We start from the raw sequence: 72,089 nt of genomic DNA on the forward strand, positions 1-72,089 counted from the left end.
ATGGGAAGAATGAAAATTATGATGTTCTTGAGTTCAAGCGCAGGGAGTCTTATGTGCCTGGAGGCTATGGAGAAGGTAGAGTTTAGTTTACCGTCAGGGCGACATAGGGAAATGTTTGGTGGACTGAACAGCCTAAATAGGGATGGTTAGGGGCTAAGCCCAAGGGTGGTGATAGGCTGCTGTGCATGGCTGCGGGTTCATTATGGTTTACGATAACGGATCTGATGGTGGTTCAGCACTGGGGGTTGTTAAGGGTGTTCTGGAGGATTTACAGTCAGGACAGCTGTTATCATTGATGACCTCAATCACTGAGATGTCGAAGGACTTCCCCCCAGCAGGTGCATCCAACAGGACATCCATCATTCGTAAGGATGAGGAAGCACAAAATTCCCTTCATAGGAGGATCAGAGACTATTCGGAGTCTTCCCCTTGGCATTTATTGCCACCGATGACCATCTCACGCCTAATCCAGTGAACTTCAGGGAGCATCTCGCAGTTTTCAGGAGCATCTGTGGACTTCACTTGGTATCTAATAGTATTCAGGGGCATTCCATGGTAGTCGAGACATCCCTTCGTATTCAGGGACATCCTCCTCTGATATTCATGACAGATCCTTGGTCAGTAGAGTCATATATCCTCCAGTGGTATCCTGTTGTATTTACGGACATCCTGCAGTATCTTGGGACATCCTATGGTGCTCAGCGCCCTGAAATTAGTACAAAGTGTGATGGTGGGAATCAATCTGTCGTTATCTGTGTTCATCTTCAAGGTGGAAACAGGGTTTAGGAATGTTGTCTGATAATAAAAAAATTGATTTCTTCTTATTACACATGTAAGGTCAGAAATCCAGGGATGAAACCGTATATGCACTTTATATGCACTTTCGTGTAACGATCACATCATCAGGAGAGATACAAGAATAGGATACAGAACAGTTGGTTGATATACAAGAAAGAGGCGAAGCCAGTACGCCACTGGTAAACAAGCGTCACCAGGTGGTGGTGTTCGGGTGCGTTCAAGCCTGGCAACGTGCCTGTCATAAAATTTAAATGTGACAAAAAAAAAGGAACTGCTTACAATCTTTTTCCACAAGGGATATACATAGGGTTGTACGGAGGAGGGTGGATGTGTTGGAAATAAGATGTTTGAGGACAATATGTGGTGTGAGGTGGTTTGATCGAGTGAGTAATGAAGGGTAAGAGAGATATGTGGAAACAGAAAGAGTGTGGTCGAGAGAGAAGTGGGTGTATTGAAATGGTTTGGTCACATGGAGAGAATGAGTGAGGAAAGATTGACAAAGAGGATATATGTGTCAGAGGTGGAGGGAACGAGAAGTGGGAGACCAAATTGTAGGGGGAAGGATGGAGTGAAAAAGATTTTGAGCGATCGGGGCCTGAACATACAGGAGGGTGTGAGGCGTGCAAGGAATAAGGTGAATTCGAACGATGTGGAACTGAACCAGGGTATGTGAAACATCTGGAGTAAAGCATGAGAGGCCTGGATGTGGATTGTGGGCTGTGATTTCGATGCATTACAAATGACAGCTAGAGACTGAGTGTGTGCTAATGTGGTCATTTTTGTCAGTTCTCCTGGCGCTGCCTCGCTGAAGTTGGAGGGGGGGGGGGGCGATGCTGTTTCCTGTGGGACGGGGTATCACTGAAATATATATATATATATATATATATATATATATATATATATATATATATATATATATATATATATATACATATATATATATATATATATATATATATATATATATATATATATATATATATATATATATATATATATATAAGAGCAATACGACTGCGGTGCGGGGTGAGGAGAAAGGCTAGGCAAGCTAACAAGTTAACATTCGTTTATAAAAGAATAGAGGTTTATGTTTACGTTCGCCACCATTTCGTTTCCAGTTGCTATAACTTATATCTACATACACTATATAATCCAATGAAACAAAGTCCCCTTTCCACAACCCATGACCCACACACCACCAAAGAGAGCATGTGATATCATTCTTTTGTATTCTTTACTTCTTTTTATGTCACAATCATATCTATGAGGATGCTTAGAAAAAAACAATAAGTAAACCAGCATTACTTGAACACCGATAAACCACACAATTACTAAAATCATATTTCAAGGCGACATGGCAGACGCGTTATCGACTCACGTCAAACACATCCGTTTTCTATCAGTTTCGGTGATCATATTACAAGGTAACATCAACTCCTGTACGTCTCAAATTATGATTTTGAAAAACAGGTTGTTAAATAAACCAGTTGGGCCTGTGTTTACACATTTTCGTTTTTCTTTTTTGTATCTAATTATGATGTTTATATTATATGAAATTTAAAGGGCATGACATACAATTAACATTTATAATTTCTCAAAATCAATCACTGATGAATCGCCTTACGTAAATTAACTCAGGACGAGTTTCTTTACCAAACTGCTTATAATAACAGATCTACGAACTAATTTAGTTATATCTTACCCGCACGAACAACGTGCGAGTAAATTTCGTAAAATACCTGAATGTCAAACAAATCAAGAAATTAAGAACGAAAATAATTCGAAAGAATGCGTCTTGCGAATGTGATATGCGATGCCCAGTGACATATCATGTTCCATGTCTTGTCTCCAAGCCGCCACCATGGAGGTCACTACCCTCCGATAGACTTTGCGTTCCTTTACCCAAATGCTGGACCATATCAACCTCAAATTTCCATCACCACTACGTGTTCAAAGACCTCAAATGGATTCTATACATTATGTCTCCTTGCAACGCTTTTCTTTTTTTTTTTGAAACATTATGAGAAAGTTGATAATAGGCTTTGACTGAAACATGTTTACTATGTCGTATTAAGTAAGCTCTTTTGTTAATTCTTTTTTTTAGGCCAATTTTGTCGATTTATGGGCAATCAAAGTCTGTTGGCGGTTCCGGATCTACAGGTTTGAAATAAAGGCCTCGTAAGACTTGAAAAAGAACAATAATTTCCATGAAGTTTTCTGAAATTTGATACTTTCTCGAAGTTACATTGCCAAGGAAACCCGTTTAAGGCGATTATCATTGAGGAACCCGGCACAGATAATAGGTGATTCATTTCATTTATAGATACAGATATTCTAAAGAGATTATGACAATAAATAAAACCTCTTTAACTTGAATGATGTTTCCCATCGTCTTGATTAATACGAAAGAGAAATTTGTATTTATGTTATATCCTAGGAGAATGCGTAATCATGTACTTCTTTTTTTCTCTTTTTTTACTCTTGTTCAATGTCTGAACTATTATTAAGAGTACTGGGATATTATCATACATTACTAGGGAAATTTGAGCGGGTTTGGCTATGAAATAGTTTCTTATAATTAGTATACGACTTTTCAAGACTGCTTTAATTAACATAACCGAGACATCAATTTTTAACAGGTGAGGCGAGACAATAAAAGCTAAATACGTTCCGCCACATTGAGTCATTTTAAAAGTTTTGACGTCTTGTAGTGCATGTTTTACATGGAATGATGGAGAGGCTTTCGTAATTTCACCCTCTGATGAAGAATATGTACACTAAAGTGCTTTAGCTTTACACAACCAATGACGTATCAGAATGTGCAGGTCAAGTGTTCTCAACAGCCTCCCAGCCTTAAATGAACCTAAAGTGGACCTCGGGACATGAACACACAATATTCTGAACCCTAATCGCACGGGGAGGAAAGGCGATGATCCCGTGATCCGAGGCGAGTTCAAGCAGCACGCACAACACACCGGCCGGACGCTGTCCGCCATGTTGCCAATTGACAGGACCAGCCAGATTTTTTTTCACCCAGGAAGAACGGGACATTCTCAGCTTCCCTCGACCCAATCAATGTGAAATATCATCCTAGGATCTACATAGGTTACGTATGACTAGCACCAGTTAATTCAATCGACAATGCCCATTACCTACGGCCTATAGCACAAGAATTTCTATAATTCCAAGAAAGATGAATCACTGTACATTACCGGCCATGGAATTTTCCGGATGTGGTGAGGTCCAGCCTAGGACATACCCAGCTTACCTTCTAAGTCTCTTAGCGTTGATAAACCTGTAGAAATTAGATGGTTCCCTCCAGTATATGATTATTCAAAGTTGTTGAGTAAATAATGACGCTATTTCTACGGGTTTCAAATGAATAAAGGAATAACAAGACTAAAAACCATGAAGTCAAACGGTATTTAACATCGACCCTAACGTTTTCTTGTTTATTCCGAGCAGAACATCTTTTGTTTACCTGTTTTACAATCTTTTTTTGTGTGTCATTCTTTGTGCCGACCTCTGCTTATATGAATATAAACGTAATTGGTTAATAAATATGTATTCTGTATATACTTAAATGTAATAAGGCTCAATCAGTTTTAATTTCACGTCCTTCTATTATTAGATCGAGTAATTCATCAGGTATACTTATATAATGTTAACACAACCCTCTTTAAAATCACAAGATTTTTGGTATTCATAACAAAAGCGTATGATTATAAAGCTAAGATAACGCGAACTTTATACATTACGTGGATAGCCTCAGGATCTCTATTAAGTTTTATAAATACTTTCAGTAGCGGAAAATTATATATAAAAAGATGCAAAAAGTTTGAAGTTCACTACCTCTCTAATGGATCTGTTTCTGGGGCCCCAGCTTTAAGAGCAAACGAATACACTATCCATTTGTAATGAAAGAAAGAAAAAATGTAACCAAAGTTTCATTGAGAGAGAGAGAGAGAGAGAGAGAGAGAGAGAGAGAGAGAGAGAGAGAGAGAGAGAGAGAGAGAGAGGTCAGTAATGATTTCTAATGCATCATGGTCGCCCGCCCAAACCACCTCAATAATCCACTACTTCCGGGTCTTGCCATACTCCTGGCCCCCTCCCCCTTTATTTCTCTTCCTCACTTCTACAACCGTAGTTCACTTCCTATCATCATGCGTGGACATTCATTCGGTATTCTTAAAGTATCAAAATTATATATATATATATATATATATATATATATATATATATATATATATATATATATATATATATATATATATATATATTGTTACGCTTTGCAGGATAATGTTAATCGTTTCATAAGCTGGATCTCCATGTTTGAAGACCGCTACAGGGGGATAGGAAGACCATGACACTATTATGTACGAAAATTTATGAAAATCTTCATGTCGACGTTTCTACAACTCTGTTCACATCACGTGACCCTTCCTCATTTGCATGTGAACAGAACATCGGCCAATACAACCGTGTTTGATCTTAAAATCATACGTTACTCACATATTCACATATACGTTATTCACATCTTTATTTTGAAAGTTATGGTGGACACATTTGCGCTGTACTTAATACGACAACCATGTTTGAAATTACATCACAATATCTTAAGGTCTCATAAAGTAAAGGTCACTGAGGAAGTAACCATAAATTTTCTCACAAGCAAACGCAAGCGCCCAGTACCCAACCCACACGATGAATTTTTGTTCCCCTTAACCTTCCTCCATTTTCTATCACTAGCTGCCTGTGTGTGTGTTGTCCCCCATCCCTGTACCTCACTAACTAACTACCTGTCTGGTATCCACCCCACCCCACTCCTCCCAAACCTGTACCACATCAGCTGCCTGTTTGGTACCCCGAAATCCTGGACCTTACCAACTGCCTTGGTGGTAACCTAATCCCCATACCACACCACCTCGCTGTGTGGTGCCCGATACCCCGTCCCTCACCATCTTCCTGTATGGTGCCCTAACCCAGCACCTCACCAGATGCCATTTGTATACCTTGCTATTACCATACACCCCTGCAACAATATATATATATATATATATATATATATATATATATATATATATATATATATATATATATATATTGCAATAAGGTCACAATGAAGCGCGATATCTATGTATTTGCTGATAACTACGAAGAGAAATAACACACACACACACACACAAAAAAATATATATATATATATATATATATATATATATATATATATATATATATATATATATATATATATATATATATATTAGGCTATGTGCACGATGAAGACGTCTATCAACTGACACGTATGTGGTAACCCAAGAACAAAAATGTCCTCGTTCGAGGCCACCGCCACCACCACCACTTGTATGCCGGAGTGAAGTCATCCTCGCTAGCACTAACCTCGCCTGGTTGTCTTATCCAACAGCTCCGGATAAGCCAATCTATTTTGCTTTTTTTTTCTGATTTACGAACGCTCTCTTGATATGTCATGATAAAAAAATGTAAGTGCTTGTTCCAACACTCTTAGTGCGAACATAGACAAACTGCATTAACGCAATGTTATGTTATATCCTAGTAATATTATACCAATTCCATTGGCGTCTATCGCAGTCTTCGCTTTCAGATGAGTTATATCGTATATTACACAACCGTGCAATCACTCATGACACACCTAGACATCTGTAACGTAGACCACTGCTGGGAAAACGAATGCGCCGCCCGGGAATCGAACCCGGGTCGCAAGAATGGGAATCTTGCATGATACCACTACACCAGCGGCGCCGTGAGGTGGATGGAGATATTAATAATTTATCGCTTTATTTTCTCATAGAACTGTTGCCAAGGGAAGAAAGATAGATTGTCATTCCTTTTTGTACATTAGTACATTCATAATTGTTTGAATCGAGTAATTCTCGACTTTTAAACTAAATATTTTTCCTGATTTCCCAGAAACCCTGGTGTGTTAGGGGGTAGAAAAAAGATACAAAAGGATTCCTGCTGAATGAGCTGAAGGCCTTTGCAAGAGCATTTTCAGAGAAAGACTGAAAGCAGATTATGAATATAATGTTGGGGGTGCGGTGGTTGCATGCGTAAGGCTTCTGCTCTGCGTAGTACATTCCTGGACAGCACAACCACACTCTCTGTCCCTGCCGTTGACGGGGTGGGGGAGAGGGACTTACCTAAATACGTTTCGCCTTTCACAGCCAGTCCTCGGGGAGTATTTACATGGATAACAATATATTGGTCAAACTTTACCCATTTAAAAGTCACAGTTAGTATTGTGAGTCTGAGACATGACGTAAGTATGCGAGTATAATGATAAGCAGGGCACTTATAAACGTTATGTCTGTAAGACGAGCTCAGCGTAAGTCTAAACAATGTGTTCATTGTTGACGATCAGCGAATCAGAGGCACTTCTACTTGGGTCGAGCTTAATTAGTGTAATGGCAGCTGCATGAGACTTGAGAAAGAGTGAAGACAAATTCTACAGCAGTGCTGCCAACCCTTCTGAGCTCTGCATTGATTTTCCTCCAGCTTCTTGCGCGACGTTCACCATCAGGGGTTATTTTTAGTGAAGTTGGCTGACAGCGAAGTTGTTTGATAACCCTAACTTAACCCAACTTCAGTAACTTATACCTACGCAGTTTTTTAAGTTCATTCAGCATGATCGAGGCTGAGAGAAAAGTTACTCTTCGCCTAATTTAACCTTGTGCCAACCACTTGTGTATAAGTTACTTCACTTATCGGCATATCAATTTACTTAACAGGTAATGCAGCTGCGTGAAGTAAGTCAGATATAATAACCTTTCCAATGAGTTACATGAAGTTTCGTATACTGACGAGAATTCAATCAACCCATGATTTACTGAATGCTTGCTGAAACGATACATCTATCTGTTACACAGCTGCCCATTGTCTCCTTCAAGATAGATTGGTTCACTCAGATTCTTTCTTGAACACTTCGTTTGTCGACATTACACTTCATTAGAAACCCGATATCAAAAATTTAAGACAATTAAGCAAGCATTTTTTTTTATGCAATGAATAATAAGATACTACTACGAATAATTATGCTAATGATACCAGTAATAACACATACCTTTACTGCATTATGGAGCGACATCCACAAATGAACAGTAAACAAAAACAGGATACTCATTTGTATAAATAGTTACAGCTGCTGCGGCATATCCGGCCTCCTCTCACCCACCACACATCCATTTTTTTTTTATCATTTCCATTCAATGTGTCTACCGTGCATGGTACTGATATTAGCTTAATAACAATACAGCAGTCGAACGCTATCAAATCCAGTATCAGTCGAGGAAAAATACGGCCTGTAACCACCATTACTTGAGGCAAAACAAAAGATGCTCGTTTTGCTCTGTCATTACAATCCCTACAGTGTTGGATCCACTTCAGACGGTTACATCACTTTTTATCGCGGGATTAAGGTTAGATTTGACGAAGAGCAAGACACTAGTCTGGTATATTTTCCCTCATCAATACTAAACATAGTTTACCCTGAAATTACGTATTCTTTTTGTCTTTCATAAACTAAACATTATCATGTTTTTGCAAGTATATTCAAGTTTTTAACATTAACTGGAAATTAATGCTGACGAGAATTCTGAACATTTGAGAACTTATCACGGGCGCTGACCTACCTGAGGTCAACTTGTAACCCTTGTGCACAAAGTTACGACCCGTGGGTATGATGGCCTGGACTTTGACCATACCTTATTTACCTAAAGTGTCAAGTCGAGAGCTAGGCCATCAAAGTCAAGGGCTGTACCCTCGTGTTCAAGTGTTTTACGGTGTAACAATGTAACACTCATAACTAATATTGCTCATAGCACATTAGGAGGGCGTCGACGTTTTGCATTAGAAGTTATATAAACACCTGTGAAACAAATGAGTAAAGCTGAGCAGAAAAGTTTATCTTTTTTTCTTTACTGAGAAGAACGTTTTGTTTGGCCAACCGTACAATGACAATTCGTTGCTTTGATACTGTGGCTGAAGGGCACATAGCGCGGGGGTCGGTAAAAGTTATTGCAGAGCACAAAGCGAGTACACTGGCCTAGACACAGAAGAGTGACAGGTGAGGCCCGGAAGGTTTTTAAAAACTTGAAGTGCCTTTGTAGGAAACAGTTGTCTTGAGAATGTGTGACAGACTGTGTATAAGTAAGGGTGGCCAAAGGTCATGTATGTGTGTGTGTGCGCGCTCTATCTGTTCATGTCTTCATCTTTTTATTTATTTTCCGGGAGTGGGCGGGGGTGTGGGTGGATGGGGAGGTGGGGTGGAGGGTGGCTGCAGTGCTAGGCTGCGCTACACTCAGTAACAGGGACAAGGTTGACTCCTCTGTGGCGGTAAACACTTTGACGAGTCTCTTCGCACGTCAGCTAGCGACAGTACACTTTAGCCCTAGGTTTTCACCCTCGGTGCAACGTCGAGCAAGGCGGAATCCTATTAACACCTCTGCTCGTACGTACCTACCTACCTACCATAGCCAGGAACCCATCTATCGACCAGAAGCCAGGATCTGAACCCAAGACAGCCCGTGGTAGCTAATCCATTTGCTTAGATATGAATGAATCCTTATATATATATATATATATATATATATATATATATATATATATATATATATATATATATATATATATATATATATATTATTTATTCATTTATATATTTATTTTGCTTTGTCGCTGTCTCCCGCGTTAGCGAGGTAGCGCAAGGAAACAGACGAAAGAATGGCCCAATCTACCCACATACACATGTATATACATACACGTCCATACACGCAAATACACACACACACACACACACACACACACACACACACATATATATATATATATATATATATATATATATATATATATATATATATATATATATATATATATATCCCTGGGGATAGGGGAGAAAGAATACTTCCCACGTATTCCCTGCGTGTCGTAGAAGGCGACTAAAAGGGGAGGGAGCGGGGAGCTGGAAATCCTCCCCTCTCATTATTTTTTTTTAATTTTCCAAAAGAAGGAATAGAGAAGGGGGCCAGGTGAGGATATTCCCTGAAGGCCCAGTTCTCTGTTCTTAACGCTACCTCGCTAACGCGGGAAATGGCGAATAGTTTGAAAGAAAGAAAGAATATATATATATACACACACACACACACACATATATATATATATATATATATATATATATATATATATATATATATCCTTGTAGTCGACTCGTTGTGTTACCTTGCCTCGTCACGCACCATGGCACCGGAGCTCGTTACGGTAAGTTACGGTCTGTATAATGTCACAGTCCGCTCATGGCTCGTCATGCTAACTGCAGCAAGTCAGGCCACGCGTTCAGCAACTCCCCCTAACCCTGGGTCAAGGAGACTGAAGTCTGTACATGATATAATCAAGTTAGAGAGCCACGAATATATATATATATATATATATATATATATATATATATATATATATATATATATATATATATATATATATATATACATATATATATATATATATGTGTGTGTGTGTGTGTGTGTGTGTGTGTGTGTGTGTGTGTGTGTGTGTGTGTGTGTGTGTGTCGTAGCCAGGTATAAATATATAAGTTAAAGAGATACTGAAGTTCCTTCTTACAGGCTCTAACTACCTATAAATCTGATTTCTTTTTTTTGCAAAGCCCGTCAAGGACCTTCCTCTCCCCAAGGAGCATATCTTACCCTGCTCTCGCATGGAGCGCAGCCTCGAGGTTGCCGGATTGCCCAAGTCATTAGGTGCGGCGGTGCAACAGGGAGCAACTGACTTTTTCGGCCATACTGGAAGCTCCTCACTCGACCTTTACATCAGGCACGATTACGTTAACCTTCCGCTTCTACGAACAGACTGCTGGAACAATGCTGTTGACTCCGTCCAACTTCAGAAGACCAATTCTATGTCATTTGTGTCCAAGGTCAACAGGTTATGTCCAACTTAAGAGGACCAATTCTATGTCATTTGTGTCCAAGGTCAACAGGTTATGTCCAACTTAAGAAGACCAATTCTATGTCATTTGTGTCCAAGGTCAACAGGTTACGTCCAACTTAAGAAGACCAATTTTATGTCATTTGTGTCCAAGGTCACCAGGTTATGACGGCGAAGAGGGTCCCAAATTGCAGTGTCAGGGAGAATGACTGATTCTTTGCTACAGCTGCTGAGTCTGAGACCTGAAGAGATCAGGGCCAGGGTTACTGTTTAGGGACCAGTTCATCAGGCTCATTCATAAATTGCAATCATCCGGTCATGAACCAGAGATATTCAGAGGGATTAGGAATAGCCAGTTATAAGAGTAAGGGGATTCAAATCGAACTAACAACCTTCAGGGCCATTTTCTGTACAGTGATTGAAAGTAAATTGGTCCACCTACGTTTGGAAACCATGAAGACAAGGGGACACTTGCGTGGCTGGGTCCTGGCGCCTGGCACAGGGAACACTGACCATCGACTAGTTCCATGAGGAGAGAGAGGGAGGGGATAACATGCGAACGATGAACACCAGAGGAATGTCTGTGCTTTCTGCCCTGCCTTTAGGAGACGGGAGAGGTTATCATACACACACACACACATCACTCGTCTTGAACCACCACAGAAAACAACGGAAAACAGAACCACTGCCTGAGAACAGCGGTAAACGGAACGATAGACAGAATCTAAGGATGAGCTGAATCACGACAAATAAAAGAAATGACAGAAAACTATGTCGTCGTAACCTGTGCCTTTACCATCGTGAGCTGGACGAGCCGACCCCTTGCGTATGATGACCTGGCTTTTGAACTGACCCTTACGGGTCGTACCATCGTGCTCAAAAATCGTACCGATGTGCTCGAGGGTCGTGCCATCGTGGTCAAGGGTCGTACCATCGTGGTCAAGGGCCGAACCGTCGTGCCCAATGGACGAACCGTCGTTCTGAGGGGGGGGGGGTCTTGGCGTCGTAATGGATGCCACCATCCATTGTTAGAGAATGAGGGACTGACTGGCGTACTGGGCTAGTGTCATCCTCAATGAGTGGGCTGCGGCGGATGGCGGAGTGTACTCCAAAGCATAACACCAACCTTGTCCACAGCGAACCCCAGGCTGGAATTCTATGACCTCCGACCTTTTGGAAAGGTCAGGGTCAAGGGTTAGTCAAGGGAATCGGATTCCTCTCCACTTATTCACAATGGCGTTAACAACTGTGGCGATTTCTTTTCGTTTTTTTTCTCCACATTTTCCTTTTCGCACGCGAAACGCCACCTCGATTTCAGATTTCCCCGACAACCTGGTTTATTAGGACCAAAGTCAGGGGACTTTGGCGTCATTGCTCCTCCGATCCCACAATCCGCTTCCCCCTAATTCGTCAAAAGCGACTCTCCACCCCACACGTCCACGCCGCCTGATACGAGCATACAGTAGATAACTGTACCCGTGGAGGGTACAGCTACCACCATCAGACGCAGCTGTGTTACAGCAGAAATGTACCTGATTTTAGTCCCAGACGGTACAGCTGGTCAGTCTTGAATTACTCCGTTAAATGCACCTGTTCATCAATCTAACTTTCACATTATGCTGAAGCAATGGTATCACATACGAGGATTATCTAAATGACTCATATCGCAGAGTGATTGTTGTGACTGCAAGAAGTGTATGGCGGGAGGGCAATGCACTCAACAAAGGCTTGTCGACGTCTTTAACGTGAGCTGTGTTGGTATAGTACCGATCAATAGGAAGGGCGTGAGCAAAGGCGAATTCTCCTTTCGCGCGCAAATTTTGTGGAGGTTGTAAGGCCTTGTTTTGATTGTTATTTCCCTGGGTGTGTGCTGGCAAAGAAATCTATATTCATTTTCTGCTAGAGTGACCCAAAATCGTGTAGCGGTATCTGAGGTGTGTGAGTACTGTTTGGTACAGGTGTCCTTATCACCCTCTCCTTAACGTTGTTTTTTCGTAACTAAGGCTCCGAACTTACCACACAGTAACACACCGTCCCTGTGCCTTTAAAACTCTGCAAATAACTACCCTTAAACTCATTTTTTTTCTTATCTTCCTTCATTTATTTCTCGGCTGTTATAGTGATACCATATCTACATTCACCATTTTTACCTCCTCCACAACGAAATACTATCAAAATTCTTCTTTTATTCTTCGAAAATTATTGTCCGAAGGAACAATGAGGCCTATTTTCGTGTCATTCGCAAACCTACCTAAGCAGCTCCGCCACATGACATAGCAGACCACTGTCTACTGCCACGTCAAGATTGCTGCTATACAGATTAGGGAGAACACCACAGTGGACCCAGAACCGAGCCCTGAGGCACTCTTGAGAAGGCTCAGTGTCCAGGTGGCTCTCCCTCTCAGTCGCCTTCTACAACACGCAGGGACTCCAGGGCTAGTATTCTTTCTCCTCCATCTCCCGGGATACGCTTCCGTCCCACCCCCACAAAAAGACAGGACAAGTAAACGACTCGGTGGAAACTCCTTTGCTTCTGTTATGGTGCTGTCCCTCTGCGCCACAAGGTATTGAAATCCATGGAGCAGATATGATCTTATCTCATCCAACAATACCTGGGAAAGAAGGATAAACAGAAGACCTGATGGCGTGCGATGAAGGTTATCTGCTGGTGGTGGACAGTCATCGTAACCTAAATTTCTAATCTGTGTAGATAAAGACAGTAAAACAGATGGCTCTCTTCCCACCCTTGGTCACGAAGATTCTAAACCCTGCCAGACATCTGCTTAAAGTCTGATATCTTAAGAGGTTCTAAGAATTCGACCGCTTCTTCTTTCAGATCGCTTAGGAGAGATATGTGACAACAGATATCGAAGCACTTTAACTTATCATCACATGAATATCAATGTGGTTGTTTGGCTGATTAGGGCTTTAGGCCTATCGACTGCCGGGGTCACGGAGTCCGTTAATGTCTACTTCTAACGGAATTAATCATTAACAATCATGAAGTGTTCAAGGTGATTACCATATGCATTCTGACGGCATAATACCTCCCTTCTGTATACACGAATCTGTCCTGGTACTGTACAGACACATGTACTAACGATTTAGTAGAAGAATTCGCTCCCCCCCTCAACAGTGTTGATTATGCCAAAAGGAAACGATTAAAGACGATTAAAGACAGTCTTTTTCGTATTATGATCTGCCTTCCGTCCAGTGCGCTGACAAACTATACCAGGAAACCACAAACGAACCATCATATACGTTTTTAAGGAAGAGGCGACCACAGATGTGCACATCTATTCTGCAGTGCGGGACATTTACATCCCATGACAATGCACTGCATCTGATACAGGAACAAATCAGGGTATATACATATATTCATTTCACACTTGATCGCCGTTTCCCGTGTTAGCGAGATAGTGCCAGGAACAGACGAAGAAAGGCCGCATTTGCTCACATCCATTCTCTAGCTGTCATGTGTAACGCACTGAAACCATAGCTCCCTATCCACAACCAGGCCCCACATCGTTCCAATTTATTCTATCCCGTGCATGCCTTTCACCTTCCTGCATGTTCAGGCCCCGATCGTTCAAAATTTTTTTCACTCCATCCTTTCATCTCCACTTTGCTCTCCATATGTCCAAACCATTTCAGCACACCCTCTCTTGCTCTCTCAACCACACTCTTTTCATTACAATCCTTTCATTATCAACTCGATCATATTTCTATACTTCAATTTTGTTCGTGACAGGAGCCACCCCCCCCCCCCAAAAAAAAGAAAATATGTATATATTTTTTCCTCTATGCAAAACTGTAAGTGGTTCCTGAATTCTTCAGTAGGTAACATTTCTCAAAATCCCTAGACATGTCTTTTCTCCCATCCTACATGCCACTCAACGCTCACATCCACCTTAAAGAGCCCACTACACTACAGTTACTCATGGGCCATCCCGTGCCAGTAATGGCTCATCCGGGAACAGGCTGTCATTGACAAGAGGCCGTAACAAGCCTAGTCTTGGCGAATCTTTACACACACACACACACACACACACACACACACATACACACAAGCTACTCGTGAGAGCCAATGTGATCAACACAGCCACAGTTCTTTCTGTATGACTGCAGCTTAACCATGAACAATAGATATCCTTTACAAACCCTTTAGACCTCTAACCGAATAAGTGTAAGACTTTCTCAACAGTAATGACAAGACTCACACATCCAGTTTTCTCTGGTTCTGAACCACTAAGTTAATGGTCTGGTCACGAACCACTGGGAAAATTGTAGTCACGAACCATTGGGTTAATAGCGTGGTCACGAACCACTGGGATAATGGCTTGGCCATTGAACCACTGAGGTAATGGCATGGCCACGAGTCACTTGGGTAATAGCTTAGCTGCTCATTAATTAAGCTTAGCTTATCATACGGAGAGTGAATGCAGGCTTAACATCTGTTTCTGTTAGTTAGAAATTAAATAATGCTATTCAATTATGAACCATGGACTAAACAGATGTGGTTACCTTAATTACTAAAACCTTTATGTATAAAAAGACCGAGGGACACATATCTGCAATACAGATCTTTACATATCATGTACAAAGTTTATGTGTCGTATGTCATTAACAAATGACTTCAAGAACCATAGTTTCAGTCTTGATTATATACCTTAACTTACATATTGTATCTTAAAACAAGCTTATCAATCGTCAACTTGCAAAATTGAAGGCTATCTAAATTTCATACTTGAATATCGTACGTATGCCTAGTATGTATATATATATATATATATATATATATATATATATATATATATATATATATATATATATATATATATATATATATCATTTGGTTGTCTGAATCGTGTTAGTTCAGAGAAGAGCATGAATATAGGAAATAATACCCGGTTATGCGTGAGAGCATTAAAATGATGGGTAAAAATTTCAACGAATTATAGCTAAAAAGAATTAGCAATTTCTTACAGTTTCTATGATGATATTGTGAAAGAAAATGTAATTGATGGGTGACAAATGTATCTAAAGATTTGGGTTTCTACCTCAGTAATTCATTTCGTTGAATAACAAAACGTGTAGGAAAAAAAAATATGAAAAGGGATTTCTTGAAAAGAAGAGGAGAAAAATATATATAAGATAGACTTAACAGAAAGATGGGACTGAGGTGGGCAGTGACTGTATTTACGCTGAATCCCTTACGACTTGTTAATTCCACCCTTTCTCTCAGTACGGTTTCACGATTTACATGAATAATAAGCTGAACCTTACATCAACCAATATTGAAGCCTCTATAACGATATGCTACTTGTTAATCAGGAAGTGCATTTATGCCACAGTTTTAATATGTGATAAAATGCTTTGGAAAATCAGATGCTGGGAGTGGTCACGGAAGACTTTTCGACAAACCCCGACTCATTAGCTTTAATACAATCTCCTGTAATTCAACTTTATTAATATATTCTAATCTACAGAATACATTTCGATATCCACTTTCACTCTGGAGATTTTTTATAGACGATTCTAGGAAACATTATTGTATGCCATCTCATAAATACTTATATATATATATATATATATATATATATATATATATATATATATATATATATATATATATATATATGATGGAATGTAGGTTTGTGTTGAACCAAGAATTGTGACGATGATTCTATGACGCACAATAAATACGTCATGGAGGAAATTCCACGATAACAATTCTGGAAATCAACACTGAAATAAATATGGTCTCATTCCACCAATAACTCCTTTAACAACATGAATAAAAGAAACTGACCTTACCTACCAGATTCTACATGCTTCCGTCCCTGATATATGATCACTTTATTGATAATTAATCTTACTGACCCTAATAAATAGTAAGTAAACGTTCATAACCGAAAAAAAATATATAGTGAAGATGCGGCAGCGCTTGGAGCACAAGTGATGGCAGCCTATCACGACACGAATGACCTTTACCACGTATTAACCAAAGTATTTATAAACACATCGAGGTCGACGGTTGGTCAATAAGGTCATACGTGTAGCAGTAATGAAAGAGAAGCCGTGCCGTTCATATACAACGTACGAGAACAGAATGTCAGTCTCCCCCAAAATAAGCTGTAATTTGTCGTCTATCTTTGTATTACGTAATCAACACGGCAGCCTATCCCTTAACCTTGGCCATTGGTCTTTCCATGAATTTACCTTAATTCGTCTCACTCCCCCGACCATCCTGGGTGTTACTCATGAATATCATACACCAACACAAACGAACGTCAATTCTCTCTTGGTTCTTTTGTTATTTTGAGCCTTCTTGAACCACAGCCCAAATGACTGGATCCACACGAACTGACTCCCACCCCATTTTAAATAAGTCTCAATCGATTTCAATTCTCCACAACAACTCTAGATATATTTTTCGTCCAAATTGGATTGTCAATGAAAAGTTTCAAGTCGTGGGATTATTTTCGATGATCTTCAGATAATCCCATGCCAGTCTGGATTACTACGACGAGTAGGCATCTAGCGCACACCACACTGCCTAGGGTCTGCATGAAGTTCTGAGACCAATGCTGGATAGACTGCTGTCTTGGTCAAGACGACGCTGGCATATATCCCTGGAACATAAGAGCAGATCCTCGACTAGCCTGGATCACTATGTACCAGCCTGGAGGATTATGAGCCAACTGAGCTACTACCTCTTGGTTAGCCTCACACCCACAAGGACTACTCTAGAGTCATCGGACTTTGACGGGAATATTGCTGAGTCTAACCTTAACTGTCAGTGAACCGTCAACCTGAGACTTCCTTGGACTATACTGAATCACCAGTTTTAAATCTGAAAACGTCTGGGCCATAATGGACCACTGGGTCTAAAGTAAGACCAATAGATCGAGTTTACTCAAAGCCCTTGAACTTTGCAGGACCATTGGATCCAGTATGGACTTTCCCTGAAGTATACGAGGCAACAGGATGATTAAAAACAGATTACACCTCACAGTCTTGAGTCCCGACACGAATCACAAACCTGACCCATCATCTATCTATCCTCCGTGTCATCCCACCGTAGCGCGACCATGGATCCCACCCAGTCCAGGCCATCCTGCTAAAGTAGTTCGGACCCTGGTACATTCTGGGCAGTGGCGGCGGCGGCGGCCCGGTCCGAACCACCTTGGTCCACCCACTCAGGGGGATGAAGAGCATGTTCGACTGGAATCATTACTGTACCAAATCGTCCTGAAGGCCGACAGCGGCCACCGCCACCGACCATTCATATTCTAATTCCGCCATGTCATCCAAGGGCGAGACTTTCCGGAATTTTATCTCAGAACACATCGTGTGTTTCCTCTCCCCCCGCAACGATCGCTCGGGCTCAGCAGCCGGCCTATTCGTGAGGGCGGCGGGTCGGACGCTCGAAGCGAAACGTGCGAGAGCGATGCCTAGTGACAACGTCGCCCAGGACCAATACACGTCCTTCGAGAAAATTGTGTTCTCTGGGGCATCACAATTCAGTTTAATACAGCCATGCAATAGGCCAGCGTAGGAAAATTATAATTTTCCACAAGACTGCCTTCCCGTTTGACTTACCCTCACCTTCTCTGCCGTGGAACGTTATTTGCATCAAAGTTACTTACGATCGCTAGGACGACAAGCGACGCCATATAGAGTGATGTAAGCGTGTCTGACATCATGAAACTGCTCTGCAAGGGAAAGAAACAATTATTCAGTATTGCTCCTTTAATTTGCATGAAGTGGGGAAAAATCTTTATTATTTTCATGGCCTGGGTATAATTTAATAACATTGAAACCGGAGAGCTACGGAAGTTTACAAACATTTCATAAGTGGATAATTGATGATGGTTTGTTTGCAAGCAGAGATAACTGTTTGCTCGCGGAGGGAGAGGAAATAAATATATATTACGGATGGATAAGACCACAGATATACTTTTGAAAATGCTTTGGAAATGTTCGTGAACAATGGAACTTCATATTTGATATAACTACATTAATTTAAGCGAAAAATATTTTTGTGATATTATATATATATATATATATATATATATATATATATATATATATATATATATATATATATATATATATATATATATTCCTATGAGTCCACGGAGAAAATGAAACAAGAAAAGTTCCCAAGTGCACTTTCATGTAATAATCACATCATCAGGGGAGACACAAGAGAGAAATATAACAAGTCAGTTAATATACATCGAAGAGACCTAGGACACTATAACACGGAAATGTAATTATGTATCCCAATTCTACACAAATACATCATAATAAGGAAAAACTTCCCTTAACAACTTTCAGTATGTAAAAAGATGAACGAAGCCATTAATAGTGACTGAGATTAAAGATTGTATCTGAAGACACATCTACACCACCATTATGTGTCTCACCGAATAATTACTTTCTCTTTGGAGCGCTTTGCATTTATGAAATGTTCACCATCTGCGAACATGTTAATGTAGGTGGAAAAGAAAGAGAAAATGAGTTAATTACATAAATATCAATGAAAATAATTTTTTTACACGAGCCAATCATTTTTTGTCCTAACTGAATAACTATATTACTTGACTTGCACGACACGTCTTGATTTATATGACCTGATTTGCCAACTTAGCGTTTTTGGCAGTAGATCTAGCGTTTTATAGAGACCTAAGGCCTAATCTTCGTATTTAGCGCCTTAGCGCTTTTGTTTCGGCGCTTTTTTTTATTGTTTTCAGCGCTAAATTCAAGTGTTATTTCAGTATATGAGGAAATTCAAACATTAATTAAAATATGTTAATGTGATTTAAGAAGTTTAATCGAAAGCTATTAAGATAACAAGGAAAACAATACAAACATTGCGCGTAATTCATTTCCATCGAAATAACATGTTCAAATATTTTTTGACTAGGTTTAGTTCGGGTGAACTCCGCGGGCTTCCCCCTCCTCAAGTCCCGCGTTCAATTTAGGTACAGTCGAACTCTCGGTGGTCACAGAACTATCCATGGGCCATGAAGGACAGCAATATTGATTGCTGGTTGTTTGCACGCTGGCCATTACATTTAACGAACACAACGATAAGAAATATACTCAACCCATTTTAAAGCAGTGGTTGAAAGACACCAAATATGAAAAGTGGCTAAGAAAAGTAAAGGGGGGATGATACAGTATGTCTATTGCAAGTACTGCCATTGTCCACTGTCTGCCAATTTTAGTGACATTGAAAGACACAGCTAAACAGCTAAATACAAGAAAGCTGAAGAGCAATTCAGTAGCCAAAGAACAAACCACAATTCCGTTTGAAAGAGTGAGTGATGATGATGCACGGGAAACTGCAGGAAATGACCACTATTCATTGCAGTACACTGTTCATTACGTGCTGTTGATCATCTGAGTGAGCTGTGTTAAGTACGATTTGCAGACAGTAAAGGATGCAAGAATTTCATGTCAAAAGGTCGAAGTGTAAAATGCAGCTGTGTGCAATGTGATTGCCCAGCATTCTAACAGTTAATCGAAAAGTTGTAACACTTGGACATTGTCTGGCAAACGCTGACGAAGCTGTTTCACCAACTCCACTACAACCTGTATGCATCTTCCTCGAATATCCTTTTTATCAGAAAACTTACAGTATGCGATCTCCTTTTCAAACTCGTACCCCAAGTACAGATGTGGGTCTAAGTAGTCTTCTGCTGAATCTCCTTACTTTAATTTTCTGCCTGGGATGATCACCTTAGAACACAAGGAATCATTAAGTTAAATAAGGTCACTCAAAAGTTTGGTTGGATCTTGTACCTCCGCTTCCAATTTCTCATTTTACACGCTGAACTTCTCCAAGACTATGCTTCAGGAATATCAGGAGGGCAAAGTTTTTCTTGTCACAAAACATGTCACAGAGAATCTGAGCTGTGTAACACTACCTTTCACCATTTCTTGCCATTTCAAAGTGAGTCTTAAGCTCAACCTACCGCTGCAGTATTCTGACAATTGTTGGTTCAGTTGACGGCCATCGAGTCTGGCTTGGCTTTATAATTTCAATGGAGCTTGAACATCATTGATCAAAGAAAAGACCTCCATGTACCTTGCAAGGCGAATGGCAGAGTGGGAGAACCAATCATAGGTCTCTCTTGATCATGAAATTCAGGTTCCTAGGGAGAAACTCAGCTGCGGCATGATGACACATCCAGCTGTAGAGAATGACACATACACTTGATCTGAGTCAGATGAGGAACGTCTGACTTAAGTTTAACATATACTCCACTGTTGATACCTGTCATCACAGAAACATTGTCGGTGCCAATTGCGACCAGGTTTTGTAGCTCCAACCCATTATTTTTCAAGGACTTCTTGATGGCGTCACATATTCCATTAGCATTACAGTCACTTAGCTCAACAAGGTCCAAAAAAGTCATTACAATCTTCTTTCTTTCAGGATAGAACTGGACAGCGATACCCAATAGTTTCCTCAACGCAATATCGTAATATCATTACTCTCATCAATGAAGAGGCTAAACTTGTGATTTTCTGTATCACAATGTCGTCACCGAGTGCAAGTGGAAGCCTGCAACCCATAAAGCCTAGGATACTGGAATTAGCAAAGATGTTTACTTGATAACGAAGAAATTCTCACACGCATTGAGTTCCACTTTCGGAAGCTTCATCATGTATTGTGGAAACAGAACACTGGCACCCGAGCAGCATTCTGGGCTGAAACAGCCTCTCGTCCAGGGATACAACAGAAGAAAATCCCTCCAGTGGCTTCTCTGAGTTGGCTTCCACTGTGTTGACATTACCTCACTCTTCCAAAGCTGATGCGAAGCGTAGCTTTAGTCATATGAACATTGTGAAGTCAAAGCTTCGAAAGAGACTGAGTATCAAAAGCTTAAATGCAATACTAACTATCAAGTAATGAACTAAGAAGGCATGGAAACTGCTGGTATGATTATAAACACCCTAAGGAAGTAATGAAAAACATTGGGTCATTGAAAGCATACAAGCCATCGCAACCGCAACCTCACATAGACCAACAAAACCTCAGGACACCGAGGAAGGAAGAGACTGCGGACTGGGAAGTAGCAGATCTGGAATATAATGTCGAGAGTTTTAGCGTTAAAGCAGTCACTCGTACCTGTCATTAATAATCTGTCACATCAAAAAGCAGAAAAAAAATTTCAAAGAAGATTTCTTCGCTGTCATTTTAGTTCGTTTATCGCTTTTTTTTTCATTTTTTTTTTTTTTTGCGTTTTTTCGGGAGTGAATCTTCTAGCGCCACCTGAAATTTTGAGCTAGCAACTCTGGGTCACTTGAATTAAACATTAGCTAGATTCCTCAGGCAATAAGGTATAAAAAAAAAAGTTTGTATTAGCCAACCTGAACACGAATGATGGTGAATGATGACGTCAGACGAAGAATGACGGCTCCAGCCCCCCCCCCCCCCCCACCCTCACCTTCGTATAATGAATTCAAAGAAATTGACTAAGCCTTGTTCACTGATGGCATCATTAATCATCTAAACATGAAGTTATCTTTTTTTCATTAGGAACACATATGTATATACATATATCGTTAAGTCCTCCCTCTAGGACTTTGTATCCCCTTCCCATGGTAATTAGATGGCAGAGTCTGCGGGTCTAAAATAGTTAGGTCACGCGGAAAACCTCGTATTTACCGCGTCGAACAACCGAAATGCTCGTCATAATTATGAGTTCCGCTTTTTGCTTTGAACCGGATAAAACAATGAAACATTTTGCTAATTAGAATGAAGGTCATGTAACCATGTTATGTTAATTCCACAGTTTGTAAGAGATTCGTGGCCGACAGAGCCCCAATGCAGGTGACTAGGTAAAAAAAAGTTTAGGAGGAAAAAAATGCTATTTCGAAACTAGAGTAGACACCCCCTTGACGGGTGGCGGTGTTCCCAGAGAGAACGGGCGTCAGAGACGAAGCCTACAGAGAAAGTTATCAGAAATTTACATCTTGGTAAGGTTCTTCATGTGAACGAAAATCGACTTTATTTTCTTTCTTTTTTTCCTGGACATAAATATATTAAAGATACAAATACTGAAATAACTATTTAATTTCTGGAATACATAAATGCTTTAATAATATAAAAAATATATCGCTATAATTTTTTTTCCTTTGACAAATGAAATTAAAGCTGAAATGGCATAAATTATTTAGGCCATTGAAATTTAATTTGAAATGGTGCAAATCTCAGGGAAGAGAAAGCTTACTTTTCTATGGAACTTAAGAAAAGTGGCAACACATCTGGGAAACATTTAAACTGCACGTAACGTTCAAAATCTTCACAGTTCTTTACTCTCGTCATTAGTATGCCACAAGGATGCACTCGTCTTATTGTTAATACACATATTCAAAATATTCTCTGACATGATTTGAATACTTATTTACTTACTTGTGGATGAAGTGCTTGGACTGGCAGAGAGAATAAAGTGGTAGTGCAAACTTCGAACCGAGACGCTGGCCTTCACCCGTATGGTCGGTCAAACTTCTAACTCGTGACTCACATGACCCGCAACCTGTTGACCCAGTAAACATCTGACCAGTTGACCCAATAAACATCTGACCTGTTGATCCAGTAAACATCTGACCTGTTGACCCAGTAAACATCTGACCTGTTGCCCAGTAAACATTTGACCTGTTGACCCAGTAAACATCTGACCTGTTGACCCAGTAAACGTCTGACCTGTTGACCCAGTAAACATCTGACCTGTTGATCCAGTAAACATCTGACCTGTTGACCCAGTAAACATTTGACCTGTTGACCCAGTAAACATCTGACCTGTTGACCCAGTAAACATTTGACCTGTTCACCCAGTAAACATCTGACCTCTTGACCCAGTAAACATCTGACCTGTTAACCCAGTAAAATCTGACCTGTTGACCCAGTAAACATCTGTCCTGTTGACCCAGTAAATATTTGACCTGTTGACCCAGTAAACATCTGACCTGCTGACCCAGTAAACATTTGACCTGTTGACCCAGTAAACATCTGACCTGTTGACCCAGTAAACATCTGACCTGTTGGCCCAGTAAACATCTGACCTGTTGACCCAGTAAACATCTGTCCTGTTGACCCAGTAAACATTTGACCTGTTGACCCAGTAAACATTTGACCTGTTGACCCAGTAAACATTTGACCTGTTAACCCAGTAAACATCTGACCTGTTGACTCAGTAAACTTCTGACCTGAATCCATTTCGTAAAGTTGCCAAAACTATGTTGATAATTTTGCTTAATGTCATGAAACATCTCTGCTCTAATGCCACAGAAACAGACCATTTCTACATTTCTGAGATAATTCATATGATATTCAGGAGATCTTAAAATGTGACAGAATGATGACAAATGGTATAATTGCTTCTAGTGTCAGCTGTGCACACTTTGGTCTCATTGCTGACGTTACCTATACTGACTTGCCTCTCTAACTCGCTACCTCAATTATTACAATTATGAGCAGGTTATATAGTCGCCTCGTTCATCCAAGGGTAACTTTGTATCTGCCATTTCTATCAAAATTCCTGTGTACTTAGGAGATTACGTTGCAGGACTCAAGTATTTTTGGAGAGATATGTGAGTCGTATCATGCCCGAAATGTAAAACATCATGAACGGAAGCATTAGTAAGCTAAAAACGAGTTGTAAAAATGAGTTAAGAATTCAACCATGAGTACAGGTCAGCCCAAACGACTCATGATCCGCCTCGAATACACATTTATGTGATCCGATGCTCCTGGTCGCTCCACTGTGTAGTGTCTTCTCTGGATGGTGTCGTTGTGAGGGTACCCTGTGTGGTGTCTTCTCTGGATGGTGTCGTTGTGAGGGTACCCTGTGTGGTGTCTTCTCTGGATGGTGTCGTTGTGAGGGTACCCTGTGTGGTGTCTTTTCTGGATGGTGTCGTTGTGAGGGTACCCTGTGTGGTGTCTTCTCTGGATGGTGTCGTTGTGAGGGTACCCTGTGTGGTGTCTTCTCTGGATGGTGTCGTTGCGAGGGTACCCTGTGTGGTGTCTTCTCTGGAGGGTGTCGTTGTGAGGGTACCCTGTGTGGTGTCTTCTCTGGAGGGTGTCGTTGTGAGGGTACCCTGTGTGGTGTCTTCTCTGGAGGGTGTCGTTGTGAGGGTACCCTGTGTGGTGTCTTCTCTGGATGGTGTCGTTGTGAGGGTACCCTGTGTGGTGTCTTCTCTGGATGGTGTCGTTGTGAGGGTACCCTGTGTGGTGTCTTCTCTGGAGGGTGTCGTTGTGAGGGTACCCTGTGTGGTGTCTTCTCTGGAGGGTGTCGCTGTGAGGGTTCCTCTCTCCCTGGTGCATCGTTGTGATGAGAATCATCAACGACATGACACAGAAGGGTGACTGTGGAAGCAACAATGTTGGCGAGGGTGAGGCTGACGTGACAGGCGAGCGAGGTGGTGATGGATGGTAAATATGTGGCAGAGTGGGGTAATGGATAGTGAGAGAATGGGAGAGTGGGGAGATGGATAGTGAAGATATGGTAGAGTGAGGCTGATGGATGGATAGTGAGGGAGTGGCAGACTGAAGTGACGGATAGTAAAGTCGACTGAGGTAATGGATAAAGAGGGAACGTGTGAATGAGGTGATGGATGATTAAGCCAGGCTATCCCTACATGGACCAGTTAACTGGCGGAAGCGTATAAGCTGCTAGCTTCTGGGGGAAGAAGCCGAAGTAATATCTGTATGAGAGGGAAGGAGAATAGACAGCACAATAGAGTGTATATGGGTCAAGCTATCATAAAGTATATTCTACACTGTGACTGACATAACACGGGGATACATGCCCTAATCAAGGTTAGTATGAGTGAGAAAATAATCAGTATAAGAGAGAAAGAATGAAGAAAGTATACAAAGCTCCTCGTGTGTCTGTAGATATGACTCTTAAAGGTAGAGAGGTTATAGGAAGTGGGAACTAGGGAGGAGGAAAATTCCACAGCCTCGCGGTTCGATAAAAGGAGGAGGTATCATAACGGTCAATCTTCGAGTGGCCGGTCTCCACACTGAAACTAATCATTAGCATCAGACAAAAACGTGCCTGGGGACCAACCAAGCCTTGGCGGAAGGGACACATGCAGACACCCCAGGAGAACAGTGGTCAAAATGATACCTGTAAAGCAGGAGGAGAGCAGCAACACCGCAGCGTACAGAGGAAAGGAATGCTTTGGAGAAAGCTATTGCCAGAGCCGTCAACGCCCGGTGAGAAACACTAGGCCAAAAGATACCTGACCACTTTCTTCAGATGTTCAGAATAATTCCTCAACAGAGTACAGGAATATCCACCTGTTTACGATGTCTTAAAGACCACGTCTATGATCGAACTTAATTCCACCCCTTCTCTCATCGCTAAGTTTAGCCTCATCCCATTGACTGTATACTTTAACTTTTCATGTTTGACAGGTATAGTATAGACAGAAAGATTTAAACTGAACGAGGGACGGAGACTCAGACAAATCAACAAACAGCCAGCGGGAGATGGATATGGTGTATGTATTCAAAGCGCGAAGTTTCCCCTGTCTGATCGTCCGTGTTCTGTGGTCACGGAGAACTTCAGCTGGCGTTCGCGTCCAAATGGCGGCGTGGTGATTGTCATTAATAATTCATATTATGACCACTGACTCCTAATTAAACGCATTATTAAACGCTTCTGAACTGTATTCAAACAATATTTCATTAGTTTTAACTTATTAAGAAGCGAAGGATTTTTGTTTTATTTCCCCCAACGAGTCAATTTTCTAAAAGATTCACTGATGATCAATGCGTCAAACATGGTGACGTTAATCTCTTTTTATGAGACGCCCGCAGCACTTTTAAGAAGTCAGCCACGTCACTGGGCAGGGCCACAGGTCATGAAGTATTGTGATGTACCATGTTGGTCTGGGAAGGGTATGTACAGGGCGGTTAAGGAATACGTTTTCAGTCTCTTCAGTGTGAAAGTTGCATTTTAGACAGATGTTCTGTGATGTGTTTCATCGATATTGAAAATGTTGAGGAGAGGGTGTGAAGTATGAATCGTAGACGAGAAAGCGCAACATGTTTGTCTAGGGAGTGTGATGTTTAAGGATAGGTAAAAGGGGCAGTTGTTTAGTCTTTCGAGTCATACCGGTGTAAGTGGGTTTTATGAGTGTGGTGTCTGTGGAGGGTAGGAGGGTCTGTAAGTACGGTGAGGTCCTTATCATGGCATGAAGGCTGGTGGGCTGTTCATAACAATGTGGCTTGGTTGGGAGGGGACCCCATGGCGTTGTTGCATAGGACTTTGAGCGTGGAAGTATCTCTGTTACGTTAAGGAACTGTGGAATGTCCGTGGCTGTCAGGTAAACGGTGATTATTCTCACTACTCTCTTCTCTGCGGGTTGCGTTTCATTCGCCACCCTTTCAAAGCGTTACTTGAGCAGACAGGTGAAGCATAATATGGAGTGGATGAGGTATTCTGTTTGCAGAGGCACACTGAGTGATTTGCTTTCATGTCCGACGCTGCTGCAAGTGCGTGTTCTGAGGGCATTCGTCTTGTTTATGGACTTTGTGCTCAAGTCTGCCGTCTGGGGACAAAAATGTCATATGTGTGTGTCCCTCTTCTTAGTCACCTTCTACGACAAGCGGGAGATATATGAGTACTATTCTTTCTCACCTATCTCTAGGGATATATATATATATATATATATATATATATATATATATATATATATATATATATATATATATATATATATATATGAAAGAGAGAGAGAGAGAGAGAGAGAGAGAGAGAGAGAGAGAGAGAGAGAGAGAGAGAGAGAGAGAGAGAGAGAGAGAGAGAGAGAGAGAAATTTGAAGGGGTGTTGTTGAATGCCCTAAATGGTAATGTGGCAGATGTGTTGTGTGTGGGAGGAGCCGTCAAAGTAAGAACGAGAGAGAGTCCTGGCAGAGAGTACAGTGAAAAGAAAGACAGCGAAGGTCTTGTGCAAAATGATGTGTGTGGCACGGCAGCAGGAGCGGACGTGACTGTAGCCCGAGTGTCTCAAGAGAGAACGGAGAGGTACAGTATGGAAGAAGAACAAGTACAGTACAAGGCTATACGTCGATAGGATACACCTATATGAAAGGTACGATGATAGGGGAACGGAAGGAGTGTGATACAGAGGTACGATGCCTCGATACGAAGGAAAGGAATGTACATTCTAAGGCGAGGTATGATTAGACAAGGTACAATGCACGGGAGGGATCATATGGCACAGTGAAGGCACGGTAGAAGAAGCTATGGGACTGACGAAGAAGGATATATATATAGAAGACACAGTGCATGGGAAGATGTAAGGCGTGGTATAAAGACGAGATGGCATAGAATATACGGCGAAAGGAACAGTGCACAAGGAAGGGGCGGCAAGATATATGGTAAGGGGAGAGGAAAGGTCCAAACAAGACATGGTACAAAGAAAGGGGACAAGATTTCCACAGTAGGCTACAAAGACGGCATTGTACCGGTACGGGTGGTGAGGTGGGGGAGGTGAGGATGGTGGACCCAGTCCGGGGAGACATGAAAGGCGCGGAGCAAGATGGCCCAGTAATCCTGATTTAATAATGTCAGAATCCCCGAATTAACCACACCGGCCTTTGGGGAAATTCTCAGCAAGATAACACGTCCCTGAGACAGGATTTACCACTCTACATATTTCCTTGGTTGAATATCATGCCAACCCACATCCTCAACGCCCCCCCCCTTCCACTCTCCCTTCCATCCACCTCCCCACCTACCTTACACCTGGTTGTGACGTCACTGGAGATTATGATAGCGACGAATAAAAGTGTCGCTCAACAATAATAATACGGCGTTGGTCTGAAGGTATTATGGTGTTTCTGTGTCCTTATTTATGAAGGCTATGCTCACCCACACACACACACACACACACACACACACACACACACACACTTACACACATGAATTATTCACGCACGCATGATACACTCAGACCTACATGTATGCATGTATACATCTGCCCACCGAGGAGGAGAGAAGTGTTGGGGGTGACCTGGTCACAAGTTCACAACCTACAAGTCTATGAAATCAACTTGATAATGAAGATAGTGAACGGGCATTCGATGGAAGAACCAGAAGCCACATGAAAATGAAAAAAAAAAAAAAAACCTACTAGAAAGGATGTAAAAAACATGTATAATAATAGTGGATGAATGGAATGAAATGAATGAGGAAATCGTATGATGATAGAGACGGATCAAGAGATGGAGCACCATGAATGTCAAATTATCCTCTTACAGTACAAACAGGTAATTTGCATACGCACACTAATGCAATCATATTTATCTTATCATCCTTACGTATCATTATCACCACTCAGTGTTCTCAACGTGGAACTTCCAACACACGCCATATAACCTTACTGTTCTCTTTCTGATGTTATGCTGCGTGCCATGAACACGTATATGTGTGTGTGTGTGTGTGTGTGTTGTGTGTGTGTGTGTGTGTGCACCTCATATCAAAGGAGTGTGTGGGTATCCAGGGGTCTCTCCCTTGAATTACATTCCAAACCAGAGCCCGAAAGACATAGCTTTCAACAATATATCAAGATTTCATATGTGCTATTTGCAGGAAATGGCCGAGAATTTCAGGAACTGTTTTGCTCCTCAATTTTGGGATTACACATAACAGGTATGGTCGCTCGTACTGGCCTTTATGGTGACCCTTGGGGCTTTATGTACACTTCAGGCAAACACGCCTCAGATACATAGATAGATAGATAAATAGATAAATGAATGAATGAATAAATGAAGAGAGAGAGAGAGAGAGAGAGAGAGAGAGAGAGAGAGAGAGAGAGAGAGAGAGAGAGAGAGAGAGAGATTAAAAACTCTGCTGCAGTCTCGTCTCTTCAGGCAAACACGCCTCAGATAGATAGATAGATAAATAAATGTATGAATAAATGAATAGAGAGAGAGAGAGAGAGAGAGAGAGAGAGAGAGAGAGAGAGAGAGAGAGAGAGAGAGAGAGAGAGAGATTAAAAACTCCTCTGCAGTCTCGTCTTTACTCGTCGTCCCCTCCTCCTATCCCCCCCTAAGCCTGACGCGCGAAGGGACCCGCCCATCCTCACTCATTTCCTACATTACACGCATCCTCCTCGGCTATGCGCGTTGTTAGGCTAGTTCTTGTTATTGTGAAAGATATCGTGGTCGGGCTCCACGTATAAATTTCGTTATATGGAGTGTAGTTAATCTGAGCTAGTGAAATCTCTGGCCCCCCCAGACAATGGAGCCGCCCGAGGCCGTTTTGGCGGGGCGCCAAGTCGTCGAGTTGGCGCCTTTAGTCGCCTTTAAATTACGTGTTAAATTTTTTAATGTTGGTTATATAAAGCTCTCCATGATGACAACTTACGTACGACTGTTAGCGTATGATACGTCTATTCTGACACTCGGTTACTACGATTCCTGGGGAGAAATTATGCTTGGGTAGTACGATAGTTAAATCAAATAACACCTAAGTGGAACTGCTTTATGCTTTTTATATATTAGTAGAAACCTGTTGACATTGTATATGCACATTTCTTTCTGAATATTTCGTAAGATTCTGGAAGCATTTGACGTAATACTTTTTTTTTTTCAATAACGTAAAAGGAAACTTATCAAATATGCGTATAAATTAACTTCCTTGTATGATTAGTGGAAACATCATAATTTCTTGCATTTTTCCATGAGGATAACAAGGTCGCTAAACTAAAAATTAATAATACAACGGGGAATATGAAGTTTACACATTGTTTACTATTAATACACCAGAATCTCTATTTGTGGTTATCATTTTTCTAAGCAATTAGGCAGTTTCGTATGGACTATTATCATAAATCTAGGGAAGACTTCTTCATGGAAGATGCCTTGCGGAAAATAATTTTATGAGGTAAAGAAAATACATCTGCACACTGTAAACCATGTCTCCAAGCCCAACCAGTATATAAACATAACTATGGCAGCTGGATGTAGTGAGAGAGTGAATGGTCACAGAATTACCTTGATTACATGACCGTATTTTTTTGTTAATTGGTGGTTACACCATGACGTTGGCGGCCTTAATGACCGTGACAAGTGATAGGGTTAAAGCCTAAGTAATCACCAACCAAGCTTGAATTAAAACCACATCGTCACACGTACAGTATGTGTGTGTGTGTGTGTGTGTGTGTGTTCTTATAGCACCCTAAAGCTATTCAATTTTTGAGTCTGTGGATGTGGCTCGATGTTGACGTCCTTAACGACCAGCTGAATGGCCTACAGCTCAAACAACCAAACAGGCAAGGGGTCCTCATCTGGGTTGTAAGCAGAGCCGCAGAAACGATGATGCTAGGCTACGCTCTGGCCGCCCGCCCCTTACCTCCACGAAACACTCGTTCCTAATTTCGATATCGTCTTTACTTCTCTCTGAGCTCCTGGGAGGACCACTTTCCTTCACATATTCTAGCCTATCGAAGCACCTGCAAAGGGCTCTTCTTACATAAACAACATCAAATTCATTCCATTCCAGCTGCCCCTCCGGCCAGCTACCTAAAATAAACACTACCTCAACCAACCCGGGTTTAAACCCTGAATATTTCCAGCTTGGCTCAAACTTCTTTCCCTCGTCAGTTTTCCCTTGATTCTTTCCATCGTCTCCCTGCAAAGGGTTCTTTCGACTAAACAACAATACGTTGTCATTTCTAATTTTCCAATATACGTTAACCCAGGGAAAGCTGGGGGTAAGCCATGAAGTTTTTGTTCACCTGAAATTCTTTTTCCAAGCGATAGCTCTCTCTCTCTCTCTCTCTCTCTCTCTCTCTCTCTCTCTCTCTCTCTCTCTCTCTCTCCTAGGAAAGTTCTAATCTTTGAACAGGGTTAATTTCCGACATATTCCGGTCTATTCTATTCACCCATGACTTCATTTTCCTTCTCTGTGCTGACTAGCCAGATGGTGCGCCTCTAGCATGCGTGAGCCGAACCTGATAAGCTCAGCTCTCGTTCTTATTCATACTATATGCCTCCATTATGAGGCTTCTAGTGGACCTCCACCAGTCCTGGAGCTGTCGACTCCTTCGGTTGGCTCCACCACAACTCAGCACCACTTGACGTCCCACACCTGCTCAACTACCCTATGTACAGCCATCGAGACGACATCTCACTTGCTGTGTCGTTTCTGTGCCTGCTTCACACAAGTCCTGTCTCCTGTCGCAGTTATCGTTGCAGCTGTGTGTCAAGCTATCTCAGAGCAGCAGACAGGCGCCTGTCACATCGTTGGGGGGTTGGGGGGGGGGGGAGGCGTTGCCGTCTATTGCCTGGACATCTTGTCGACGTGGCTCTTATCAGGAAGTAGACAGCAACTTGTGAGAATAAATATCGGCACATTGGTTATCTTCACTGGGTACGCAACAACACCAGTCAGCCTCGCCCTAATGGTAAAAGGAAAACTCTGTCGTCATATCACCACAGCCTATCTTACCCCCTTTGTAGCATTTGAACAGTCATCACATGTACGTCACCCCCAATACCTAACCATGTTCATGTACTCGTTGTTGTTGTTAGTAGGGCACGTAGTGTACTTCCATGACATCATCAGCAAAACACTCACATTTGCAGCACATACTCAGGGGTCACGGTCTCAGGAAGCACTTATTACATGTTGGTTTTGGTGTTTATAAAGAGCTCTCTCTCTCTCTCTCTCTCTCTCTCTCTCTCTCTCTCTCTCTCTCTCTCTCTCTCTCTCTCTCTCTCGTAATCTGTTGTACCAATTCTTACAAATATTGAAAAAAAAATTGCTAATTTTTCCAGAACCTTGTAACCTTTACATAACGCATTAAAAACAATTACTTTGACACGACGTCATCTTTTGGTAAAACTTTTTGGAAACAAGATCTTTGTCTTAAGATCTCGTCCTCCCGATACTGTAGAAGTCGATGGGCGAGAGGAGAGGAGGAGGCGGGCTTCACGCGCCTGTTTAACGGTCGCGTACTCTTCCCTGGCGTTATCAGCGACTCTCCGTCTGTTGCCCTCTTCAAGGAGGGAAAATTATTCCTAGAGGCGTCTTTATATGAGAGTCGGTAGAAGGGGGTGGGTAATGTAGCAAGATTCGGCTATGATGATGGCAGGGCGAGCGCTCTGACTACCTCTCACAGTAAGTCTTGCTTCTTGAACCACTGTTATTTGCTCCCATTTGCTTGACTGGTGATTAAATAACAGTATTTAATCTGCTTCTCATGATATAGGTGGAAAATTCTCATCATCATACCACTCACTTCTTGCCACAGCGGTAATATATAGTTTCAGTGTGCTTTTGAATTCTAGATTTTACTTTTTTTTTTTTCTATCACTCCGAGATCCTTAACGATCCACACTCTATGTCTTTTCCTGCTGGGCCTTTCCTTGTAGGGAGAGACGGTGATGGATGGAGCAGAAATGAAGGAGGATGAAGGAAAAGAGGAGGAAGATAAAGATGATAATAAGGGTGGAAGATGAAGATTGAACAAAAGAAAATTATAACCATTCGGATAATAATAATAATAATAATAATAATAATAATAATAATGATAATAATAATAATAATAACAATAACAATAATAATAATAATAATAATAATAATAATAATAATAATAATTATTATTATTATAATAATGATAATAGTAATAATAATAATGATGATGATAATAATAATGAACATAAGAAAAACCAAGAAAGAAGAAAACAGAGAAATAATGAGGAAGGGAAAAAAGTAGAACAGACGTAATTCCCCCCAGCAGTCTGTATCTAACCATCAATTTCCTTCTATTTGCTGTATAGAAATGACAAGGGTTTTGTTTTTTTCCTGCCGTGGTGCGTTACTCCAAGGTCTACCACACAACTCACTCTTACCAAGATGACTTAATTTACCTTATCATGAATTTTCTCCATCTTCCCCTGGCAATTTCAGGACGAAGGACTCAAATAAACTATTTCAACATAAACCCAAAATGTCATTTTACGTTAAAATGCCCATAGCCTCCTCCCCCTTCCCCAGGTTGTCCCACCGTACTTACAGTCTCGCTTATCTACCATCCTCTTTACTCTCAGAGAGTCGCAAAGTCTCACCTCTTCAGACCACTTTTCTCTCCGGAGTATTAAAGCTGTGCTAACGTGTGTATGGGGGAGGGCAGATGCCGCCTAGCCTAGGCTGCTCCTCACCACCTACGGCGACCTTAACCCTCACCAGCGCCACACAAGCCGGACGCTCGTGTCGTTTCTTAACACGTCTGAGAAGAAAAGGAAAAAAAAAAAAATAATAATGACATCTATTCGTTATTCATATTTAAAATACTACGTTGGATTCAAAGAATGTCTAGATAGGTACTGAAAAGCCTAGGTTTTAAAAGAGGGATTAAACGTATCACAGTGTGGAAACTTTGTTTAATATTCATTTATTGTCATCAAAATCTAAGAGAGGAATAAAACCTAGACGGAACATACATCATCTTCCTACAACTATGTTCGATAAAACATGAGTTTCGTTGAATCTGTATAAATTCATATATAAACAACGTGTGTGTGTGTGTGTGTGTGTGTGTGTGTGTGTGTGTGTGTGTGGATTTAACAGAAAAACAGTGGCAGATTTTCTTTTTTCTTTTCATGCTTTTCCATCACCTGGACCGCTTGACCGTCAAAACTCTAACAATATTCAAAATATCTGTCGTAACACTGTAAAGAAGAATCCTCGGTGAAATGAATTCTTATATCTATATATACAAATAAATGTCGAACGTTTCCATCTTAAGTAAAACAAAAGAACTGAGCAGACATCTATTTTTTTTCTTTTCAGATGGTTCCCGAGTTACAATACGACTGAATGAATTCCATATTTCAAACACACCTATAGAAAGTCACATCCATTTCTTTTTACGACACACCATAAACACGGGTCATGCCATGGTGGTGTACGGGAGTGGCAGCTACGATTTTGCCATGGTTCCTGAATCTTGCCAATGCTGATTGGTTCATCATATACACTACTGACCTGACCAGCGCTACTACTTCACATATATTTTTTCATACTTTCCTTTCAACACAGTTCTCGAATATATCTTTTTTTTTATTTTTGTCTTTATGATGAATATTTTCGATCATTTATTTAGAGAGTCAGATACAAAAATTGCTGTTGATATATATATATATATATATATATATATATATATATATATATATATATATATATATATATATATATATATATATAATTCTAAGGTGAATTAATCATGCGATAATACAGTTATCAAAGTTCTTAATAACTGAAACCTGACAGCTCAGCAGCTAATAAAAAAAAGCTTGCAAGAAATTCATTTTATATATTTGTTCAGAAGACTACCATCACCTTTATGAGTTTCAGAAAAAAAAAAAGGAAACATGATTTGTGGAGATGATGTAGGGGGACAGGAAAAAAAAAAAAAAGAGAGACGAATGGCGAGGATAGAAGACTGGAACCTCTTGCTCAGCAGAATACTGAGGACGATGTGTCAATATTTTTACGAGTGTGCCATGTGTGCCCGTCACACCGTCTTTTATGTTCCGCTATGATTTGGTCAGGAAGTTGGATGTGTTTATGGATGAAGGACACGACGCCCGACGCTAGTTTTCTTTAGGGGGGAGGGGGGGTGTGGGGGGGTTTGGTTTGTAAAGTTCCCATTTTCTTTTTCGGTTTCGTAAGATCCTATTTTGTGACAGGGGGTAAAGAATGTGGGACCACCACATAAGATTTTCTTTTTCTTTCAGTGACGTTTCCTTCCTCTCCTTAGGAACGAAAGAAGTTATTCTTGATTTCCTTTTCTGAGAAAAATATCGACTACAAATACATCATACTTATCAACTCTTTTATTTCTCCTAGAAACACTGCAGAATAAACTAAGGTTCCAGAGATTTGACGACCATGTTTTCCCCCGTTGAAAATGTGTCCGGATGAAGGTTATGAGCGACGCTAGCGAGGCAGGAGAGAGAGAGAGAGAGAGAGAGAGAGAGAGAGAGAGAGAGAGAGAGAGAGAGAGAGAGAGAGAGAGAGAGAGAGAGAGAGAAACCCACACTGTACAATGAGAGGCACACAGATCGACCCTAGACGCTGCCTGGATCCTGCGGTACATTACATCCGACATGACAATAATTATCCAGAGTCGTGTGTTACGTTTTCTGTTTGTGTTCATTTCTCGTTTGGTGTTTTAAAAAACGCAACGAGCGCTTGAAGATTTGAAGATACTATCGTGTGGATTCAGTCTATCATACAAGAGTGGGGTGTGTTCTAAATAAGAGAGTGTTCGGTTGTAATATCCAATGAAATACCCAGATTGTTTTTGAAGGAAGCCAAGCATGTGAACAGAAGAAAAAAATATCCATTCGTTCACTCGAGGTCAATTGCACAATATGTCTACATAATTTCAGTTGTATGACGTGGCTGAATTTTAGTTTAAACTCAGCACTGCAACAGTGACTAAGTGAAATCATCAAGGGGATCCCCCCAGCCACCCCCACACTGGACACCCCCTGACACAAGGCTAACAGGAAGAATGTCTCTTGGCAGATATACTTTCTTGTATATTTCTTATACCCCAGCTGGGTAACGTGAGCCTAACACAACAGTAGACGATCACCATGAACCTAACACTCGACCCCACAAAGGAAGACGGGACAGCACTGGACCCTACATATGAAACTTGTACCAAACATATCCACCAACGTGAATCCTGGAGAAAGAATAAGAAGAAAAAAAAAAACCCTTCAGTACCTCAGAGACAACATAGGCCTCGGTTAAACCCTCATCCCCAGACATCCTCACATGAATTGTGAGCAGAACCCAGCAACATACGGCGTAAACCCCCTCGCAACATGATCTTGCATCAGCTCCACACCAGAGAAGAACCCCAGCTCTGGCCCTCGCATCATCACAGCCACACACAAACACCAGAAGGAGGCTCCCCCCTCACACACACACACACACACACACGGGTGGAATCAGCGTCACCCCAAGGATTCCCCCGGGTCTTGTTTTGGGTTGGCTGGCTACTGGCAGCTGACCAGGTCGAGGGCCTCACATCTCACACTCCAGGACACACTTATTGACATTTACTCCATCCCCCTCTCCCTTTCCCCTTCCCCTCCCTTTACCTCCACACGCCATTACATATCGGAGGGGGCTCTCTCTCTCTTCCCCCCGGCTATGACTTCAGCCCCGGAAATCCTCAGGGGGGGTTCTGGGGGGTTAGGGCGGAGGCTTAATTCTCCCACTCTTCACCCGGGGGAGTCTGATCCTGCCTGGCTGGAAGGAAGTGATTGCTGGCGCCTACAGGAATATGGGCTCTAGGTCTTCTTCAGGGGCGGCCGCTGATCCAGGCATCCCCTTCGAAGGAGTTTAAACATGACCTTCCTCAAGGGACGGGATCCTGTCTCCTCCCTCCTGGAGTGCGTGAATTTTGGATGTCGTCCAGGAGGCGCGAGCTATTCTCTCCTACCGATGGGAGTGGCCGTTGGCGAGGGACGTGGTCCTTGCTTTCCTCGGGGTGCACGAGTCTGGTCTCAATCCAGACAAGACTTTAGTGATCCTGGCTACTTCCTTCATTATAATGTCTCAGCTGTGGATTTCCAGTTCCTCTCCCTGGGAAGGATGATCCACGGCTCTCCCCTAGGAAGGTGGGTGTAGGAGGGGCTGGTTCATCTTCACGAGGCACCATCATCACTTGGATGGTGTCGATTTTGGCTGTCAACGGAGCACGAGGTGAAGGGGCATGATCATGGCTCTCCAAGGGAGAGGGGATACAGAGGAAGGAGGGAGGGAGGGTGTCTCGTGTTCCTGGCTTTCTTAGAGATTCACGGTAAGGGGAGGGTGTACAGGGGGGTAAGACGTACTGGTGGAGGAAGGGGTGTAGGTAGGTGGTGTTGGTATGTAGGTGGGAAGACATTGTGGTGGTGGTAAGGTGCAAGTGGAGAGGTGTGACCCTGACCCTCCCAGGGAGGATGGAGAGGGGGCGCACGGCACGGGGCCGCTGGTCTTGGGTTACACTATGAAAACTTTGATCCTTATTCTCATTCTGGGGGCGGCGTCGTTACCTTAGGTCTTCCTCAGGGGGTCGTGATGCTGGCTTACCTTGTCTGTGTGTGAGTGGCTCTTCTCCTGGTGGGGATGTGACTCGGGTCTTCCCAAAGCAGTAATGGGACGAGGCTGGTCCTCCTGCAGTGACTGCACGGGTCCTTCCTTTCTCATGGTGTGTGTGTGTGTGTGTGTGTGTGTGTGTGTGTGTGTGTGTGTGTGTGTGTCTGGGGGAGGGGGATGATGCTGAACCTGTCTTTCCCTTCGTAAAGGCTTTCGTCTTTTCTATCCTCGTAGACCTGTTCTTCCCTGGAATGTTGTTTCAGCCTTTTATTTTTTTTTTTTTTTCTATTTCGACTTCCTTCTGGAGAGGCGTCGATCCTGGCTTTCCATCCGGAGTTATCTTTATCAAGGGTGTCGAACCTGGCTTGCCATCTGGAGGGGAATCGAATCCCATTTCCCCTGAACCTCCTAACTTTCCTACATGGATGTAATCCCAGCTTCCTTATTGGGAAGGTAGTGGGGGATGTGAACTCATCCCCGGACCTCCTCTCGCCCTGTTGTCCCACCTCTCCACGGGGATCAGTTCATTATTTACAACACAAAATTCATGTGTGTTCGTTTTTGGTCAGAATCCCCCCAAAAAAAGACGAGTAACCACAGCGGAATTTGGTGTGCCAAACGCTATTAATATTAATATGTCAGTTATTTACTGTATTAAAAAATTTGTAATTATAATCTAAAATGAGTTAAAATAATACTAATGCTGTAATACTGTATCAGATTATGGTAGGCTTTTGTGTTATTACTGATTGCTATTTGTGTGTTACGAAGAGAGAATTTCACACATGGGGTGTATTATCATTATTATTATTTGCGTTATTACACTAAGAGTATTACACTCGTGTGTGTGTGTGTGTGTGTGTGTGTGTGTGTGTGTGTGTGTGTGTTCAAATCTGGCATTCTCACTTTTTTTCTGCTGCAAAGTCAACACATTCAAATATACTCGTTTAAACTCCTGAATATGTAATACACTTGCAGTGACATCATCAAGTACTCAGCTCTTATATTTGGACTGGCATTTAGATTTCCTGCATCTCAAACAAGTCGGCAAACATGTCCATGAACGAGGAATCGCTAACAATATTGTTGTTTATGTAGTTCAAGAGACACCCCGTGCCATGCATGGGTGTAGTTGTAGAGTTTAGCAAATATTAACTAACTGGCTATTGAGAGGTCACAGAGCCAAAATTTCTATAAAAAAAAAAAAAGTCAGTCTTAAAACACAATAATTGTATATAACCTACATGTGTGTGTGTGTGTGTGTGTGTGTGTGTGTGTGTGTGTTGTTGGTTTTACTGGCTATCAAAAGCTACAGGTTCATTAAGCTACAATCCGTACCAGGTGGTAAAATACATAATACATATGAGTTGAGTGGTTGGTTAGTTAGGCTTTACACTATTCAACTGTTAGGGTTATCAAGGCCGTCAGCTTCAAATTATAATCATCAAATGAAAATTTTTTTAAACACTTCAGGTGTTAAAAGATATTTCTACATATATGTATGGCCAGTGGACCAGAATGCAATGTGCCGTTCAGTTCCTTTATAACTATATAACTTCAAATTTAATATTAATAATCAATTTATATATATATATATATATATTTTTTTTTTTTTTTTTTTTTTTTTATACTTTGTCGCTGTCTCCCGCGTTTGCGAGGTAGCGCAAGGAAACAGACGAAAGAAATGGCCCAACCCCCCCCCCCCATACACATGTACATACACACGTCCACACACGCAAATATACATACCTACACAGCTTTCCATGGTTTACCCCAGACGCTTCACATGCCTTGATTCACTCCACTGACAGTACGTCAACCCCTGTATCCCACATCGCTCCAATTCACTCTATTCCTTGCCCTCCTTTCACCCTCCTGCATGTTCAGGCCCCGATCACACAAAATCTTTTTCACTCCATCTTTCCACCTCCAATTTGGTCTCCCACTTCTCCTCGTTCCCTCCACCTCCGACACATATATCCTCTTGGTCAATCTTTCCTCACTCATTCTCTCCATGTGCCCAAACCATTTCAAAACACCCTCTTCTGCTCTCTCAACCACGCTCTTTTTATTTCCACACATCTCTCTTACCCTTACGTTACTTACTCGATCAAACCACCTCACACCACACATTGTCCTCAAACATCTCATTTCCAGCACATCCATCCTCCTGCGCACAACTCTATCCATAGCCCACGCCTCGCAACCATACAACATTGTTGGAACCACTATTCCTTCAAACATACCCATTTTTGCTTTCCGAGATAATGTTCTCGACTTCCACACATTTTTCAAGGCTCCCAAAATTTTCGCCCCCTCCCCCACCCTATGATCCACTTCCGCTTCCATGGTTCCATCCGCTGACAGATCCACTCCCAGATATCTAAAACACTTAACTTCCTCCAGTTTTTCTCCATTCAAACTCACCTCCCAATTGACTTGACCCTCAACCCTACTGTACCTAATAACCTTGCTCTTATTCACATTTACTCTTAACTTTCTTCTTCCACACACTTTACCAAACTCAGTCACCAGCTTCTGCAGTTTCTCACATGAATCAGCCACCAGCGCTGTATCATCAGCGAACAACAACTGACTCACTTCCCAAGCTCTCTCATCCCCAACAGACTTCATACTTGCCCCTCTTTCCAGGACTCTTGCATTTACCTCCCTAACAACCCCATCCATAAACAAATTAAACAACCATGGAGACATCACACACCCCTGCCGCAAACCTACATTCACTGAGAACCAATCACTTTCCTCTCTTCCTACACGTACACATGCCTTACATCCTCGATAAAAACTTTTCACTGCTTCTAACAACTTGCCTCCCACACCATATATTCTTAATACCTTCCACAGAGCATCTCTATCAACTCTATCATATGCCTTCTCCAGATCCATAAATGCTACATACAAATCCATTTGCTTTTCTAAGTATTTCTCACATACATTCTTCAAAGCAAACACCTGATCCACACATCCTCTACCACTTCTGAAACCGCACTGCTCTTCCCCAATCTGATGCTCTGTACATGCCTTCACCCTCTCAATCAATACCCTCCCATATAATTTACCAGGAATACTCAACAAACTTATACCTCTGTAATTTGAGCACTCACTCTTATCCCCTTTGCCTTTGTACAATGGCACTATGCACGCATTCCGCCAATCCTCAGGCACCTCACCATGAGTCATACATACATTAAATAACCTTACCAACCAGTCAACAATACAGTCACCCCCTTTTTTAATAAATTCCACTGCAATACCATCCAAACCTGCTGCCTTGCCGGCTTTCATCTTCCGCAAAGCTTTTACTACCTCTTCTCTGTTTACCAAATCATTTTCCCTAACCCTCTCACTTTGCACACCACCTCGACCAAAACACCCTATATCTGCCACTCTGTCATCAGACACATTCAACAAACCTTCAAAATACTCATTCCATCTCCTTCTCACATCACCACTACTTGTTATCACCTCCCCATTTACGCCCTTCACTGAAGTTCCCATTTGCTCCCTTGTCTTACGCACCCTATTTACCTCCTTCCAGAACATCTTTTTATTCTCCCTAAAATTTACTGATAGTCTCTCACCCCAACTCTCATTTGCCCTTTTTTTCACCTCTTGCACCTTTCTCTTGACCTCCTGTCTCTTTCTTTTATACTTCTCCCACTCAATTGCATTTTTTCCCTGCAAAAATCGTCCAAATGCCTCTCTCTTCTCTTTCACTAATACTCTTACTTCTTCATCCCACCACTCACTACCCTTTCTAAACAGCCCACCTCCCACTCTTCTCATGCCACAAGCATCTTTTGCGCAATCCATCACTGATTCCCTAAATACATCCCATTCCTCCCCCACTCCCCTTACTTCCATTGTTCTCACCTTTTTCCATTCTGTACACAGTCTCTCCTGGTACTTCCCCACACAGGTCTCCTTCCCAAGCTCACTTACTCTCACCACCTTCTTCACCCCAACATTCACTCCTCTTTTCTGAAAACCCATACTAATCTTCACCTTAGCCTCCACAAGATAATGATCAGACATCCCTCCAGTTGCACCTCTCAGCACATTAACATCCAAAAGTCTCTCTTTCGCACGCCTGTCAATTAACACGTAATCCAATAACGCTCTCTGGCCATCTCTCCTACTTACATAAGTATACTTATGTATATCTCGCTTTTTAAACCAGGTATTCCCAATCATCAGTCCTTTTTCAGCACATAAATATATATATATATATATATATATATATATATATATATATATATATATATATATATATATACATTGGAAAGGATCACAATTTTGCGCGTGATCAAGATATTCCTACGATTCCACGGGGAAAATGAAACACGAAAAGTTCCCACGTGCACTTTCGTGTAATAATCACATCATCAGGGGAGACACAAGAGAGAAATATAACAGTCAGTTGATATACATCGAAGAGACGAAGCTAGGACGCCATTTGGTAAACATGTCATTGTCCAAAACATGGATGAAACTTTGACTATCAGTTGATGATATTTCTAGAGCCGAAATAATCCTCCAGCGAACCCATTCTTGCAAGGGTCGTCTACGCAGTGATTGGATAATTGGTCTTAGAATCATCATGAACACCTGAGGCAGGTCTTACAAGCATTTCGGGTGATGAGTTTTCCACTCGCGTTTATTATAATTTGACGTTGACGGCCTTAATATTATACCGGGACAGGTAATAAACCTTAAATTTCATGATGAATCACCTGGTTGAGACTTAATGACCTTTAACTGCTAACGGTTCTTAGATCTAAAACCTTTGTCTATTTTCGCCCTTTCTGTGCGCAGAAATCATTTAAAATTTAACTGTGCAGACTTGCAGCCAGCGGTAAGGCAAGGTTTCCCGAAAGCAAGAAACTTCAGTTTTCTTTCACTTCGTAAATTACAGCGGACACTTACCTAACCCGGAAAGTGGGACGACCACGGCCTTCATATCTTCCATATATAATCTCTATGCATTCTTTTTACGAAACAAAGTGATGGAGGCATTTGTACTGGAATTCTCGACGATAAACTGCACATGAGGATAATGAATACATATTCAAGTGACGACGTTTCAGTCCGGGGAATTGACAGGTCTAATATGTATTTCTTGGTGGAGTGGAAGACGTCATTATCAGAACCTGTCTACGTGTCTTGTACCTACCAACCATGTTCTCTTACCTAATGTAAAAACATATGCCTTACCTCCCTGGTCCTGGATATATATATATATATATATATATATATATATATATATATATATATATATATATATATATATATATATATATATATATATATTTTCCCTGGGGTAGGGGATTAAGAATACTTCCCACGTATTCCCTGCGTGTCGTAGAAGGCGACTAAAAGGGGAGGGAGCGGGGGGCTGGAAATCCTCCCCTCTCGTTTTTTTTTTTTAATTTTCCAAAAGAAGGAACAGAGGGGGCCAGGTGAGGATATTCCAAAAAAGGCCCAGTCCTGTGTTCCTAACGCTACCTCGCTAACGCGGGAAATGGCGAATAGTTTGAAAGAAAGAATAATATATATATATATATATATATATATATATATATATATATATATATATATATATATATATATATATATCCCAAATAAAGGATCGTTTCAACAGAACAGAAAGAAAACAAAAACATAAAAACAAGAGACGTAACGTGAAGACAAAAGTCCTTAAGACTGATAGGGAACTTTTCGATCAAAGTTTGTGCGAGTGAAAGGTTTTCTCGGGACCCACATTGAAGCAGATCGCCTTACGAACGGGACAGACAGTGATTAGTTTAAAATCTGGGCCCCCTGCGCGAGGGGACGGTGTCTACACCATTAGAAACAAGGAAGATCTGAATCGTTTTGTCGTCTGACAGTCTTTTGTTTTTTTTGTTCTATTTTTGGGAGTTGGCTGAGGAGGGAATGTGGAACGGAGTGAGGTGTAATGATTCAGTGATTGGTTTATTGATGAGGAGGTGAGCGATTTTCTCTGTGTTTGTGTGTGTAATATATATATATATATATATATATATATATATATATATATATATATATATATATATATATATATATATATTCTATCCTAAGCCAAGCACCCATTTATCGACGAACCCCAAAGGAAGGATGAACAGCTAGGCTGAAAGTGAGCTGATTGCTGTGCGCAGTATTCGAACCCGGTGGGCATCGACTCTAGCCACTACTCCACGGAATCCTGAATGTGTGTGTGTGTGTGTGTGTGTGTACACAGCAGGACTATAAGGGTATAAGACATCCCGTGGCTACATAGAATTCCGGGCTTAGCTTCCATTATCTCATCTTTTATCGACCCGTACCTGCTAACTACAGCGGCCAATCTTGTTCTCACTCTGCTACTGCTGCTTCCGTCTCAACGCCTTCGCCATTCCCACCGATGAATAACGCCGACCCGGTACCCCACAGCTTTGATGACGTCACCGACGTAGAAAACCTGTCAGTCGTTCACTGGGAGGAGGGCGCGTCTGAAGGACGACACATCCATACCATCCACGTCGCCTACAGATGGTGAGGGCCTGTTCAAGAATAAGTGGGGCAAATGGCATTACTGACACGTAAGATTTACGTTAAAATCTAAGCTAGGGGTAGAAATTGCCTTCCCTCCTCCTTTGTACCCCCTACCCTCATATATATATATATATATATATATATATATATATATATATATATATATATATATATATATACACACACACACACACACACAAACTGCATTCTTACAGCATTGAAGAAAACACTTCTTTCATTGTACTGATGTAGGTGTCTTAAAGGTTCAATATGGACAGAGTTCACACAACACCAAGACTTAAATTTTGGGTTGTTATTCTTTAAACTATTCAAAATACTTCAAACTGTTCACTAAACTGAGACAAAACATAGTATGGAGTTTCACAAACCTCATTTGATTTGCGGCAAAAGATAAGTGATCTGAGTCAGTTCTGCTTTTCTAAAGGAATCAAAGATCATACACAAAAAAGAAAGATATTTTTGGCCATTATTTGATTATATTTCAGCCAGTGCTCAAGAAATTTCCATGCTCCTCATCAGGGATATATCAAATTTGCAGTCTGTTAACGCTTGGCTAATCTTTTGGGGGTAAAAAGTCACACAAACAAAACAAAAAAAAAAAAGACATTTCAGCTAATTGTCATGAAATTCAAACAAATGCTTCTCTCCATGTACTTCAGCTAATGACAACAACAATTTTGTGACGATAATTTTCAACTCTTTTACAGGTCACAAGTTCATTCTCTTTCTCTCTTTTGATGATTTTCAACCAACGCTGAATGTAACTTAAGAAGTAAGTCCCACATCCTCAAAACAGCGTCTCCGAGTCCTGGTGTCGAGATGACAATGTTGACGAAGGGATATGCACTTGCATTTGCTCGCGAATCTTGGCCTTCCTAACACAGTTCTGATATCTCAACTCGTGAATAATATATCTCAACTCGTGAATAATAAGTTCAGAACTTTTAATGGCCGTAATGAGGTTCTTCATTCTCAGAGAATTCAAAATCTAGGACCTGTGTACTGCGAAAACAAACATCGCTGACACCTCCAATGGTTTTGAAACAAAGCGCAGACCGTGTGTGTGTACGTGGCTAAAAAGATGGTTTCATCGTCAGAAAGAAGTGAGGTCGATTTCTGGATCTCTGCATGTGACGGGTTAAAAAAAAAAAAAAAAAAAAAAAAGAAGAAAAATGTCACGCCAGGAAATTATATACATATGTATATATGTATGAATTACTGCTATATCTTGTAAAATATCCACTTGTGCATTATGCTACAAATGACGTGTTTCAAACGGAAATGAAATATATCACATGTAAATGAAATATATCAAACGTAATTGAAATGTTGCAGTAGCTTTCGTCCATGGCACACGGAAATACTGAAAATTCAAAATGGACACAATTTCATTTTTTGTTTGGAGTTTTAGCCACCATTAAACATTTACAGTCCGCATGGCACGCTTCTCTGTTTTCTGTTTTCTCTCTGGTCCAGTGCTTCGTCCAGGTAAAAAGTTGCATCTGAAACAATCTCTGGGATATAATCTAGGAAAGAAAAAAGTAATGAATAATATCACTTCATGTAAAGGTAAGGAAGTGGTAATCCATTCTTGATACCGTATCAGTTATGGTTACAAAGATCTGTTGTGGATGACGCAAACAATAATGTATCAAGTAGATAGATGAGCTGACAATCTATTTCTGTCACTACTTTTCCGCGTGATGATAAGTCTGGTTACAACTGAGACTTTAATTTGGCCTGCCTGTGTTGACAGGGCCTCTAAACCTGTTGCAACCAGTTCTCGTATGCCTGGTTGCACAGGACAAAAATTTTTAACACACACGCTTAATTCTTTCCAAAAGCCTTCTACATCACGCGTGAATAAACTACTGGATGAAGAATATCTATAATTACTTCAAACACAGCCTCTCTTTATCAATTACAAAAGTAGAAACTTCGCTGCTGCTATTACTACTACTGAAACTACTACTACTTCTACTACTACTACTACTAATAATAATAATAATAATAGTAATAATAATAATAATAATAATTATCCCTGGGGATAGGAGAAAGAATACTTCCCACGTATTCCCTGCGTGTCGTAGAAGGCGACTAAAAGGGAAGGGAGCGGGGGGCTGGAAATCCTCCCCTCTCTTTTTTTTTTTTTTTAATTTTCCAAAAGAAGGAACAGAGAAGAGGGCCAGGTGAGGATATTCCCTCAAAGGCCCAGTCCTCTGTTCTTAACGCTACCTCGCTATCGCGGGAAATGGCGAATAGTATGGAAAAAAAAATAATGATAATAACTTCATACCCACTAGCCGTTCTCGCATCTGATTGGAAGCGTCAAGAACAGATGAGTGAGTCTGCAAGGAAAAAGAAAAAATCCTTGCTTGGCGCCTTGTCTTCTCACTTTTAGAAAGTGATAAGACAGGAAGGGAGGATTTCCAACAGCACGCTCTCGCTCATCTTACTCGCACTCTAAGACACGTAGGAGATATATGTAGGTAATGTTGTGTCTCCCCCTCACACCTGTGTCATGTTTACTGCTCTTATGGTACTGATCTCAAACTCCTAAGTCAATTTTTCCTTTTAGTGATGGTGGCTGTGGTCTTGTGCTTGTAGTATTCTCAATATCATATCCATTTCTTTTTCTAAAGCATATTTTATGACACCGTAACCTTCACATCACATTTTCTAATTTTGCTCCTATAAAGAAACGATGAATTAGTGGGGGAAACAATATATGTATACCAACCAAGTCACCACACAGACCAAAAATACGAACGAATATTGAAAATGTATTGAAATCAAATGCAAATATTTGGTAGATTAATAATTCTATTCTACCATATGAATATCATTACTGCATTTCATACAATAATAATAATAATAATAATAATAATAATAATAATAATAATGATAATAATAATACCTGATCGCCTTTCCCGCTTCAGCCATGGAGCATCGGGTGCAGACGACTGAGCCAACGATCATTTCTATTTACGTTTTCTCTCACAACAAATACCATATGTGTAACATTCAAGACCAACATTGAATTAGCAATTGAGTGACGCCACAGCATCACGGTTAAGCCCAAGGACGTAAAATTTCTTTTTTTTTCTTCACTTTCCACCTATTATTCCGAGCTTCTTGCGCATCACACCACCTTCACAAACCCTCCGATGTAACGCAAAAACTCAGGAAAATATCTTAATTTTAATAACTTAAAATTAGTTCTCAATCCGATTTATCAAACGCCTTGAATTCTATGAAATGAGCCAAACATGGCTTGATGGTACTGACATTTCGAGAGATATGTTAACCTCAGTTTACATGAGGTTATATTTTACGTTTAAAAACGCTCGTGGTTATAATCTTTCTACTGATAAACATGAGAAATACATCATATTATAAGGTGGCCTAACATATATATTGCCAGCCTTCCCCTTAAAACACAGAAACAAATGTATGACAACATTTTTTTTTTCTTTAAATCTAACACTAGACTCCATACCTGTTCTATATACCATTAAAGACATTCCTATGTATGACTATTTTTTTTCTTTAAATCTAACACTAGACTCCATACCTGTTATATATACCATTAAAGACATACCATCATTCTCTCGTTCTGTGCATTAACCCGGCCGGGGTGTATTATGCAAGTACAGCGGGAGCAGACATCTGAGAAATTTATGAGGGAGGATAGAACCGGGGAAAGATATAATGGCAAACTCGTTATTTCTCACTTTAAAGAATTTTTTCGTGGCGGAACTTGCCAGTGGCTGAGAGGATCCGGCAATGAATGATCCGATGTTGTCGAAATAAAAGGATTTACTCTTGATTTCCTGATTTGAGAAAACATTTGTAATTTTGTGCTCCAATGAAAATAATCAGTGAGAGGGAAAAGCTTCAAAATGAAAATGAACTTTTAGAGTAAAAAAAAAATATATCATAAATCATATTACTCCTGTATCATATTGTGAAATAATATAGTAACAGGCAGGTATTTGTTATTTCAAAAAAAAAAAAAAAAAAAGGTACAGAGAAGGCTTAGTTTCCACGCTGCATTACTGCAGTTTTTGCCGAGTTGCTGGCATTTTGTTTGTTTGTTTGTGTGTGTGTGTGTGTGTGTGTGTGTGTGTGTGTGTGTGTGTGTGGAGGGGAGATGGGGGTTGGGGGTAACGCTGAGTCAAACGGCCAAGAGAAAAATCTTAAGTCGCCCCTGTGGCCAAGGGAAAAGGGACGATGCAAGCATTTCAATCTTAGACTGAGCTAAGTTGCTTCCAGTTCAACGCTACGTTCATTTAATGTCTTCTTATCTATCAATCTCTGTTGGTCGGTTTATTCCGTCTATTTAATGTCTTCTTATCTATCAATCTCTGTTGGTCTGTTTACTCCGTCTATTTTTTTTTTCTTTCTTCTCGAATATTCGTTACTAGTCTACGCTGTTGAGCTGAAATCCTAGCACCTTTTTTTAATTTTTTTTTTCGAAGTCAATCCTACTTTATGATTATGTAGCTTTTCTGCTGTGTAGAATTTTGATTCTCGTGTGACTTAGTCGCTTTATTAAAAATTCCGTTTCTGAATTTCGCCACCCTAATCTTAATTACCCATTCTGATCTGATTTTCGCCCAGTACAGCTGAACTAAATGGTAGGCAGGAGGACAAAATTATATTCAGAAGAGCTTTTCTATTCCCCCTCCTCTGCGGAGAATGTGAAACCACGGGACAATAAAGTTTTGTAGGACATGTGGGTAAAAAAAAAAAATAAATATTTCCCAGCTTTTCGTGTAACCAAGAGAAAAAGAAAATACATTCTGCTTAGCCGGAAAAAATCAAATCTATTCTTTCCCGAAGTTGAGGAAAAAAAGAAAGGAAAAGAAATAGCCACCCCTTGGAAGAGGGAAAATAATTGGAGCGTTCAACTATATTCCATACAAAACCTTAGAATAGTGTTTTCAAGGAAGAAATACTATTACCATATTTCTTTTTTTTCTTTAGTAAACCAAGGATTTGTATTTTGAATTTAGTCCCGCACGACGACCAAACACTGACGATTTTCAGGTAGAGTTTCGTATGAATTAGTTACCCCCGGTCAGGTCTGCTGGCAGCATCATGCGATGCTGATCCTCAGTGAAAAGATGCAAAATCCCCTGGTGTGCAAATCCTTGCAAAAAAAAAAAAAAAAAAAAGAAAAAAGATTACTATCACAGATATAAAACTGATTTTCCGTTGTTCATCTATTTTTTATTCATTTATATATATATATATATATATATATATATATATATATATATATATATATATATATATATATATATATATATATATTTATTTATTATACTTTGTATAATAAATATATATGTATATATATATATATATATATATATATATATATATATATATATATATATATATATATATATATATATATATATAAAAAATAGATGAACAACGGAAAATCAGTTTTATACCCGTATTTGTCGTTTTCAGAGGTGAACAATGTTGACGTCAGAGAGGGTTATTAGGCCTCTTGCTGGGGCGTCTTTCACTCTCTTACGATTACCAATTTCTTGAAGTTTTAAAAGGTATGATCCTTACACGGATCATACGAGTTTTTTGACCCAAGTTGAGCTAGTAAAACCTGTAGTAAAGACTGCGGTATAGATGGTGTTGATGATGAGAACAGCTGGAATAAATGAAGGAAAGACATAGCTATATCATATGATGGATAAACCACCTCCCTCGGTGTGGGTCTAACTAATTCATATGCTGGGGGTCATTTTGGAGGAGCCCGGAAAGGTCTTTGTGGTAATGACAACGTACCCGAGTGATGCTGATTCGAAGACTTTACGAGTATATATATATATATATATATATATATATATATATATATATATATATATATATATATATATATATATATATCACCCTGACATTTTCTGTTTTTCCAACACTTTATGTAAAAAGATTCCTGAGTTCATTTTTCAGCATCTTTGAGCCGGACTTGATGAATTTTGGTGAATTAATTGCTGCAGAGTTGAAAACAACGTAATCATTTTTTCTCTTATAACAGGAAGTGTGTGTGTGTGTGTGTGTGTGTGTGTGTGTGTGTGTGTGTGTGTGTGTGTGTGTTTAAGTCCATCACGTTGTTGCAAGTTCTTCGTTGGCTGGCATAAACATTCATGACCCAATTCTAACACACATTCACACGGTTCGTCGAATCTTGTTCATCTTTCAGTAGAGTTTAAAGTGATTGTTATCATCACAACTGATAACCAATTTTCCTCACTCAAGATCGAAGTGCGAGAGAGTCGCATCGTAAATCCGTAATGTAGTGAATTTCAGCTAACAAATCCCTGATTTTGTTAAATAAAGTTAAAGATAGTAAAAGTAGTGGATGTTTATTTGCTGTGCTGGCAGAACTCTTCTGTGGTGCCATGACGCAGCGAGACAATCACCTTCCCCTTATACATCGTGAGGGTGGTAGACTGGGGTCAGCCCAGGAGTGACCCCTGCCTCCATGAATTGTAAGTTGTTGAAGTTAACAAAGACGATTAGATAGGAGTCAGGTGAAAAGGCTTAGTGGGTGTAGAGAGGGGTGTAGTGGATGTGTCCGTTGTGGGTGTAGTGAAGGTGCGTCTGTCGAGAGTGTAGTGATGATGAGTTTTATCGAAGGGGGTAGTGATGGTGAATCTAATGATGTTGACCTCCGCTGTGAATAAGATGGTGAGTGATAGTGTGCAAGGAAAGACACACACTGTATTTGTTCATGATTGCTGGCTTTTATAGTTATCATCACTGTTTCTGAAGTACGCCCTAACGTAAGCCCACAATAATACTGTTTCTTTTTTCTTTTTTTTTTTTCTTCCGTGCATTGGGAATTTTAATTTTCCAATCGATGTCGTTACGTTTCAAAAGTCTGTAGTGGCATTATTTCGCGAGTTCTAGAGTTCTATACGACGCAGGCGACGACCTACACACAAAAGATCCAAGATTCCGTGATTAGCATGAAATCTGCAAAATGTATATATTCTCTTAGTAGTTCTTGAGTCTTTAGTTTTCTATTTTTGGGTAATATCAAACCTCACCGTTTTCCTTACTGTCATTACCCTAATAGGTACCTATTTTTAGCTGATATAATCGGACTTTATACGAATCCAGTATTCATATCTAAAAAAAATTTGTCTCGAAATCACGTCAAGAAAAATAATATAATTCGCATTTTTCCTCGGAATAGATTTAACAGATAATCTGTACATATCGTGAAGCAGGTCGTTGTAATTACGGGAACCTGGCCATGTAAATTTGTCCACATAATTAAGTAGACTGGATCTCCGTCGCTTAGATGTATCGGATTCATCTGGTGAGTTTGCTGCCTCAGTGCACACACAAAGCTGTCTCGCACACCTAAGTTCCTCCATAACATGCCTGGCTGCAACTTACGAAGGACTGCGACATTTCGTGAGCCGTCTGGTGCCAGGGGGGTAATTTGTAAAAGCTGATGGAGTCAAACAAACGTTTCAAAGATAAGGGGAGAGAAAACACACAATCCAATGAAATAGAAATGAAAATCTGCACCCTGTGAACCTTAAAGCAGTCTCTCATACCAGCTTGAGACTTTTATTATGTTGCGTAGAATGTAAGCACAATGCATCAGGGAAAACAGAATGAAGAAAATGAGGACAATAGAAGATAATACTTTTTATTCAGATAAATAAGATTTCAGGTCGTGTAGATGTGGTAACGTCTTGTCTTGTGATTTAGTGTGAATGAGTCGCGTTTATGTAGAAATGACATTTGCTGCATTACGATGAAGGTTTTCTACGAACTGGTTTTGCTCATGGGGTGTTGCAACGCTTGCTCGATCTAAACTTCTAAAACTAAACTAGGTCACCATCATCTTAGTTGGGCGAGAGGAAGTGGCTAACTGTAGCAAGGACATGGTCAACTTGCTGATGGGAGTTTACATAACAGGTATATACCATGTTTCTGAGACATGCGTTGTTGAGCACTCAGAACAGAAATTCTCTGAGACTCCCAGCCAATATGGGCGTCTGAGGTTATGTGATACACAGGGCGAACATGGGTGTTCTCCCTCTCCTGTCAGGTATCAAATGAACCAGTGATTTGTATATATATATATCTATTTCTTTTCATACGACATAAACGTTCCGATGGAGTTATGAAAGTTCGAACCCTTTAGATGAAGCCTTCACTGCTTCATAAGAGGCTATCAGTAACCCCTATGTTACCATCGGGAGTGTAGCATATACGCTAAAAGGAAACATGGCATCATGCACACGGTGGCAAAACTGTTCTAAACCACTGGCAAGCATAATTGTGCCGTCGAGTTGGCCACAGACATTTCCTGCACAAGGAATTCCACCTTAACCATCTTTTACTACTATTCACTCCTCTGATGAGGGCCCCAAGATGGAGAGAGAGAGAGAGAGAGAGAGAGAGAGAGAGAGAGAGAGAGAGAGAGAGAGAGAGAGAGAGAGAGAGAGAGAGAGAGAAAACGCTTTTAGTATAAGCCAGGATAAGAGAAGGTGCGGACCAATGAGACCGATAAACTAAGCTTCTTACAAACCGTTCCATCAAACTGGATGAGCGCGGGAGCTGCTCACACCTGTGCGGGCGGGCGAGCTGGCTGGCTGGCCAGGGAGACACAACACAAGAGGACCCAGTGATTGGACTCTGCCTCTCGTGAAATGCGAGAACCTTTCTTGCTGGCTCGTCTCGATTAAGACTGCTTCTGTGTCAAGTTCCTCGGTGATATAAACGCTTGTTTTACGAGACACTTTCTTCTTTTTTTCTGATTAAGAAAAGATTACCAGTTTTTGGGATTAAACTCTAGTACTTGCGAAGGTGTTTGGTGGTGGTGGTGGTGGTGAAGGTGGTGGTGTTGGAGATTATGGTTTGCGGCAGTGTTGGAGGTAGTGGTTAAGGCGGCGGTGTTGAAGGTAGTGGTTAAGGCGGCGGTGTTGGAGGTAGTGGTTAAGGCGGCGGTGTTGGAGATAGTGGTTAAGGCGGCTGTGTTGGAGGTAGCGGTTAACGTGGCAGTGTTGGAGGTAGTGGTTAAGGCGGCGGTGTTGGAGGTAGTGGTTAAGGCGGCGGTGTTGGAGATAGTGGTTAAGGCGGCGGTGTTGGAGGTAGCGGTTAACGTGGCAGTGTTGGAGGTAGTGGTTAAGGCGGCGGTGTTGGAGGTAGTGGTTAAGGCGGCGGTGTTGGAGGTAGTGGTTAAGGCGGCGGTGTTGGAGGTAGTGGTTAAGGCGGCGGTGTTGGAGATAGTGGTTAAGGCGGCGGTGTTGGAGGTAGTGGTTAAGGCGGCGGTGTTGGAGGTAGTGGTTAAGGCGGCGGTGTTGGAGGTAGTGGTTAAGGCGGCGGTGTTGGAGATAGTGGTTAAGGCGGCAGTGTTGGAGATAGTGGTTAAGGCGGCGGTGTTGGAGGTAGTGGTTAAGGCGGCGGTGTTGGATAGGGTGGTTACCGTGGCGGTGTTGGAGGTGATAGTCAAGGTGGTGGTAGTAGTGTTGACAGTGGACGTGGCGATGGTTGAAAATGACTACCGACAGAAACAGTGTGCCAATCGGAACACGACAGAGTCGTACAGACGTAACGATTCACATCAACATCCAACCCCCAGCCGACACCCCAGGTATATGACAATGGGCTAAAAACCATTTGTACAGCGAGTGGCGCTGGCTTCTGCGCTTTTCATCGGAGGGCAGACTCTGAGCGAGCCATGACCACGGGGGGGGTGTACCGCTGTTTCCACCACTTTACCTCACTCTCGCACACGACAAAAGGGACTGCGACGACCGGGAAACTTCTAAATTCGAGAGGATCAAAAGCTCGTCCTCAGATCCCTGAACCATGTTGACCTTAGTTTAATGATATTTAAATTGACCTCTTGTTGTTTCTTGTCTTTTACAGCTTTACCATTTCCCTCCCCCCCTTTTTTTTTTACTCTACTTTCTTCTAAACAATTACGTTTCTTACAAGGATATTTGTTTTATCACGTTTAAACCAAGACTAGGTCAGTATTGGGGTGCCAGTACTGTATCTTCCACTTTAACAACTGCTATTACGAAAAACCACAAAGAGTAAAGATGATAATCCAATGCTATGGAGATAATAATAATAATAATAATAATAATAATAATAATAATAATAATGATAATAATAATGATAATAATAATAATAATGATAATAATAATAATAATAATAATAATAATAATAATAATAATATAACAAGAATACCAACAATGATGATGATAATAATAATAATGATAATAATAATAATAATAATAATAATAACAACAATAATAATAATAATAATAATAATAATAATAATATAATGGTTATTTTGCCGACTAGTTGGCACCAGGGGATCAGACGTAATTTACCGGCTACTTTATTTTCGACAGTTTAGTCTCCCCTGCCTCATCTCTGGGGGTTGGGGGTTGGGGTAGACTGGAGGGTCGCTAGCCCCCGGTAAGGAGTTGGGTAAGTCTGATAAAGTTTGTTTTAACCCAACATTTTGCTCGGTCTTGAAGATGGCGTCGGACCCGAAACTCTCCCGCCACTCCGATGGGCGAAGGAAAAACAATGAAGAGATCTTCCAGCTCATCAGAAGTGATATAGTTTCCCCTGAAGAGAGAAGGACGAGGAGGAACACTACCGCCATATTTTCCTAGGTCTTAAAAGGCGACTCTGAGCGTCGGGAGTGGGTGGGTTTGCAAGTCTCTCCTTCTCATATAATTACGTCAGAAAACAAGGGATATGGAGAACCTTACGACCCAGATTTTTTTTTTTTTATCCACAATAATGCTCTGACAACCCTCTCTGATGCTACCTCATGAAGGCGGGAATCGATAAATCCTGTAATGGACTGAAAATAAAGTAAGATATACTAGTCGGCAACTTAGTATTTAACCCACCCATGCATGCCGACAGCTCGGCAAAAATAGCCACTGCATAATAATAATAATAATAATAATAACAATAATGATAATGATAATAATAACAATATAATGATAGTAGAAGTAGTAGTAGTAATAGTAACGGTAATGATGATAATAATAATAAAAATAATGATAATGATAATTATAATAACTATGGTAATAATAATAATGATAATAATGATAATAATGATAATAATGATAATAATAATAATAATAATAATAATAATAATAATAATAATAATAATCTACACCTTCATTTATATCTGAACATTTTCGAGCGCATGACTCACATGGAAAGCATCTCGTTTACATGACCCCCCACGACCGCCATAAATCCGGGTCGCTCGTATCTCACTCGTTCTTTTAATCTCTGCGGTTTTCCCCTCCAGTTACCAGGCCACACTTCACCACGCTTTATCCCCTGATCTCAATATAATTTCTACGTTCTATCCTTATAAATATACTCTTTCGGCACAAACGTTTAAACACTTCATTAATGCAGCAGTCGTTTTAAAAACTTAGCATCCACGTAAATTAATTTCTTTACTATATTTTTTCCTCTGACACGAGATGGCCTTGACTTAGGGCATATTTTCCCCCGTGCCATGTCGGCAAAAATGTATGAAAAATGCAAAGTTATATACACCAACGGTATTTGATCACAATTTATTTCAGGGGGGGATGAAGCAATTTATCATTACATTTGCACAACACAAACATCTACCTAACAACCCACTCCACAAATGCAACACATGGGCCGACCTGTGCCAGTTATGGCACTCCAAGTACCCGTCCTGTGCCAATTATGGCACACCTGAGAACGGACCTGTCTTTGACAAGGGCCTAATCTATGAGCAGAATTGGCGGATCTGTTTACACACACAGACAAGGTCATATATATATATATATATATATATATATATATATATATATATATATATATATATATATATTTTTTTTTTTTTTTTTTTTATACTTTGTCGCTGTCTCCCGCGTTTGCGAGGTAGCGCAAGGAAACAGACGAAAGAAATGGCCCCCCCCCCATACACATGTACATACACACGTCCACACACGCAAATATACATACCTACACAGCTTTCCATGGTTTACCCCAGACGCTTCACATGCCCTGATTCAATCCACTGACAGCACGTCAACCCCTGTATACCACATCGCTCCAATTCACTCTATTCCTTGCCCTCCTTTCACCCTCCTGCATGTTCAGGCCCCGATCACACAAAATCTTTTTCACTCCATCTTTCCACCTCCAATTTGTTCTCCCTCTTCTCCTCGTTCCCTCCACCTCCGACACATATATCCTCTTGGTCAATCTTTCCTCACTCATTCTCTCCATGTGCCCAAACCATTTCAAAACACCCTCTTCTGCTCTCTCAACCACGCTCTTTTTATTTCCACACATCTCTCTTACCCTTACGTTACTTACTCGATCAAACCACCTCACACCACACATTTTCCTCAAACATCTCATTTCCAGCACATCCATCCTCCTGCGCACATCTCTATCCATAGCCCACGCCTCGCAACCATACAACATTGTTGGTACCACTATTCCTTCAAACATACCCATTTTTGCTTTCCGAGATAATGTTCTCGACTTCCACACATTTTTCAAGGCTCCCAAAATTTTCGCCCCCTCCCCCACCCTATGATCCACTTCCGCTTCCATGGTTCCATCCGCTGACAGATCCACTCCCAGATATCTAAAACACTTCACTTCCTCCAGTTTTTCTCCATTCAAACTCACCTCCCAATTGACTTGACCCTCACCCCTACTGTACCTAATAACCTTGCTCTTATTCACATTTACTCTTAACTTTCTTCTTCCACACACTTTACCAAACTCAGTCACCAGCTTCTGCAGTTTCTCACATGAATCAGCCACCAGCGCTGTATCATCAGCGAACAACAACTGACTCACTTCCCAAGCTCTCTCATCCCCAACAGACTTCATACTTATATATATATATATATATATATATATATATATATATATATATATATATATATATATATATATATATATATTCTTTCTTTCTTTCATACTATTCGCCATTTCCCGCGTTAACGAGGTAGCGTTACGAACAGAGGACTGGGCCTTAGAGGGAATATCCTCACCTGGCCCCCTTCTCTGTTCCCTCTTTTGGAAAATAATAAAAAAAAAAAACGAGAGGGGAGGATTTCCAGCCCCCCGCTCCCTCCTCTTTTAGTCGCCTTCTACGACACGCAGGGATTACGTGGGAAGTATTCTTTCAATGAATGGTCTTAGATTTGTCATCAACACTTGACGAAGGTGTTAAATGTTGTTTAGCTGATGGATACAACTTGACTTGGATGGTCTTAATGACTCCAAGAGTTGATAGGCTCAAAGAAGCAATAAAACATTATTTCCATAATCCATCGTTCTCACTTCATCAAACAATATCCTTCCAATACCTTCAGCTCAGCCCACTCGTCCCTCCAGTCAACAATCCAGAAAAAAAAGGAAAATATAAGCAGATTTATCGGCTCGGAACTGGACGTCCTCCTTCTCGAATAACATGATATATTGCCATGGGAATCCCTGGGTTCAACCAGGAATCTACTACACTCCTTTCCCTCTATTTCCTGTATCTTTCACCCACAACACTACCCAAGTACCTCATAACAACCTCTCCTAAATCCTCCAGCTCCCTGCTAACCGTGGCTTTACTGAACTGTCAAGAAATATATTCACAGGTCTATTTCCAGCCAACTGGACCAGAGTTGCAAAATGAAAAAGAATAATACATTTGAAGTTTAAGCTCCGGCCTTATGTATGGGTCAGCACAGGGTATCATTAACGATCCAACAACCTGTACTGTTAACGGTTGATTGGTTGGTTAAATAGGCTTTATCCCTATCAACTGCCAGGGTCTATAAGGAAGCCAACGTCATGTTATAACTACCAACAGAAAAATCTTGTAACAGTTTTTCAGGTAAGTGCATATACACGCTTCACTGTATGTAAGAATCTTTATAATGTTCTTGTTTAGTCAGAGGCAAGAACACTTGTTCCAAAGAACAAACCGGAATGTAAGGAGAAATTTTGAAGGGAAGGATCTATCAGATCAGAAAAGACAACACGGACGAAACGAAGAGCAAATGGGGTGTCCATCTAACGCGAGGCAAAGTCAACCCATAGAATGAGTCATTTCTGTATCAATAATTATCATAATTACTGTAATCATAATTGATGTCATACCTAAATACCGTTCTAGACTTCCACTCAAACCAAGCCATTCACCCAACATACTGTATACTCATCAAACATCGAAGTGTTACACCAATACAGCACACGTAAGCCACACCCACCCACACCCAGCGGGAAAGAACCGAAGGTGTTCCAACCATTTTCATCATTTCCCTACCCCAAGATGATTTTGCCTGAGGGAGGGGGCGTGAATTGTGGCCGGGCGCAAATGTCCGCCTGGGCTTTGAATGAGCAGGCGGTGTCACATGAGACATTCAACTCTACGACATGGGCACCTCCCGGGCCACAGGTGTTTGCTCCTGACGAACAAATCGTTCCCTCGGTTCTTATGATGAACGCCACGCAACTTGGACGCCAGCCTCATGGAGAACTGTACACTAAACCACATCCACACTATGTGTGTTTTTGTATGTTTGTAACACATGTGAGATATATACAGAAAAATCACAGAAGCAGACAGAAACCATATATACATGTGGAAAAGTAAAGCATGTAGGTATATGTATATCATATATGTGAATGTAAAAGGACGTATAGTTCAATGTTTGATTGCTGGATAAAATGGCGAGAGTAAAACTATGTGGCTGTAGGAATATATATATATATATATATATATATATATATATATATATATATATATATATATATATATATATATATATATATATATATATATATATATATATATATATATAAATATATATATATATATATATATATATATATATATATATATATATATATATATATATATATATTCTTTTTCTTTCATACTATTCGCCATTTCCCGCATTAGCGAGGTAGCGTTGAGAACAGAGGACTGGGCCCTTGAGGGAATATCCTCACCTGGGCCCCTTCTCTGTTCCCTCTTTTGGAAAAAAAAAAAAAAAAAAAAAAAAAAAAAAAAGTGAGAGGGGAGGATTTCCAGCCCCCCGCTCCCTCCCCTTTTAGTCGCCTTCTACGACACGCAGGGAATACGTGGGAAGTATTCTTTCTCCCCTATCCCCAGGGATAATATATATATATATATATATATATATATATATATATATATATATATATATATATATATATATATATATATACTGGAAACGCTTGATCTATGAAACACAAACGCCCTAAGTACTTTCGTGCAATTCACATCTTCAGGGGAAAGCAGATAGAAGAGATATTAGTACGTGAGGAGAAATTAGGAGAGGCCACTGTATATATACACAGTGGAAGTGGAAACTTTCCAGTGGCGTCTAGTGTTTAGCTCCTGGTAGCAGACATCCGCTCATCTGTCATGGAGCAGTTCCTCATCCAAAGCATATTTAGCTGATCAGAGATATATGGTTTATGATAAAACTATCCAACTTATAGAGTCTACCACTCATATCATGTTATCAACTTGTGTCTGCTTCATAAGGCAATATCAAATGCTATTTCTGTTGATAAAAGATAACATGGGATAACTGAGGAAGTATTCGTGCGATCAATAGTGTGATTGCTGGTCTGTGCACACAGAGGGCAATGGTTTTATGTCTTTGTCTCACTGCTTTAACTTGTATTGCTTAAGCCCGGCAGCAAGCAAGAACCGCCTTACCTGTCTCTCCTGCATACAACAGATGACACTCCACGTAAGGTACCTATTTTTTTTCTTTTTTGGAGTCATGTCCTGTTTCTTTCCCTGCATCGCTAATCTCTGGAACTCTGTCCTTTATCATGATCTTCCTCATACGAAAGACGACCTGACTCTTCTTTAAGTTCATCAAAAACTCTTTTAAGTTCTTCTTCCTCTTCTCTCCTAACCCCTTTACCTCTTTAGCCCAGTCTTATGTTTCACTTAAAGCCTCGTCTCGATAAGGACATATGTCTATGTTTAAACCTTTAGAATAAAAAAAAAAGAGGAGAGAAAATGGCATCACGTAGCGTTTCCGAGACGCATCATTTACTGGAGTCGGTGTTTGTGTGGCTGGCTTTTCTGGGACGCGTCCATTAATTGTGACTAAGTACCCGGACGCCCGCCTCTGATCACACCAATAAAGCTCAACTCCCGACGGTAACCATCGAGATTATCAGCTCTTTTGTCTCATGAGGTTTCGTACATATATCAGTGTGAGGAGTGGGGTTACCACGGGTGGCGGTGGCTGGATCTGAAGACACGACGGTGTTTCTCCCGCGTCTCCAGTCACCCACTGGGTGGGAGAGGGGCAACATCTCGGCCTCATTAAGACAAAATGAACTGACAACTTCGTGGGCGGAGAACGTACTTTGTTCTAGGCTGGAACACACAGTTCCTGGCGTCCTCCATCGGTGGGTTTTTGTACCACACACACACACTTCTGTCATGAAGGCGTCGCTATCTGATGCTCAGGCAACACCTCACACGCACCCTTTGTATACACGAACATGTCTCTGTGTGTGTATAACTTTGAGTTTTCTCCTTTTCCCTCCTGAGTGTCTGGCTGGCTGGGGAGGTGAAGGTCTCTATCGACATTGGACGTGGCGCTGCCGTGGGAGACCGCACAGGAGCAATTTGGTGTCTGGCCTCCCGTTGTTACTTAGGGACGCAGGCAGAAGATGAGCTTCAAAACCTCCCCCAAACATGGTATGGGTCAGACCACCTGCCTCAGACAAACGTCAGAAGGGTCCGACTAACTGAGACGTCTCTCTCAGCCTCTATCGTCTAGACTGAAGATGGAGGTCGGTCATCACCCAGTAATACAATCAGAAAACAAATGAGTTACAGAAAAACGAGAGAGTATGTAATCAAATACGTTATCTGGAAGAGTAGAAAGAATAAAAAAAAAAAGAGAGAGAGAGATACGTGGTTATCAGGAGACGAGAAAGAAGTTTCTCTGAGAGGAGGAACTAATACAGAGGTGTCAGGCGCAGGTGGTACTCGACCCAGGCTAGCCAAGACTCCTCTTCACCTGGAGGACAACACTGCTATCAACATTTCTATCTCTCGAGTGGTCTCCTTTTTTTTTGTCTTCCATTATATCACTTACTTTTTCACGGCACAGGTCCTCAATCACGGGTCGCTCGTATGAAAGATACGAGACGTAGTAGGTACGTACACAGTCGACGGTGGGTGAAACTAAACAGTTCAAAGATATCGCAGTCAACACACTTTCTCCTGCAGGAGAGGAGGAGGAGGAGGTGTGAGGTGTTCATGCTGACGTCTGCAAAAAGGTCACGCGTTCTGACAGTCTTACTTAGTGGTGAACTTGAGACGTATGGAAGCATTCTTCAGCATACGTGTTGATTTCCACTGCAAGGAAAATATATGTCATCGTGGTCAGGGACCCTCTGGTGGTGTCTCAACGTTTCCATGTGAATCCATCAAGTCATGTGGGAGAGGTCGGTGGAGCAGCTGGGAACTACTGCGAGTAACTGGGTAAGGCAGGGTAATATCAAGAGGCGGACGTGCCTGTAGCGCCACGCTCTTATTGGTTGTAACGCGATGCTGGGGCGTGTCGCTAGAGTAGTCCGTCTTGGCCTGGGTTCTGGTTGTCGACTTCTGGTTGTTGTGCCTTGATCATCAGTGCTTCGGCGGCTCGCAGGCGTCTTGCGTCTTGTTCACAGCGTAGAATCCTTCTTGTAGATTTAGCAATCGTCTCTCGTGTGAGGGGGCTGCGTTGTGCTCCTTGTTGACATGTAGTTTGCCTGGAGCGTTTCGTGTAGGTGTTGGGAAGGAGTTCACAGTCTCTTTGATGACATCTGAATTCACAGATTACAGTGGATTCTTGTCTTGTGTTTATACAGCTGGTCTGCTCATGGTGAGCGAGGTTGCTTGATTTTTTCCTTTTTTGATTTTGTCGTAAATGATGAGATTGTCCTTGTTATCTTGTGTTGTGTGGTTGATGTTTCTGGAGACGATGTCTCGTCGTACACGTTCATCTGTCTCGTCGTACACGTTCATATGTCTCGTCGTACACGTTCATCTGTCTCGCAGTACACGTTCATCTGTCTCGCAGTACGCGTTCATCTGTCTAGCAGTACACGTTCATCTGTCTCGCAGTACACGTTCATCTGTCTCGCAGTACACGTTCATCTGGCTCGCAGTACACGTTCATCTGGCACGCAGTACACGTTCATCTGTCTCGCAGTACACGTTCATCTGTCTCGCAGTACACGTTCATCTGTCTCGCAGTACACGTTCATCTGTCTCGCAGTACACGTTCATCTGTCTCGCAGTACACGTTCATCTGTCTCGCAGTACACGTTCATCTGTCTCGTCGTACACGTTCATCTGTCTCGCAGTACACGTTCACCTGGCTCGCAGTACACGTTCATCTGGCTCGTCGTACACGTTCATCTGGCTCGCAGTACACGTTCATCTGGCTCGTACATTGTCGACAAGTGGCTGCAGTGATGTGTTTTGTGAGGTGTTGTGTTCCTTGTAGTTTGTGCCACTGTGAGCTTGTTGTACATGAATTTGTTTGTTTAGTTGCTTGTCGAGGGTCGGAATTCTTAAGGTAGCCGTTGTTATGGGTGTATTTAATAGGCTTTTGTTTCTTTGTGGAACCACAAGTAGGTGGAGTCCGACAACACACACACACACACACACACACACACACACACACACACACACACACAAATATATATATATATATATATATATATATATATATATATATATATATATATATATATATATATATATATATATATCAGTTATCTACACTATATTCATCCCTTTCTTATTTCTGTTGTTCCAAAACATCTTTTTTTTCTTTATAGAATTCTCTTTCATAAGAATTACCATATCTAGACTTTCTCTTCTCCTCAGTATAACAATCACAGGTTATACTCAGTCTCAATCTTTCCACGGCGCACATACTTCTGGCGCACATATTTCTGGCGCACATACTTCTGGCGCACATACTTCTGGCGCACATACTTCTGGCGCAAATACTTCTGTCTTATGTAGAGCGAGCGTCTTGCACACCCAGAAATCCTCCTACATCTCGCTACAATTTCTTCAGACCGACTCATAAATTATTGAAAATGTGAGACGCGTCTCGAACAACTTCGCTATTCTCTTGTTTTTCAAGAGTTTTCTTTTACTGTTCAATTTGTTCTCTCGAGCTTTTGTTCTTTTCAAGTTCTTTTTTTTTTTTTTGTTACTGTTCGCAGTTTCCAGTTTCTTGATTTCTCCGTTCTCATTCTCAGTTCTTCTTGCGTTCATGTTCTTCGTGCGTTCTTGTTCTTCGTGCGTTCATGTTCTTCGTGCGTTCATGTTCTTCGTGCGTTCATGTTCTTCACGGTTCTCCTGTCAAAAAATCACTCTCTCGTGTTCTTTTCCCCGATGTCTCACTTCCTCTTACCGAGGCTGTCCTGTCTGAAAACTCGCCCCAGGTGAACTCATACCTCTTCAAATCACCCCAGTCGACCCAAGGCTCTCTCTTGAACGCGCCCCGCGAGGACACACGTCCCTCATGAACTCGTCCCGTTTCAACCCGCCAAGCTTGAACTCGCTCTCAGTTGACCTCGTTCCCTGTCTGAACTCGTCCCAGCTTGATGAACTCGACCATCTCGTCATGGTTGTGGCCACGGGGCCGCCACTCGCTCTCCTGGCCCGCTCTTGCTGGGTGATTTTCTGTACACTGGGCAAGGGAGGCTGGCGCTAGGACTGAGTCAGGGAGGCTAGGAGTAAGACTGAGTCAGGGAGGCTGGCAGTAAGAATGAGTCAGGGAGACTGGCAGTAAGACTGGGTCAGGGAGGCTGGCAGAAGACTGAGTCAGGGAGGCTGGCGCTAGGACGGAGTCAGGGATGCTGGCAGTAAGACTGAGTCAGGGAGGCTGGCAGTAAGACTGAGTCAGGGAGTCTGGCAGTAAGACTGAGTCAGGGAAGCTGGCAGTAAGACTGAGTCAGGGAGGCTGGCAGTAAGACTGAGTCAGGGAGGCTGGCAGTAAGAATGAGTCAGGGAGGCTGGCAGTAAGACTGAGTCAGGGAGGCTGGCGCTAGGACTGAGTCAGGGAGACTGGCAGTAAGACTGAGTCAGGGAGGCTTTCAATAAGACTGAGTCAGGGAGGCTGGCAGTAAGACTGAGTCAGGGAGGCTGGCAGAAAGACTGAGTCAGGGAGGCTGGCGCTAGGACTGAGTCAGGGAGACTGGCAGTAAGACTGAGTCAGGGAGGCTTTCAATAAGACTGAGTCAGGGAGGCTGGCAGTAAGACTGAGTCAGGGAGGCTGGCAGTAAGACTGAGTCAGGGAGGCTGGCAGTAAGACTGAGTCAGGGAGGCTGGCTGTAAGACTGAGTCAGGGAGGCTTTCAATAAGACTGAGTCAGGGAGGCTGGCAGTAAGACTGAGTCAGGGAGGCTGGCAGTAAGACTGAGTCAGGGAGGCTGGCTGTAAGCTGGCCTGAGGTACCATTTGTTGAGAGGGTCATCATGGACAGAGCGCTTTACTGGCTGTCTTCATTTGTGCTTTATACACCCCACAGCCATCCCAGCCCAGCCCCGACCTACACCCCACGCCCCCACGCCCCCCCACGCCCGCTCCTGTGTCGCTGACTCGACGGGTCGCTCGCACAGCGAGAGAGAGAGAGAGAGAGAGAGAGAGAGAGAGAGAGAGAGAGAGAGAGAGAGAGAATCACGAAACCACCGAGACATAAAGAGGCACAAAAGTGAGCAGGTTGTTCATGGAAACTGTGTAAGGCAAACTTTGCGGAACTTTCAGTGAAAAGTGGAACTCACTCGTTCTCTCTCTCTCTCTCTCTCTCTCTCTCTCTCTCTCTCTCTCTCTCTCTCTCTCTCTCTCTCTCTACCCCGGGTGGTGACACGCCAGGCAAAAGCAAGCTGACCTGTGATAGTAAAAGACAGAATATGGCCGCCCGCGCCCGCCTTCTTCCCTCCCTCCCAACTTCCCCTCCCCCTTCCCCTCCCTCCCTCCCTCCTCTCCTGGCCCGGGTGGAGTCTTCTTACCCTTCCCTCCCTCCCTTCCCTCCACTACTTCCTCCATCACCCGCAAGGGGGGCTTCTCCACCTCCCATCTCCAACACCATCTCACTTTAACCTCACCACCACCTTCTATAGCTCCTGGTACCTGACCCATATACCTGTGATCGCCTGTCATATAAATCCCCTACAGTAACCCTTTTAGATCTGTCACATACATACTGCGGAATTCTTGATGTTTATAATATAAATCATATGAACAATTTGTTTACATAGATCTACGGGACCTATATAAATCTCTGTACCTCTCACATAAACCTCTAACGTCATAATGTAAACCTTCAGACCTTTTATAAAAATCTCTGAACGCAAAATATAAATCTCCAAAGCCACTATATAACTCTCTGAACCTAATATATAAACCTCCAGAGCCACTATATAAATTTCTGGACCTTCTATATAAACTACAGGAGCTACCATATAAATTCCTGAACCTCTCACACGAACCTCCAGTGCTATATAAATTTCTAGACCTTCCACATAAACCACAAGAGACTCTACATAAACCTCTGCATTATAAACATAAACCTCTACAAATAAACCTCCAGTAGAGTTTACATATATCCTAAAACCTTCTCGAAAACCTTGCTCAAACCTTCGAGCGTCATACACATCGGCACTTTCCATGTAAAGTCCACATGTAGCACATAAACCTCTGCACCCCTCATATAAACCTCGGATCTTCCACATAAACCCCAGATCTCTCACATAAACCCTTGGCCTCCCACATAAACCCCGGGCCTCCCGCATAAATCCCGGGGCTCCCACATAAACCCTAAACCTCTCACATAAACCCCGGGCTGCTATACAAACCCCGGACCTCTCACGTAAACCCCGGGCCTCCCACATAAACCTCGGACCTCTCACGTAAACCCCTTGGACCTCCCACATAAACCTCAGACCTCCCACATAAACCCCTCGGACCTCCCACATAAACCTCAGACCTCCCACATAAACCCCTCGGACCTCCCACATAAACTTCTTGGGCTACAACATAAAGCCAGAAGCCAGCGAGCGTTGGTTGAAGGTTATGGCGGGCGTTGATGGCGTTCGCTGGAGGCACTGATGGCGACTTAAGTCTGGCGCACACACCTCTGGCGCACACACCTCTAGCGCACGATTTCTTTAAACTATCTTTTTGTTGTTGTTGTTCTTTTAAGGATTTTTCAACCCACTTTCACATTGTTTATTAATCTTTTTTTTTCACCCGCGGAAAAGTTCAGTGGTGGTGTAGCTGGTGATCTTCAACCTCGTTATGTTTATAGCAACTCTTTTGAAGACCGACTGGTCCGTCGGCGATGCAAAATGATAGGCTGAGTCGCTGGAGGATTTAATCTAAAGGAATGACCGACGAAAGGCGTCTTCTGCACGAACGCCGAGTGACGCAGGGAGGTAAGACGAGATATATATATATATATATATATATATATATATATATATATATATATATATATATATTTTTTTTTTTTTTTTCATACTTTGTCGCTGTCTCCCGCGTTTGCGAGGTAGCGCAAGGAAACAGACGAAAGAAATGGCCCCCCCCCCCATACACATGTACATACGTCCACACACGCAAATATACATACCTACACAGCCTTCCATGGTTTACCCCAGACGCTTCACATGCCTTGATTCAATCCACTGACAGCACGTCAACCCCTGTATACCACATCGCTCCAATTCACTCTATTCCTTGCCCTCCTTTCACCCTCCTGCATGTTCAGGCCCCGATCACACAAAATCTTTTTCACTCCATCTTTCCACCTCCAATTTGGTCTCCCTCTTCTCCTCGTTCCCTCCACCTCCGACACATATATCCTCTTGGTCAATCTTTCCTCACTCATTCTCTCCATGTGCCCAAACCATTTCAAAACACCTTCTTCTGCTCTCTCAACCACGCTCTTTTTATTTCCACACATCTCTCTTACCCTTACGTTACTTACTCGATCAAACCACCTCACACCACACATTGTCCTCAAACATCTCATTTCCAGCACATCCATCCTCCTGCGCACATCTCTATCCATAGCCCACGCCTCGCAACCATACAACATTGTTGGAACCACTACTCCTTCAAACATACCCATTTTTGCTTTCCGAGATAATGTTCTCGACTTCCACACATTTTTCAAGGCTCCCAAAATTTTCGCCCCCTCCCCCACCCTATGATCCACTTCCGCTTCCATGGTTCCATCCGCTGACAGATCCACTCCCAGATATCTAAAACACTTCACTTCCTCCAGTTTTTCTCCATTCAAACTCACCTCCCAATTGACTTGACCCTCACCCCTACTGTACCTAATAACCTTGCTCTTATTCACATTTACTCTTAACTTTCTTCTTCCACACACTTTACCAAACTCAGTCACCAGCTTCTGCAGTTTCTCACATGAATCAGCCACCAGCGCTGTATCATCAGCGAACAACAACTGACTCACTTCCCAAGCTCTCTCATCCCCAACAGACTTCATATATATATATATATATATATATATATATATATATATATATATATATATATATATATATATATATATTGTCAAAGACACAATGAGCTCGGATGTTATATGAAGTGTGATGGATGTTGATACCCTGAGTACAACGGTACGACCCTTGAGTACGATGGTACGACCCTTGAGCACGACGGTACAACCCTTGAGCGCGACAGTCGACCCTTGAGCACGAAGGTACGACCCTTGAGCACGAAGGTACGACCCTTGAGCACGAAGGTACGACCCTTGAGCACGACAGTCGACCCTTGAGCACGAAGGTACGACCCTTGAGCACGACAGTCGACCCTTGAGCACGAAGGTAAGACCCTTGAGCACGACAGTCGACCCTTGAGCACGAAGGTACGACCCTTGAGCACGAAGGTACGACCCTAAACCACGACGGTACGACACTTAAGCACGACGGTTAAGCCCTTTAGCACTGCGCACAGCACGACCCTTAGGTTTGACTGCGTGACCTTACACGTAAAAGCCTACGAGTGAGGTCAAAGGTCAGACCATCATGGCTAAGGGTCGTACCGTCGTGCACGAAGGTCGCACAGTCGTGGTCAAGGGTCGTGGAGTCGTGGCGAAGAGGATGTATGTGTGTGTGTGTGTGTGTGTGTGTGTGTGTGTGTGTGTGTGTGTGTGTGTGTGTGTCGGAGGGATCGGGGTACAGCTTCTTCCCACCTCCTCTTCTTCCTCCTCCTCCTCCTCCCCCCCATACCCGCTCCCCTTCCCTACTACCTCTCCCCTTCCCCCCCTTTCCCCCTCCTCCTCCTCCTCCTCCCCCTCCTCCTCCTCCTCCTCCTGGCTGGTGTATGACGTAGTTGAGACGTCAGCTGACCTTTTTGTCCGGGGATATATACAGCCTTGTGAGGCCATGGCTGGTGGGAACACTGCCCTCCCACACACCTCCCTCCCTCCTCCCTCCCACCACGTCTGCTGCACGTCCTCGGCATCGTCCAGCAAACCTCCCAACCCCCCCATGTCTGCTCCATGTCTTCACGTCGCCCACATGTCCCCATGTGTGATACACGTCCCCAGGTCAGGGCTACGTGTATCCACTTCTGCTTCATAAGCCACGTCGTCGATTTTCCCCTCCTCCCCCCCCCCACACACACGTCCCTCACACGTCATTCTCGTGTCATGTCATGTCCGTACCACGTCGCCACGTCCCCTTGTCGTTCATAAGTCCTCACATCCTCATGGGTCATACGTTCTCCCCTCGCACAACCACGTCTCCTGCGAGATACCACGTCGTCCGCATTGCTTACACGTCCCCTTGTCGCCCATTTGTTTACCGCACTTCTTCCCGTTTACCACAACGTCTCCCACGTCGTCCCCGAAGTGCCCAACACGTCGTCCTCAGGTCGCCCGCACGTCCACGACACGTCACAGTGGGGGAGAGAGAGAGAGAGAGAGAGAGAGAGAGAGAGAGAGAGAGAGAGAGAGAGAGAGAGAGAGAGAGAGAGAGAGATTCAGGAAGAGCCTGGAGAAACTAGGGAGACGGAGTGGGCCCAAGTCTCCAACAGTGCGGGGGTGCCAAGGTTTTCGAATGGGTTTGCGGGCAGGGAGAGAGAGGGAGCGGAGGAGGGAGGCAGGCAGGTCCCCCGACTGTGGTAGTAGGGTGTGTGTGTGTGGGGGAGAGAGGCGCGCGGAGGCAGGTCCCCGGGGAGTCATGGGCTGCTGCCTGAGTGTGTACACGCACTTCATAAACTAAGGAAGCACTCAGCCTGATGGGAAGTCTCGTTCACTTGGATGTAAGTCAAAAAACAAAAAAAAAATAACATGGAGGCCAAGGCTGGAGAGAGGTATGAAGGTGAGTGGTGACGGAGATAGAAGGTGAGTAAACGTGAGGGATGACGGAGCGTGGGGGGGATGATGATGATGATGATGATGGAGATAGAAATTGACTGAACGTGAGGGAGGAATGAGAGACACTGTAACTAGAGGTATGGGATGAAGGAGAGAGAATATACGACTGAAAGTGAGGGTGACTGAACGTGGGGGATGAGGGATGAAGGAGAGAGAGAGAATATACGACTGAAAGTGAGGGTGACTGAACGTGGGAGATGAAGAAGACAGGTGACTGAACGTAAAGAAAAAAAACACACATTATCAAGGATAATGAGCTTTCATTATTAAAGAATAACTAATTGCGTCGTCAGGGTGCACACGATCTTGATCATCTGGGATCCTGACCATAATAAGACTGGAGGTGATAAGGACGTCTTCAAGTGTATGGTTCAGCGTGTGTGGGTGGGAGTCTCTCTCTGTGCAAACGTGGGAGGTACATATGTTGTTGTCGTCTGCTGCGTCGTTGTGAAGATCAGCCCAGCAAATATGTGTGTGTGTGTGTGCGTGTGTGTGTGTGTGTGTGTGTGTGTGTGTGTGTGTGTGAAGGGTCGTCTCTGACCTCTCTCTCTCTCTCTCTCTCTCTCTCTCTCTACACACACACACACACACACACACACATATATATATATATATATATATATATATATATATATATATGACACACATTAGGCGAGAGACGTTCAGTGAATTACCTTCCCCCACCCACCCCCAGAACTAGGTGGGGAGACCTCTTAAGATATGCCAAAAATATACGCCGGCGATGAAAAAAAAAAAATGACAAAATATATCTCACGGACCATTGTGGCCCGCCCCAGAGTCATGGAGTGGGAGAAAATGGTACGAAAAAAAATATAAGGAAAAACTTTAGCAAAGGTTGACCACGAGCGGTGTGGGGTGTGTGGGGCTCGCCCTACACAGTAGGTGACCCGTCCGTTCAGACTGGGGATGCGCGGCTGACGAGGCCACCAGCGCTCCTCGGTGTGTTCATCGGAACTTGGCCCTGTGTGTGTGTGTGTGTGTGTGTGTGTGTACGGCACCGTCATTCTTTCCTCCTCATCAGTGGGCGACATGACACGCGCGCGCAAAACACGCCCCAGTCAAGGTCAACGAAGTGTGAGAGGAGAGAAGGAAGGCGAATAATCACGGTTCCTCCGTAAACACGAGGCTTGGAAGTAGAAATGTTGTAGGGTGAGGGAGAGACGACGGAAGGGGAATTCCAAAGCTTCCACGTTCGAGGAAAGGCGAAGGGATCATAACGGTCAATCCTCGAGCGGTTGGTCTCGTAAATGTAAATACGAGTCTATACCTTACCTTTCTGCTCTAAAAACCCCTTCCATTCTTATGAGACTCCTGCAGCTCTCAGGAAGCTAGCCACTTCCACCGATCGGGACCACAGCTCATAGAGTGTCGTGATGTCGTGTGTGTGTGTGTGTGTGTGTGTGTGCAGAAAGTGCAGGGCAACTTAGTATCATGTGTCCGGCGTCTTCTGTATGGTAGCTGCATCGTGGACATGATAAGCTCTTAGGATACGACTGCCTGCATACATGTATGTGTACATATATAGCCTGCCTGTAGATATGCATGTGTACATATATAGCCCATTCTTGGTGAAATACTTGAAGGTTAATTTCGCCGTACACCTTACCTCCGGACGGCATAATCTCCCCCATAGTTCATGTGGTCTCGTAAAGAACAGGTTCGGATCCCCTGCTCATCATAGGGAAGATCCCGCGGGTGTGCCCAGAGGTAAACCCGGCGTGGGTAGGTAGCCTCCTTGGCGATCGTAAGGTCGCCCGACACAACCCCGAGGAAGGGATGGTCGACCGACACGACTCTGAGGAAGGTAAAGGCAGTCGACCCAATTTGGAGGAAGGTAAGGGCGGTCGACCCAATTTGGAGGAAGGTAAGGGGCGGTCGACCCAATTTGGAGGAAGGTAAGGAGCGGTTGACCCAATTTGGAGGAAGGTAAGGAGCGGTCGACCCAATTTGGAGGAAGGTAAGGAGCGGTCGACCCAATTTGGAGGAAGGTAAGGGCGGTCGACCCAATGTGGAGGAAGGTAAGGGCGGTCGACCCA

The 72,089-nt window shown here is 42.2% G+C and overlaps 1 long non-coding RNA gene and 1 other non-coding gene across 2 annotated transcripts; both read right to left on the minus strand.

Moving 5' to 3' along the window:
- Positions 1 to 6,508: 6,508 nt before the first annotated feature.
- TRNAG-CCC (transfer RNA glycine (anticodon CCC)) lies at positions 6,509 to 6,579 on the minus strand. The gene has a single exon. It is a non-coding gene; the product is annotated as a tRNA-Gly (tRNA).
- An 11,846-nt stretch (positions 6,580 to 18,425) lies between these two features.
- LOC139753611 (uncharacterized) lies at positions 18,426 to 44,495 on the minus strand. Its single transcript, XR_011713736.1, has 3 exons — positions 44,285 to 44,495; positions 33,887 to 34,047; positions 18,426 to 18,491 (listed from the first exon to the last, which is right to left on the minus strand). It is a non-coding gene; the product is annotated as an uncharacterized lncRNA (long non-coding RNA).
- Between the last annotated feature and the right edge of the window lie 27,594 nt (positions 44,496 to 72,089).

This window comes from Panulirus ornatus, chromosome 15 (genome assembly GCF_036320965.1).
Source record: "Panulirus ornatus isolate Po-2019 chromosome 15, ASM3632096v1, whole genome shotgun sequence".
Lineage (NCBI taxonomy): Eukaryota > Metazoa > Arthropoda > Malacostraca > Decapoda > Palinuridae > Panulirus > Panulirus ornatus.